At 44.4% G+C, this 72089-nt stretch overlaps 1 protein-coding gene and 1 long non-coding RNA gene across 2 annotated transcripts; both read left to right on the top strand.

Annotated features, from left to right (window-relative positions):
* Positions 1-14062: 14062 nt before the first annotated feature.
* LOC142492163 (uncharacterized) lies at positions 14063-15549 on the top strand. Its single transcript, XR_012800786.1, has 2 exons — positions 14063-14218; positions 15212-15549. It is a non-coding gene; the product is annotated as an uncharacterized LOC142492163 (long non-coding RNA).
* Positions 15550-40532: 24983 nt separating this feature from the next.
* On the top strand, positions 40533-56389 carry MRPL24 (mitochondrial ribosomal protein L24). The gene is made up of 6 exons (XM_075598384.1): positions 40533-40797; positions 42854-43038; positions 43637-43732; positions 45309-45412; positions 48412-48542; positions 55756-56389. Exons 2-6 carry the CDS (start codon positions 42856-42858, stop codon positions 55890-55892), a joined length of 651 nt encoding a protein of 216 aa, XP_075454499.1. The 5' UTR covers positions 40533-40797; positions 42854-42855; the 3' UTR covers positions 55893-56389.
* Positions 56390-72089: the final 15700 nt, after the last annotated feature.

The following is a 72089-nucleotide window of genomic DNA, read 5'->3' as shown; positions in this document are numbered from 1 at the left end:
CAGGCTGTCACCTGGATAGGTAGCCCAGATGATCCAGCACCCTCACCTATGTTCCCAATGCCAGTCGCAGCGAACCAAGCGATCAACCCCTTTGTTCCAGTTGAACCAGCTTCCCAGGTTGTCATGGTTGGTCTTGGTCCCACGGATGTCCGGATCAAGCACCTTCGACCGCTGACCATTGGGGACTGGATGACCACCAGTATGCTGGAATCTGGTGTCGCTGTTACTCTGGTTCAGCCTGATATGGTCAGCAAATCCCTCCAAGTGACCTGTGATTTCCTGGACTGGGGCGCCAGCCAAGACATGTGTACTGCGTGTACTGATTGATCTGTGTGGTTGATTGAAGTGCTGGTTGGTTTAAGTGTCTGCAGTTAGAACCAGAAGGAAAGGGAAGTACTGGGTATACTAGCAGGGGTGGCTGTTTTTGGGGAGTGTGCAGTGGGTTAATCTATTTTTAAAGTGTGCTGTAATTTGAAGCCTGTAACTTTTTTTCCCATTTCTCCTGCCTGAGGCAGAGTGGGTGTGGTTGGTTAATTGGCTGGCCTAACACACCTGCAGTGGGTGGGGTTAGTTAATTGATAACCTAACACACCTGGTGGGTGTCCCTATTTAAACAGAGGCTTCTAACGAATCCTGAGCTTGCGTGTACTGATTGATCTGTGTGGTTGATTGAAGTGCTGGTTGGTTAAAGTGTGTGCAGTTAGAACCAGAAGCAGTTTGAACAAGGAAGCAGTTAAACAAGGTATAGTTTATTGAAGTACAGTTTACTGTTAGTACTTCTAAACTTCATAGTTGCTAGAATGAGCAGGATTGAAAATGCCACTCAATGCACATCTTGCCACATGTATATGCACTTGGAGCAGCTGTTCCAAGGAGCATACCGCTGTGAGAAGTGTGAGCAGGTGGTCTCTTTAGAATCAGAGATTGCTGATCTGAAGAGGCAACTTGCAATATTGAGGGACATTGGCAATCTTGAAAGGGAATTAGAGCTCACTGAGCAGGCCCTTGCTTCAACTAGTGGTGCAGATGGTGGTGCTTTTAATGAGGAGCAGGTAGGTAGCTTAGTTGCTGTTAGTGAGGAGCAGGTAGGTAGCTGGGTGACAGTTAGAAGGGGAAGCAGGGGCAATAGGGAGAGGCAGGTCGTTTCTGAGCTGACACATCCCAATAGATTTGCCATGTTGAGTGAAGATATTGGGAATGTTGGGGCAGAAATGGCAAGGCTGGGGGAGACTAATTCCTCTAGCAGCCAGGGGAATAGTTCCTCCAGCACAGTGGGGACTCAGGATGCTCAGATGCAAAGAAAGATTGTGGTGGTAGGGGACTCCATTATTAGGAAGGTAGATAGGGCAATCTGTTGCCGGGATTGCATGAACCAAACAGTTTGTTGTCTCCCGGGTGCTCGGGTTCGGCACATTGCGGATCGGGTAGACAGATTGTAGGGGGGGCAGGGATTGACCCGGCAGTCTTGGTACCTGTTGGCACCAATGACAAAGTTAGAGAAAGATGGAGGGTCCTAAAAAAATGATTACAGGGATCTAGGCCAAAAGCTTAAGGCAAGGACCTCCAAGGTAGTATTTTCTGAAATACTACCAGTGCCATGCGCTACCGCAGGGAGACTGTCAGAGATCAGGGAGGTTAATGCATGGCTAAGAAAGTGGTGTAGGAAGGAGGGGTTTGGGTTTTTAGAGCACTGGGACTCCTTTTCTGAGAGGTGCCATCTGTATTCTAGGGACGGATTGCACCTCAATGAAGAGGGATCTTCTGTGCTAGGGGGGAGAATGCTAAAATGGTTGGAGAAGATTTTAAACTAGGATGGAGGGGGGAGGGGAATGAAACAGATAATTAACTAAATGGAATAGATGAGGATACAAGGTGGTATGGAGGTAGAATGGGGGCAAGTGCAAGTTTGACAAGCAGTGAGATACCCATAGTAAATGGAGATAATACTAGAAAACTTCTAAAGACTAAACCAAGTGGGAGCAGAAAGGAAGGAGCAGATAAGATAATAGTACAGGCTGAAAAAAAACTTAAATGTATGCTTGCTAATGCAAGAAGCCTAACAGATAAAATGGGGGAGCTTGAATTAATAGCTACAAGGGAGCAGTATGATATCATAGGCATTACTGAAACATGGTGGGATGAAACTCATGACTGGACAGTTAATTTAAAGGGGTATTCTCTTTTTCGGAAGGATCGAACAAATAGAAGGGGAGGTGGAGTATGTCTATATGTTAAACCAGATCTAAAACCTATTATAAGGGATGATTTCTATGAAGGGAATGATGAAAATGTAGAGACCTTGTGGCTAGAAATTAGCAGTGGAGGTAAAAGTATAAAGAAAATGTTTGTGGGAATATGCTATAAACCACCAAATATCTGTGAGATTGAGGAAGCTAAAATACATTTGCAAATGGAGAAGGCATCAAAACTGAGTCATGTTTGCATAATGGGGGATTTTAATTATCCAGACATAGACTGGGGCAATGAGATTAGCGTTACAACAAAAGGAAACAGGTTTTTGGGGGTGCTTAAAGATAATTATATGACCCAAATTATTGAGGAACCAACCAGGAGAGGGGCAGTTCTAGATTTGGTCATATCAAACAATGTAGAAGTAATAACAAATATTCAAGTCCTGGAACATTTGGGTAACAGTGATCATAACATGGTCTCATTTGAAATAAATTATCAAAAAACAGATTACTTGGGTTCAACAAAGACTTTAAACTTTAGAAAGGCAGATTTTAATAAACTGAGGTCTCATCTAGTAGTAATACAATGGGATGATGTTTTTGCAGGGAAAAATGTAGAAGATAAATCGGCAGTCTTTAAAACATTGTTAGAAAAGTACACTTATCATTGTATACCCTTGGGTAATAAGTATAAAAGAAATAAGTCAAAACCAATGTGGCTAAATAAACAGGTTGGGGAGGAAATGGACAAGAAGAGGAAGGCGTTTTGATTCTTTAAGTCAGAAGGGACAGAGACATCGTATCAGAATTATAAGGAATGTAACAAAAATTGCAAAAGGGCAATTAAATTAGCAAAAATGGATAATGAAAAAAGGATTGCAATAGAAAGTAAGGTCAACCCTAAAAAGTTCTTTAAGTACCTTAATAACAAAAAAATGAGAAAAGAAAATATAGGACCCTTTCAGTGTGGGAAGTGTAGGCAGATTATTGGTGATAAGGAAAAAGCAGAGGTATTAAACAAATTCTTTGCCTCTGTGTTTACCAGGGAAGAATCAAGTTCAATAGTAGCGCCACAGGAGGAAGCCACAACCTCCATATTAATGACCAATTGGTTAACTGAGGAAGAAGTTCATAAGCGACTTGAAAAAATTAAAGTAAATAAGGCACCTGGCCCTGATGGCATACATCCAAGAGTTCTCAAGGAGTTAAGCTCAGTAATAGCCAAACCATTATATTTAATATTCAAGGACTCCATTTCCACAGGCTCAGTACCACAAGATTGGCGTAAAGCAGATGTGGTGTCTATATTTAAAAAGGGAGCTAGATCACACCCGGGGAATTACAGACCTGTAAGCCTGACTTCAATAGTAGGGAAACTACTTGAAGGTTTAATACGGGATAATATTCAGGAATACCTAATGGAAAACAAAATTATTAGTAATAGTCAGCATGGATTTATGAAGGATAGATCATGCCAAACTAACCTTATTTGTTTCTTTGAGGAGGTAAGTAGGAATTTAGACCAGGGTAATGCAGTTGATGTGGTCTACTTAGATTTTGCAAAGGCTTTTGATACGGTTTCACACAAGAGGTTGGTGTACAAAATAAAGAAAATTGGACTCAGTAATAATATATGCACCTGGATTGAAAACTGGTTAAAGGACAGACAACAGAGGGTTGTCATAAATGGAACTTTTTCAGGTTGGGCTAAAGTCGTGAGTGGATTACCTCAAGGATCGGTACTGGAACCCCTGCTTTTTAACTTGTTTATTAATGACCTTGAGGTTGGGATTGAGAGCAAAGTCTCCATCTTTGCTGATGATACTAAATTGTGTAAGGTAATAGAATCAGAGCAGGATGTAATTTCTCTTCAGAAGGACTTGGAGAGACTGGAAACGTGGGCAGGTAAATGGCAAATGAGGTTTAATACAGATAAATGTAAGGTTATGCATTTGGGATGCAAGAATAAAAAGGCGACTTACAAATTAAATGGAGATATGTTGGGGGAATCCTTGATGGAGAAGGATTTAGGAGTGCTTGTAGACAGCAGGCTTAGCAATAGTGCCCAATGTCATAAAGTAGCTGGAAAGGCAAACAAGATCTTATCTTGCATCAAACGGGCAATGGTTGGAAGGGAAGTAAACATAATTATGCCCCTTTACAAAGCATTAGTAAGACCACTCCTTGAATATGGAGTACAATTTTGGGCACCAATCTTAAGAAAAGACATTATGGAACTAGAGCGAGTGCAGAGAAGAGCCACCAAATTAATAAAGGGGATGGACATTCTAACTTATGAGGAGAGGCTAGCTAAATTAGATTTATTTACATTAGAAAAGAGGCGTCTAAGAGGGGCTATGATAACTATATACAAATATATTCAGGGACAATACAAGGAGCTTTCAAAAGAACTATTCATCCCACGGGCAGTACAAAGGACTCGGGGACATCCCTTAAGGTTGGAGGAAAGGAAATTTCACCAGCAACAAAGGAAAGGGTTCTTTACAGTAAGGGCAGTTAAAATGTGGAATTCATTACCCATGGAGACTGTGATGGCAGATACAATAGATTTGTTCAAAAAAAGGTTGGACATCTTTTTAGATGGGAAAGGTATACAGGGATATACCAAATAAGTATACATGGGAAGGATGTTGATCCAGGGATTCATCCGATTGCCAATTCTTGGAGTCAGGAAGGAATTAATTTTTCCCCTTAATGGGGTTTTTTGTTTGCCTTCCTCTGGATCAATAAGTAAGTATAGATATAGAATAAAGTATCTGTTGTCTAAATTTAGCATAGGTTGAACTTGATGGACGTACGTCTTTTTTCAACCTCATCTACTATGTAACTATGTAACTATGTAACATCCGCGATGTCGGCATTCTGCTCGGCTTAGAAGCTCCTGTACTGTTGGGCAATGACTTGGGTCGACTCATATGCAGCTATGAGGAAGATGATGCTGTAGCTGTGGTGAATCGGAACCAGAGTCTCTGGGGTCCTGTCCCAGACTCAGCTGCGGTTCAAGTCCCAATCCTGAACCCATCACTTCCCATGCCTTGGAACCCCCAATCATGGACGTTCCAGAGACGGTTGACCAGGTAAGTCAAGCGGAGCCTGCCTTGACTGAAACTGATATCCCTGACTGTGTGACTAGGGCCAGTGGGCCGGAGCAGAGCCAAACATTCTGCAATGTCTTACGGACAGATCAGAGCTTGGAGGGCATGAGGCAGTGTGCTGCTGAACCGTCCGGACAGATCCTGTGGTGCCGTGGACTCATACCGGGAAAAAGCCCCGGCAGCTCCAGACAGACCATGGACAGCCAAATGTCAGTTGTTGGTACCTACTAAGTACCGCGCACAGTTGTTGCACTTAGCACATACAATCCTACTTTCAGGGCATCAGGAGGTTACCCGTACAAGAGTTAAGCTGACCCAGAGTTTCTACTGGCCGGGGGTATCACGGGAGGCACCTGCGTTCTGCCGCACCTGTGATGCCTGCCAGTGAGTGGGAAGGCAAGACGATCGGGCGATGGCCCCCCTGAAGCCGCTACCGGTGATAGAGGAAACATTTCAGCAGGTAGCGATAGACATCATCGAGCCTCTGATGATTCCCAGTAGGTCAGGGAAAAGATATATTTTAACGGTCGTGGACTTTGCGACCAGGTACCAGGAGGATGTAGCTATTTCCTCCATTGACCCCCGGAAGGTGGCCGAGGCACTGATAAATATTTTTACTAGGGTAGGTTTTCCTAGTGATATCCTGACTGACGAGGGAGCACAGTTCATGAGTGAGCTGCTCCAAATTCTCTTGGCTGTGTGCGTGGTGATCTCTCTCCGCATGGTCTCCTATCACCCTCAAACCAACGGTCTGTGTGAGAGATTCAATGGCACCCTGAAGTAGATGCTGTGGGCATTTGTGGAGGCCGAAGTAGGGGACTGTGAAGCACACCTGCAGCACCTACTGTTCACATACAGGGAGGTGCCACAGGAGTCTACCGGGTTCTCACCCTTCGTGCTTCTATATGGGCACCAGGTCCATGGACCGCTTGACCTGTTCTGGGAGGGCTGGGAGGGGGAGACACCACAATGGATGCGACCATGCTCCAGTATGTGGTGGAGCTCAGAGATCGATTGTCAGATCTGATGGGCTTAGTGCAGGCTAACATCAAGGGAGCTCAGACCAGGCAGAAGAGCTAGTATGATAGAAATGCCTGTAGTAGAGAGTTCATCCTGGGGCAGCATGCTTGTTCTGATGCCAATTTGCCAGAACAAACTCCTAGCTTCCTGGTCCGGTCCATATAATAATAGCATGTTCTTGTATAGCGCTGCTAGTTTTACGTTGCGCTTTACAGAGACATTTAGCAGTCACAGGTCCCTGTCCCATGGAGCTTACAATCTATGTTTTTGGTGCCTGTGGCACAAGGAGATAGAGTGACTTGCCCAAGGTCACAAGGAGCCGACACCAGGACTTGAACCAGGTTCCCCTGCTTCAAACTCAGTGCCAGTCAGTGTCTTTACTCAATGGGACACTCCTTCTCATATCCGGTAATCCAGCGGGTGAATGAGTAAAATTACGTGGTAGCTCTCGATCAGGAGTTAGGTAGACACCGGAGTGACCACATCAACATATTAAAAGAATATCATGCGAGTGTACCGGTGGTGATGGAGGTGTGTAGCCCACCACCGGGAGATGCGGCAAGCAGAGCTCTGCCCAATCTCCTAGGGGAGGCTAAGCAGGGAGGCTCTGATGAGGATATGGGGATAGGGTCCCGGCCTTCATCACCCCAAGTGGCTTGTATGAGTTTTCCGTCATGCCATTTGGGATGAAGAATTTACCGGCTACCTTCCAGTGTCTGGTCAACCGCCTGCTAAACGAAATTCAAGGGAATGCCAGGGCATATCTAGACGGCCTGGCAGTCTTTAGTAATTGCTGGACTGACCATCTTACTGATGTAGCAGCAGTCTTAGTCTGCATCCAGGAGGCCAGGCTAACAGTGAAAATGGCTAAGTGCCTGATAGGGATGGCAGAGGTTGTATATCCCACCGGCACGTGCCTGTGGGAATAAAATGCATAGGAGATACTGGCACCCCATAACGGGCCTGTATTTCGGGAACCAAGGTGTCCCCGGACCTGAAATTAACGCAGTTCTGCTCCGGAGACCCCATGCTCATATACACTACTATTCATTTTTTTTATTTCAAAAAACCATTAATTTCAGCCGAGATTTGTGCAGGGAGAGGCAGCACTCTCTGTGCAGCTCTCTCTGCAGTTACAGTAAAACAAATCGCTGTATTTGGCCTTTTGAGAGAGGCGATCATCACGCCGCTGGTTACTCACCAGTTTTGGGAATTTGCTATCACTGGTAATCGAAGCTTTCTGAATACCGTGAAAGCAATGGTAAAAAAAAACCGACAGATTAAACAGTAGGGCTATTTTTAAGAAGACTACGAACATAGGCCCCTGCATCGGGTTATTTTACTACATTACTACATTTCATTATCTTTTCTGCCATTATATATTTAGGCTTTGTATGGTACTGCATAAAACAAGAAGAATTCTTAGCGTTTTATATTTCTTATACTGCCACCTGAATTAAGTTTTATATATTACGAAAGTACATGGTATACCATATTACAATCCTTCAAAGAGATTATTTGTGTCATTGCTGCAAATCCATCATTTCATAAAGAAGTTGCAAGTTTCCTTTGTAATAAAAATGTAACCTTATAGTTAGATGTTATTGTTTCATATATTATAATGCTTTGATTTGGTTGCTATATACAGATGTAGCCAGCATTATTACAACCATTGGTGCACTGGTTACTTCCGATAACACAATTCATTGTGTAGCCATGGCTGGTCCAGACTATACTTTCGGCCTCCTGTCACGTTAATTCCAGTAGGTATAGGCAGTGGCAAGCTGTCCTGTGGGGTTTACCCCCTTCATGCTGCCTCCTTGAGTGACGGGGGTGGAGGTGAACTGAATCTGTGTACAGCCAATCATGATGCAGACTCTGTGCCCTCCCCTTCTGTGCCTTAGGGAGAAAGTGTCCTAAATTATAGTTAGTCTAGTGGTGAATCTGATCCGAGGAGGAGTGGAGCTGAGCCCCTCCCGGCCAGGAGGAGACATGCTCTCATCCCCTTAAGGGGTTGAGTGTAGGAGACCTACCAGATTGTAAGGCCTCAAGATTGCAAGAAGGCCAGTACCATCCAGAGAGAATGAAGATGATCGATGTCAGTGCTGCTCCATTGGATAACAGACTCACCAGGTAGGTAAAATCAATTTATTAAGTCTACATAAAACGGATACTGAAATACAACAAAAAAGACCTCCTCCCACGCATTTCGGGCGAGTTCGCCCTTTCTCAAGGAGTACAACAAGACATGAAGGGATGGTGTTATTTATAACTCCCTTCTAATGGTTGGCTAATGTGTTGCACCTGATCAAATCACATTTATGCAAATTTCAACACACAGGGCTCCTATCTAATAATCACATTAAATATATTATAGAAAAGAAAAAATTAAAGCATTTATCCTACTAAATTTCTCATGATATCTCAATCTATACCAACACGATATTCTACAGAAAATATATCTAATAACCGCAGCTAACTGTAAACAAACCAAAAACAGTTTTAAAGAATCGTTTGCTACATGCAAAAAACACAACTACATTTATATCCATTGTATAGTCTGTATGACCATATTAACCATTTCATAATTACAGGTTAATATTATTGAGATGTATATATATTGAGATGTATATATATCATCATTTAATTGGTTAACTGTATATATAATAACATAAAACAACATAATGATGAATAATAATGATATAAGATAATAATTAATAAAAAGATAAAAAAGATGAAAAAAGAAGGAAAATAAAAGCATAAAAGAAAGGAGAAAGGGAGAAAGGGGAGGAAGGGGGAAGGGGAGGGGAAAGAGGGGAGAGAAGGGAAGGGAGGGGGAGAAGGGAAGTAGGGAAGGGGAGGAAAGAAGGAGAAGAAGAAGGGCAAGGAAACAACAAGGAGAAATTAAGAAGGAAAATTATTAATTATTATCTTATCATTATAATTCATCCTTATCATGAGAAATTTAGTAGGATAAATGCTTTAATTTTTTCTTTTCTATAATATATTTAATGTGATTATTAGATAGGAGCCCTGTGTGTTGAAATTTCCATAAATGTGATTTGACCAGGTGCAACACATTAGCCAACCATTAGAAGGGAGTTATAAATATATATACAGTTAACCAATTAAATGATGATATATATACATCTCAATATATATATACATCTCAATAATATTAACCTGTAATCATGAAATGGTTAATATGGTCATACAGACTATACAATGGATATAAATGTTGTTGTGTTTTTTGCATGTAGCAAACGATTCTTTAAAACTGTTTTTGGTTTGTTTACAGTTAGCTGCGGTTATTAGATATATTTTCTGTAGAATATCGTGTTGTATAGATTAAGATATCATGAGAAATTTAGTAGGATAAATGCTTTAATTTTTTCTTTTCTATAATATATTTAATGTGATTATTAGATAGGAGCCCTGTGTGTTGAAATTTGCATAAATGTGATTTGACCAGGTGCAACACATTAGCCAACCATTAGAAGGGAGTTATAAATAACACCCTCCCTTCATGTCTTGTTGTACTCCTTGAGAAAGGGCGAACTCGCCCCGAAACGTGTGGGAGGAGGTCTTTTTTGTTGTATTTCAGTATCTGTTTTATGTAGACTTAATAAATTGATTTTACCTACCTGGTGAGTCTGTCATCCCAACGGAGCAGCGCTGACATCGATCATCTTCATTCTTGCTTACCTCCGGATTGTGGTCGCGCAGGAAGTGTGTCACTCACCCCTTTAGGGAATACACGGCCGGGAGAAACAGAGGGGACGGACCATCGTGAGCTGCGTGAGCTCTATCTGTGGGCTACTACATCTGCGGCCGCTGGCCCCACATGGGAAGCGGGTCTGCAAGTGGCCCTTACCCCGCATCTCCAGAAGGTCTTTTCCTGCTCCATATATTTTCTTATTTAGCTGAGCAGTTGTGGGAGTTACCCTAGAGTGGACAGACGGTTTCCCTTGAGATCAGTACCATCCAGAGGCCTGGGACTGATCCTGAAAAACCATGCATACGCTGTAATGACAACTGCAGTGGCTGCCTCAATAAAGGATCCTGTTTTATATACATCTGCCTAAGTAACAGTCTATTGGGTATAGAGGTATCCTTGAGAACTGTCATGGTGGGGACTGTCTCCAGTACACCTGGAGCCTGCTATGACTGGAGGCGCTGACACCATGAGAAGAGCCTGGAGGATCACCAAAAGCCTGTTCTGCTTCCCCTTATCATCGCGAACCCTCCGCATCTCCTGGACCTCACAGGTATTTAGCACCATGACACCTGTAGCAATAGCAGATCTCCTGGGGAGGGGAGGGGAGGGGGAGGGGGAGGGGGGAGGCAGCGCTACAATTGCATTACTGCTACTGCGTTATTACTGCCAGATTTATTGAAAGTGCCTTTGAAAAAAATGATAACGTGTTGTTATCACCTTAATAAATGCATTATTTTCCAAGTTATTCCTGAACTCTTAATGCGTCAATGGGGTAATACCACAAATTCTTCAGGATATTTAGAACCTCTCAGAGGAGACCCAAAAGTGTGCCTTTTATAAATCCCAACGGCCCCCCAAAAAGTCCTAATCCACTTGCTTTTCATTATATTCACCACCTTAAGGCCCATAAAAAAAATAAAAATTACAACAAACACAAAGTGTTTGGTCTACAAAATGGATGAATTTATTGGACTCAATGGATTCTTTAAATTGATTCCATCTATGTACCAATGTATTATTACTGATATTAGATTGTAAGCTCTTCGGAGCAGGACACCTTTTCCTAAATGTTACTTTTATTTTTAAAGCATTTCTTCCCATTATGTGTTATTTGTATTATTTGTTATTTATGTGATTGTCACGTGTGTTACTGCTGTGAAGCGCTACAGTATGTACATTTATGGCACTATTTACATAAAGACATACTGTACATACATATATACATACTGAGTGCCGACGAGTATTCTAAAACAAATCTGGGGCAATCACCAACAAGACCCAGGTACATTCTGGGTACATTCTGGGTACATGCTGGGTACATGCGGCAACATTTCAGTGACATTTCTGCAGACAGACTAATGGCCCATCGGATTAACAGCGGGCATCCCTGGCAGTCCCATTCAAACTGAATGGGACTGCCAGGTGGTGTGTTAATCCGATGGGCCATTAGTCTCTGCAGAAATGTCACTGAAATGTTTGCAGCATGTACTCAGCATGTACCTGAGTCTTGTTGGTGATAGCCCGATTTACCAAGGCAAGTTTAAGGCAAGTTTTAGAATACTCGTCGGCGCACCTGTACATAATAGAAAGTGATCTTCAGTCATGTGAATGCGTTTGTTTTATCTTTATCTTTTATCTTCTTTATTATCCTTCCTCTTTTGTTCTTCACAAAATAATTTCTTAAACTGTCATCTCTCTTCCAACATTTCAGGTGCTTTGCCATTTCTAGTCCTTTAAATACTTTAATCATTTGAATTTCCCACAAACATTCAACATTTCAGACAAAAAAATTGCACTTTGAATAGGATTTGAGGACAAACTTGACAAAAAATGCACCAGATTAAAAATATATCTCTTTCTACTGGCATCACACACAGTGAGGAGAAAAAGTTTGTGAACCCCAATGATAATGACGGGTATTCCATAGTTTTTCCATGATAACCTTCTTGAATCAAAACCAGTCTTTTCTTAAATATCCAATAGGGTTTATATTAACCATTTGCATGTCACCTGAAACAAAATGATGTATTAATTAGACAAACAATGAGTAATTAAGAGTCAGGGTATGTGCAAAAGTAAGTGAAACCCTGGTTTTATCAGATACATTTAAGAGGATAATTATAATAAGGAGTTTAAATAGTTAGGTCAATCTTCAGGGGTGAGTTTGTGAGGCCCTACCCTATATAGAGATAATACATTTTGTGAGTTTGGTCTTCACACGTTATGCCACAATCAAAAGAAATATCTGAGGACCTCAGAAAAGCATTTATTGATTCTCAACCGTCTAGAAAGGGTTAAAAAAAAAACTATGTCCACAGATTTGGGGTACAATCAATCTACTGCCAGATAGCTATATAGTCTACAAATGGAGTTTAAGACATCACTGTGAATCGACCCTGTCCAAGAAGGGCCATTGTGAAGTCATCAGTGACATCATCAAGCAGTCAGAAATAAAGTAACAACAATGTTACACCTATAGACTTGCAGGGAGAGACGGTTTGAGTTTGCTCCCCACTATTGAACAAGCTTTTTTCAACAATACATTGTAGAGTTAGCTTTAGATACTGTAGTAATATCAGTAAATTGCATGTTTTAGATATTATTTTTTATAATGTGCTCTCGTGATTAAGGTATTTTTAGTTGAGAAATGAATTACTGTAGATAAATAAATAACACTATTCACACAAAATGCAAAAAAGGTAAAGGAGTGATCCGATGGATAATGGTTTAAATGAAAGAAATAAAAAAGGACAAGCAAGGGACCATGAAAACTGCAGAAGGAAGGAATAGAAGACTTACTGTAAACCTGATAGACAGACATCGGAACTATAGACACCAAGAAACAATGGAGCAAATATATACAGTATGAGAGAAGATGCTGAAATAAATTGACATAAAAACATAGAGAACATGAATCAATCAAATAAAGAGAGAAGACAAAAACCATCAGAACACAAAATGTAGCATGTCAGGTTACTATAAAAAAAACCATACTGGATTATCACTCAAAAAATAAAAGAAAATGATACTTATGTTTCCTTTTGGTTTCACCAAGTTTCTTTAATGTATCAAAAAAGAAGCAATATAGAAAAAATATCAGAACACACAAGGAAAGCAAAAATTAGCAGACAAACAGTATTAAATGTGCAAAATAGAGCAAAGTTTCAAGACCTCGTGGCCCCTTCGTCAGGCTCTTTGATACATTGAAGAAGAAACTTGGTGAGACCAAAAGGAAAACGTAAGTCGATCATTTAATTTTATTTATGTATAGTTGTATGCACCTCCATCTCAATTATATAAGACAGAGTGAGTGCAAGTTTGTTCTATTTTTTTTGTAAGTCTGGTTACATTCATATGATACATAAATACATAATTTTTTTAAACCCCACAATGTTATGGTTTTAAAAGCAAATGTTTTGCATGTTTCAGCTAGTACAGTATACAAATAATACACAGCCCAATCTATGAGTAGACACATTGTGCACCTTGTTTTTATAATAATATTTGTTTAATATCATTTGTTAAATTTGACTCCATGTTTTCCTTCTATCAGTACTTCAGAGATTTCCATTTTGGCAAAACATAAAATACTCTTAAAATAAGATGTTTAACCTGTTTGCCTCTATGATGATAAGATTGAACTTCTCAGGGGACTCCTGTATATTTGGACAGTAGCACTTAGCCTTTAGTCAATAAATCAATGTTTTCAAAACATAGATTAGCCAATCATATTGTGTTTTGGGCAATGGTCCCTACTGTATGATAAGCTTTTAACCTTAACATAAAAGCTACGTTGAGCATATATCTTCTGGTTACACCAAGGCCATATCTAACTAAATTGTCCATATATGGTCACCAGCAATGGGAGGTGATGCCACACCCCTGCTTGACCATACCATGGTGTCAACAGAGAGGGAAGGGCATCCTGTGTCATAATTGCCACATGGTATAAAAACCTGGTGGTTAGTATCCCCAGGACATTAGTTGCCTGCTCCTGACTGTAAGCAGTTAACAACAACAACAAGAGACCATGGCCTACCAAAAAAGACGAAGCAGGAGCAGAAGTTCAACAAGGCGAAGAAAAAGGTCACCTAGACGAAGAAAAAGGTCACCTAAACACCAAAGGAGGCAAAGGCACAGTAGGAAGAAAACACGTGGCAATAAGAGGGGAGGTAATATTAATTAGATCATACTCTACAATTGATGCTATGCTATTGTCTGTCTTGACCAGAGGAGGAAAACTAAAACATATGTAAACATATCTCAAAGCTACACTATTTTATGAACTTCAGTCCTAACATGTCTCTTATTCTAGTTTATGCAATACAAATGAAAGTAACTTACAATGTTTAAGTACCCAAATGTAAAAAGGTAGTAAAGAAGACTAATCCAGCTAATCTTTCCACTGAAAACTAACATCTTCCTCGATGCTTTTATTTAGCAGGACACAGCCACAAATGCCATTACTACTACAGGAGATAAACTTATGAAAAAGTTACAGTATTTTTATATGGACTTCAGTCCTAACAAGTCTCTTAATCTAGTTTATGCAATACAATGAAAGTAACTTGCAAAGTTTAAGTACCCAAATCTAAAAAGGTAAGGAAGACTAATCCAGCTAATCTTTCCACTGAGAACTAGCATCTTCCTCAATGCTTTATAGCAGGACACAGACACAAATACCATTACTACTACAGGAGATAGAGATAGACCATGTGTGAGCCAATTCCGGCTGTAGAAAGCTGGCCTTCTGTCAATTTTAGTATCAGTGCTCTCAGACACCAATGGCGTCTCAAACATTGAAGTCACACACTTCCATTAAAATTTAATTTTTGTTCTATGCACCACCAAATATTGTCGTTGGAAGTAGATATGAATGGAAAGATTAAAGCTGTGATGATTATAACCAAAGAGAATTAGCTCTTGTTTATGGTATAAACCTGCGTTTTTCTCATTGTTTTCGAGACGTAGTGACACCAATGGAGTCTCAAACATTGAAGTCAAACACTAACATTAACATTTTATTTTCGTGCTAAGAACCAACAAATATTACTTGAGTCGTTGGAAGTTGATATGAACGGAAAGATTAAAGCTGTGATGATTCGAACCAAAGAGAATGAGCTATTGCTTATGGTATAAACCTGCGGTTTTCTCATTGTTTTCAGGACGTAGAAATCGCGTGCGCCGCTTCTATTACTACAAATTGACAGAATAGATCTTGACAGCCTGCTCCTGCTGCCATGCTGCTCGGTGCATTTTAACACTGCTGCTACACTAATGAGAACCACTGGAAACCTAAAAATACAGATAAAGAACTTGGAATGACCTGAACTTCAGGTGATACCCAAAAAGCAAGACCGAGAAAGCAACCCACCTGAACTTCAAATGAAACCAGAATAGCAATGCAGTGAAAGAGAAGAACATAAACTGATTGAGTTGGGGAGTAAAAATGAGCAGATTCAGCATGAGATTTGTATGTCCATTAAACGCAAACTTGGAAATCTTTTGTGGTCCTTCTTCTTGTTGTCTGCAGAATCTAAGATATATGTTGAGTGCATTATGGGTTCCAATCTTTGAACACCAAGGCCCAAATTAACTAAAGGGTGATAGATATTCCATAAGACACCTTACTGATGATCTATTCACTTGAATTGGGTTGTGTAAGTACCGCATAGTAAATATGGGCCAAAAACATTTGTGCTCCTTCCAGTTTGCCTACCTACAATGGCTGAGCTTCAAGGTTCAAACCCTTTTGCTGTGAAATTGACCATCATTGATATATATAATGGCATTTCTGCAACAATTGGGTTAAAATTCCTCAGTTTTTTATTACCGCCTTCAACCCGTTTGGATCAGGGTACTGAAAAAAAAAATTATATATATATATATATATATATATATATATATATATACACACAGTAACACGCAGTTATAGCTGAATTTGGGTTACATTTGTGTGTTGTTTCTCAATTTTGCAGTACTAGTGTATCCAATGTTGTCTGGAAGTCAGAAGTGCTCAGTTTTACTGTTATCACAAAGAGTTGAAACTATAACTCTACTAGCTGAGAGACCCGGCGCTGCCCGGGACAAAAGCCTCCCGCTCCTTTCTCTCGCCACCCCCCCCCCCCCCCGTTCCCCACGTCTCTCTCTGCCTCCCCCCACTCCATGCGCAGCTGTGGTCCTTCCCCCCCCTCTTTGCAGGTCCGGTCCTCCCCCCCCTGCTCCGGTCCTCCCCCACCCCACGCGCAGCACACAGTGCCACACACACTGTGAGACACACACAGTGCCACACACACAAACCCAGTGAGACACACACACACAGTAACACACACAGTGTCACACACCCACACACTGTCCCACACACACACACTGTCACAGACACACACAGTGTCACACACACACTCCGTCCAGTCTCCGCGCTCTCACCGGTGCAGAAGGCGCGCCTCCTGTCCGGGCGCTCTGACCGGTCAGTCCCGGGTGGGGGGCGGAGCATACAGCGGAGGCCGCCGAGTGCACGGCAACCCGGAACGGGCGCGAGCTGGCGTCGGGAGGAGGCTGAAGTGCCCGATGAGCGGGAGCAGCCGCAGGCTGGAGCCGCAGTGTGCGCGCACCGCCAGGCCGCTGGAGCACACGTGCGCATGTGACAGGGGGTCCACGTACCCTGCGGCCATATAGTAGCTCAAAGGGGGAGAATCCTGTAGATTCCTGCGGTACCTCTCGGTAGGCAAACAGCAAGTGCTGTAAATGAATCTCCCAGTCTTTCCCTCCGCCTCTATAAAGGTCCGAAGCATCTGCTTCAGGGTACTGTTAAACCTCTCACACAATCCGTTTGTCTGGGGATGGTAAGGGGTAGTGCGCCGGTGCTGTACACCGCATGCATCCCAGAGACAATGTAACAATTCACTCATGAACTGCGACCCCTGATCATTAGGACCTCACTAGGATAACCTACCCTAGCAAAAATGTTCAGCAAGGCTGCTACCACTGTCTTGGCATCTATGGTGCCAAGCGCTACCGCCTCAGAGTACCGGGTGGCAAAATCCACCACCGTGAGGATGTAGCGCTTCCCTGACTTGCTAGGAATCATAAGGGGTCCTACAAGATCCATCGCTACTTTCTGGAAGGGTTCCCCTATTATCGGTAGGGGTTTCAGGGGTGCCTTCACACGGTCGCCCGCCTTACCCACTTCGCTGGCAGGCATCACAAGAGTGGCAGAAAGTGCCTACATCTCAAGATGCCCCCGGCCAGTAGTAACACTGTAATAACCGGGCTCGCGTTCTGTTTACCCCCTGATGTCCCGCTAACGGAATAGAGTGAGCTACCCGTAACAGTTGCTGTCGGTACCCCTGGGGCACTAATAGCTGTTGCTTACCGGTCAATCCCTCCTCTATCCCTGGGTTCCCTTCTTCTCTATACAGGAGTCCCTTATACCATAGGCAGTGCTTCGTGCCTTCCCCTGCATGAGATTCGGATGCCCGAAGTCTCACGCCGGCCAGGGTAGGGTCTGTCTTCACTGCCTCCCTAAACTGGGCTCCTAATTCTGGCCACCCCCCAGTCATGTCATTGTCCTGAGACTGGGGAAGGGTGAGGGGAAACAGTAAGTCAGTCTGTGGTTGCAACTGATCCTGGCTTACCTCCCCGGGCTTCTCTGCGCCTTCCGCTAATGTTGGTCCCAAAGGCTGGGGGACTGGCGCCGCCGCCGCCGCCATTGCCGCTGGCTGGCTCCGGGTAACCGCTGCCACTGCAGCGGGCTTGAACACTTGGTCATAGGTGCAGGTCATCGGTCCCAGATCGTTGCCAAGAAGAACATCGGCATCCAAACCGGGTAAAACCCCCACCTCCCACACACCCTGGCCCTCCCCCCAATCCAAAAAGATTCTGGCCACTTGCAGGAAACATGGCTCTCCATCAGCCACAGTGATCTGTATCCCAGGGCCTGGGATCAATTCCTCTGTCCGGACCATATCAGGTTGGACCAGGGTTACTGCAGCTCCTGAATCCAGCAAGCCAACTGCTTGCCAGTCACCGACTGACTGGGTGAGATGTCTGCTCCGGCCGTCCATCTGCTGCAGATCCGCGCTGAGATGTCCTCCACTCCTGGCTGTAGGCACCGATGAAACCGGGACAGGCGTTGCATGAGACGTCTCGCTGGGAGTTGGTTCCATGACCGGTCTGGAGTCTGTGGTGGAAGCCACCCGCATGCGGGCTACCGGCTTCGCAGCTGGGGTGCGTTGCCCCTGATGGGATCCGCCGGAACGCAGGGGTTCTGGGCAATCTGGTCTGATGTGACCAGGGCGGTTGCAGTTGTAGCACCGGCGCTCGTGCCGGAGCTCCCCCGCCTTCGGTGGACTGCTGCCCGCAGGCGGCCTCAGTCCATTGGGGGGTATTGGCAGACCTTCTGGCCGGTGCCGCCGCCCCCGCCGCCTTGGCTACTGTTTTGGCGGTCATCAGTCCTCGGCTGGCCACATAGTTGTCTGCAAGCCTCGCCGCCTCCTGGTAAGTCTTGGGCTTCTTGTCGTACACCCAAGCCCTCACCGCCGGCGGGCACTGCTGCATGAGCTGCTCCTGAAAGATGAGGTCCAGCAGGCGTTGGTAAGTCCGTGCCTCATAGCCCTCCACCCAGTGTATCCCGTACAAAGCCATGCGGGTCACATACGTAACATAGGACTCAAGGGGCTGCCTCTCTTCCTGCCGGAATTTACCCCGGTAAGCTTCAGGGGTAAAACCGTACTGAAACAAAAACAATTCTTTCAGGTGGTCATAGTCGTCAGCATACTCATCTGGAAGCGCCATCATCGTCTGCTTAGCCAAGCCGGACAGTAAGGGGTCCAAACGTGCAACCCTATGCTGGGGAAGCACTTTGTACCGCCGACACTGTGTCTCAAAGTTCTTTAGAAAACTGTCGATCTGATCAGTACCTTCCACGAACTTGGTGAGACTGTGCTGATCCAGTTTGAGTTCATCTTGGTTGGGTTGGACAGGGGGGCAATAAGCGGGTCTGTTCACTGCCATAGTGATAAACTGCAGCCGCTCCTCCAGTGTCCCTCTGTCACCGCACGCAGTAATCAGTGAAAACATTTCAGGGGTGAACGGACTGGTAGCCGCAGCAACCAGTACCCCTCCTGTTGCACTGCTCCCTCCCCGAGATTCCGCAGCCCCGGCACTAGGTTCCTTCCCTGATCTCCGGGTGGCTGTATAAGGGCAAGCTGAGCCGTATCCTGAGGCTCTGCAAGCCGGGCTTCATAGTCACCGATTGCATCAACCATGTCTGCGACCTCCTGGTTCTCATAGGGCAGTCCATATTCACGGCATTTGTCCTTCAGCTGAGCTCGGGTGCTCATGTTGGATGAGCCATCAGCCTCGCTCATGGTTCACGGTCACAGCACAGTGAGGTGGTGTTACAACATGTGTTAACTGTTGCACTACTGTGTGTTCAATATCTTTAGTCCCAGGAACTCGCAATTACTCTCGAGTTCCCACTATATGACAGAGTCCCACAGAAGACTGTAATATAGGTTCAGTTCAATCCCACCGCTGCCACCAGTTAATTATAGAGCTTTTCACGGTAACTTATGACAAGATATAATGAACCCCAAATATCTGGGTTGAACTGAACGAGGCTTAGATATAATAAAATATATTTATTCCTTAAAAAAGGTGAACACAGCAATATAGTACAATTAACAATTTGATCACAGTGCTTAGGCTCAATCAGCCGGCTGCTCTTCATGACCTATTAGCATAGCAGATGGAGTCTGCATTGTCAGAACAGATCCAAAATACCATACATATACACTTTAATATCTACACATATTAATAAGTTCCATTCTGGTGGGATCAGTGGGTCGAAATTTGCCAGTTTTTAATGCCTACAGTGCCACCACATATTGGCCAAATATCAACTCTCTGTGACCTCCAGAACTGGAGATGCAGAAATGCGCTTTAAAACATTAAAATACAGGATTATAATGAAACATGGGAACAGGAGGACATACATTTTCATGACATGACAAGGTGTAAACCACCTTCCTTTACCGCAGTCCAAGTTAACCCCTTGCTTCCCTGGTGAGGTCAGGGGGTGGCCATATGGGGTGCAACCCCTTTAATACCGGGCCAACCCCCTCTCCCTTTACAGAACCTAAACCTGGAGATGGAAGTCTCACGCCAGGAGACAGCCCACCGCCAAGCAGATGTGCAAAAATGGAAGTTGGACTGCAAGGAGGCCCTGAATAGTACAGAAACTGAAAAAGGAGAACATTTAAGATTAAAAAGAGAAAACTTAAAACTGAAAGAAGAAAATTCCCTTTTGACAGACTACGTCAAGGAAAAGAATGAAAAGCTGCATGAGCTTAAAGAAATAAATAGACTTTTGAAAGATGAGAAGTTGGAAGCAGAGCACCGACTGCAGAACCAACTGCAAGGACTGCGTATGCACCTCAAGAAGGCCGAGAAGAAGCATCAAACTCTGCAGGAATACAATCTGCAGGCTGCTAAAGAAGTACAAGTGCTGCAGGAACGTCTGATTACCCAGTATGTCCCCGCAAAGCAGCATGAGAAACTGAAGGCTACCCTGAGCATCACCAAAGCATCGCTAGAGGCCAAGCTTAGAACCCAGGTGACTCGGCACAAAAGGAAGCAAAAGAAGGTCCAGAAACTGAGACAAGTAACTGTGGCCCTAGCAAAGAAATTCACAGTGCTTCACAATACAATAAAAATGTGGAAGCAAGCTCAGAGAAAGCAAAGTGTGCAGATAAATTCACTGAGAAGAGACTTGCAAGACGCTTTCACGATGACATCAACTTTTATCAACACATTTATATTTCTGGGTACTTGATTGAACAGAACAAGTTGCAAAATAAATTGTGATTTATTTCCTTAATAGACAAACACAAGACATCTGCAGAATACACTTAAAACCACACTCACTGGGATCAGGAAACTAAATAAATTGTCCTTGGAACGAAAGAAATTGTCCTTTGCTTGCCAGTGCAAGAAATGCAGCCTTGGTTTTAAAAGTCCTGTGGTTATGTGGTTATTAACCCCTTCACTCCTGGACTGGTTGCTGCTTTACTGGAACAAAGTCTTGCATCTTTACATCATGGATTAAAATTCAAGAATCACACTGGGAAATACCTGGGAAGCCACAGTTATAGACTGGCCAAAGCTATCTTTAACATGTGGATCCATTCCCCTCATGGGAACAAAAAAACCCAGGAATAGCCAAGTGACCCACAGTTCATAAAACCGGTCAAAAGGGCTGTCCGGTGGGCAGGGCGCATGGGTCAGGTTGACGCCCATGTCAATTAGCATACCTGGGCTACACCCATTTCTTGGGGCCACTGTGTCTGGTCTCTGACTTAGAGGTGTCACTAGCCTGACATCTGCTGTGCATCAGTATGCCAGTATTGTATACATTATGGGCCTCTGGGTCTTGTCATAATTGACACTCTTTTAGACAGGGGGACTCTAAATCTGTGGGAGCCTTTTGAGGCTCCATCATAAAAATAATTACAACCCTTTGAGGCTTGGTAATAAAAATACTGAAGCTCATTACCCATATCACAGCTGGAGGTCCAAGTAATTCCTGCTTGGACTTACAAAAAAAAATACATCCTGCCTTACATTTAAGATCTGCTATAATGTGTTGGTTAGAGGGTATGGCAAGCAATGCATCTTGTCTTTTACCCTCGCAGACAGGGAATGGCCTGCACATGGGGGGGAAAAATGGCGGGGACAGGGCAACAACAATAATGCATGGCAAATCAGGTATTAACCCTTTCCTCCCCATCACACTTCCCCCCACTCAAGACGCAGGGACTGCCCTGACCACCCCGTCCGGTGGCTGGGCTGACCTGCCAGCTCTTGAAGTTAGTAAGTCCTGAGGGCTGTCCTGGTGGGAAAGGCCATCAGCATTACCATGCTCACTTCCCTTCTTGTGCTGGATGGTGAAGTTCCACTCCTGTAAGGCAAGACACCAGCGCAAAAGTTTAGCATTTTCCCCCGACACCCTCTGTAACCAACTCAAAGGATTGTGGTCAGTTATTACTGTGAAATGTCTGCCATACAAATAAGGCTGTAACTTCTTTAGAGCCCACACTATGGCCAGACACTCCTTCTCAATGGTGGCATAGGCCACCTCTCTGGGCAGCAGTTTGTGGCTTAGATATACTACCGGGTGCTCATCACCCTCCTCCCCCACTTGGCTGAGTACAGCTCCAATGCCAAAGTCTGAGGCATCAGTCTGCACCAGGAACTTTTTTGCATAGTCTGGAGCAGCAAGTATAGGAGCGCTGGCTAGTGCAGTCTTTAATGCCTAAAACGAGACCTCACAGGCAGGAGACCAGACTACCAGCACAGAATGTCGCTTCTGGGTCAAGTCAGTCATGGGTTTGGCAATGGCACTATACTGAGGGACAAACTTTCTGTAGTAGCCTGCGCTGCCTAGGAAAGCCATGACTTGCTTGTTGGTTTTGGGAACGGGCCACTGCACTATAGCTTCCACCTTAGCTGGTTCTGGCTTAAGATGCCCGCCACCCACTCTGTGCCCTAGGTACAATACCTCTGCCATCCCTACTAAGCACTTGGTGGGTTTCAACGTGAGTTCCGCTTCCCTAATCCTGGCTTGCACCACAGCTACATGCACTAAGTGTGAGTCCCATGAATGACTAAAGACAGCAATGTCGTCCAGGTATGCCCTTGCAAACCCTTGCATACCCTCCAGCAAGCGATTGACCAGGCGTTGAAAGGTAGCCGGTGCATTTTTCATCCCGAATGGCATCACTAGAAATTCATAGAGGCCACTTGGGGTAATAAATGCAGACTTCTCTCTAGCCTCCTGGGTCAAAGGGATCTGCCATTACCCTTTACTGAGATCCATTGTCGTCAGATACATTGCCCCCGCGAGTTAATCTAACAACTCATCCATGGGGTAGGCATCTGTCACTGTGCCCGCATTGAGCTGCCGGTAGTCCACACAGAACCGCGTGGTTCCGTCCTTCTTAGGCACCAGGACTACCGGATAAGCCCAAGGGCTCTGGGATGGTACAATTACCCCTAGGGCCCGCATCTCTTCTACCTCCCTCTCTATACTGCCCTTCACCTCTGCTGACACTCTATAAGCGTGCTTATGCAGAGGTCTCAGATCCCCTGTCAGCACTGGGTGTTCTGCAATGTGTGTCTTCCCTGGTTTGTCTGAAAACAGAGCCCTATACTTCTCTAGCATAGCCCTGGATTCTGCTCTCTGCCTTACACTCAGCTGAGCCCCTATTTCCACCTGCTCTATGGTACCTCCCTGCCTAGCCTCCCCCAGGAGATCAGACAGAGCATTGCTCGCCGGATCCCCCATCGGTGGGCTGCAAATGGCCAGCACCGACGCCACACTCAGTGCTATGTACTCCTTCAGCAAGTTGATGTGATAAGTCTTATTTCTCCCTGTCTCAGCATCTATCTGTACAACATAGTTGCACTCGTTCATCTTTCGCAGTACCGGATACGGTCCCGACCAGGAAGCCATTAATTTGTTCTCCCGAATGGGCTTGAGAACAAGTACCTGCTGTCCTGGGATGAACTCTCTGCTACGGGCATTCTGATCATACCAAGTCTTCTGCTTGGTCTGAGCAGCCCTAAGGTTGTCCTGTGCCAAACCCATGAGCATCTCTAACCGGTCTCTGAGATCTATCACGTACTGAAGCACAGACGCATCAGTAGTGGTAGTCTCCCCTTCCCATCCCATCCCTCACAGAATAGGTCCAGAGGTCCCCGTACCCTGCGACCATATAGCAGCTCAAATGGAGAGAAGCCTGTGGATTCTTGCGGCACCTCTCGGTTTGCAAACAGCAAATGCTGCAGGTGAATCTCCCAATCTTTTCCCTCTGCCTCTATAAATGTTCGCAGCATCTGCTTCAGGGTACCATTGAACCTCTCATAGTCCGTTGGTTTGGGGGTGGTAAGGGGTCGTGCGCTGGTGCTTCACCCCGCACGCCTCCCAGAGACACTGGAGCAATTCACTCATGAACTGCGACCCCTGATCGGTTAGGAACTCATTAGGGAAACTTACCCTAGAAAAAATGGCTAACAGAGCTTTAGGAAAAAAGAAAAAACACAAAAGCGCACCAAGATTGAGATATGATATGTATTGACAACAAATAAAGATAATAATATGCACTTACATATATAAAAACTTTAATGGTCCAGATCACGATCGTCACTTCTATTGGTAGGGCAACAAATGGGATGAGGAGGGGGGTAATCTCAGTCTTCAGGAACAAGCCCCGCGCGCTGGGGCTGTATTCAGAGGCTGCGCTGCGTCTCTGCTTCACATGCTTGAGGAAGAATACTTTTGTATTCGAAACGCGTCGCAAAGGGTGTCGCTGGTCTGTTTATCACATACAGCCAGTCTTCACACAAGTGTTTTTATTGCTATTTTTATTGCCATTTTCGATCGAAACGGAAAACGGGCGGGCACTTCTGGGACTACTATAGGGGGCCTCATTTGCCGCGCATGCGCACTACGCAGATCATCACGCCGACAAGCATTCTTGGAATTCGGAACCGGGAACACTGCATCTCAAAGTCATTCAGTAACGCATCGAGGTCATCTGTGCCATCCACAAACTTGCTGAAGCTGTGATGATCCGCCCGGGAAAGACCTTGTTCCCCGTTTGCAAGGTAGGAGTTGTGGGTTCTTCCCAGCACTGCTATCAGAAGCTGTACCCACTCCGCAGTGCTAACACCCGTTCCCCATGTAGCCAGAAGTGCAGAGAGCCCAGGGATGGCACGCTCGGCAGCCGCAGCTGCTACCTCATCCGCAACCCCTGGCGCCAAGCCACCCACGACCGGGGGGTCACTAGCACTCTCCTCATGTCCTTGTAGCCCCGGAGATGGAGGGACCTCCTGCATTCCGGGCCGAATAGCGTCAGCCAACACAGCAGCTAAGGGGACTTGCCCCTCTGGTAGGACCCTGCGGTCCTCATGATGCTCCAAATCCTCCCCCAGTTGTGTCTTCGACCGCCATACCCCGCACATCCCTCCACGACTTTCTCTCTGGTCCATGACCTGAACCTTCCTGAGCGATCGCTCATGGTGCCTTCGGGGTATGGGTGAAGGGAACAGTGAAGTCTCTCGTGCTCTTTAGAAGTGTGTGTCAGTTGCTTCTTGTCTGAGGAGCTCGCAAGCTACAAGGTCCTCACTATATTACAGAGCCCGCAGGAAACTGCAATATAGGTTCAATCAGTATCCCGCCAGCTGCCACCAGTTTTTTAAAAGCGTGTCACGATGACATCAACTTTTATCAACATATTTATATTTCTGGGTACTTGATTGAACAGAACAAGTTGCAAAATAAATTGTGATTTATTTCCTTAATAGACAAACACACGACATCTGCAGAATACACTTAAAACCACACTCACTGGGATCAGGAGACGAAATAAATTGTCCTTGGAACGAAAGAAATTGTCCTTTGCTTGCCAGTGCAAGAAATGCAGCCTTGGTTTTAAAAGTCCTGTGGTTATGTGGTTATTAACCCCTTCACTCCTGGACTGGTTGCTGCTTTACTGGAACAAAGTCTTGCATCTTTACATCATGGATTAAAATTCAAGAATCACACTGGGAAATACCTGGGAAGCCACAGTTATAGACTGGCCAAAGCTATCTTTAACATGTGGATCCATTCCCCTCATGGGAACAAAAAAACCCAGGAATAGCCAAGTGACCCACAGTTCATAAAACCGGTCAAAAGGGCTGTCCGGTGGGCAGGGCGCATGGGTCAGGTTGACGCCCATGTCAATTAGCATACCTGGGCTACACCCATTTCTTGGGGCCACTGTGTCTGGTCTCTGACTTAGAGGTGTCACTAGCCTGACATCTGCTGTGCATCAGTATGCCAGTATTGTATACATTATGGGCCTCTGGGTCTTGTCATAATTGACACTCTTTTAGACAGGGGGACTCTAAATCTGTGGGAGCCTTTTGAGGCTCCATCATAAAAATAATTACAACCCTTTGAGGCTTGGTCATAAAAATACCGAAGCTTATTCACCCATATCACAGCTGGAGGTCCAAGTAATTCCTGCTTGGACTTACAAAAAAAATACATCCTGCCTTACAATTAAGATCTGCTATAATGTGTTGGTTAGAGGGTATGGCAAGCAATGCATCTTGTCTTTTACCCTCGCAGACAGTGAATGGCCTGCACATGGGGAATAAAAATGGCGGGGACAGGGAAACAACAGTAATGCATGGCAAATCAGGTATTAACCCTTTCCTCCCCGTCACAGACGCACTCAAAAAACAGGGATCTCTCGCGCATGAGATTACAGTTCTACAAGGACAAGTATTGACCCTGACTAAGCATCAGTATCCCACAGCCTCAAAAACCCATGAAGACAAGGGTACAGTGGGAGCTGGGAATACCGCTCGTCTGAAAATAAGGTTGCAAAATTTGAACCACCTAAACAAGCACTAGCAAAACCTTCAGCCACCTAACAGGCAACAAAAAAAGGTACACGTGCTGAATCAAAACCAGAAGAATCCTTAGCTGATGAAGCTGAAAAGATGGGACATTCTCTGGAAGTGGATGAGGAATTGCAACTCAATCCCAAAGAAGCTGAACTAGCAACTCCATTGAGTGGAAAAAGTGCAGAGAGACAGCTTCAAGAGCGGAAACCTGAAAGGGCTGTTTTTAAACGCTCTGCAACTGTTGCCATACAGTCTGCCTACAATAAGACGAGCACCCGACGCGAGGGAAATCTCATGACCGCGCACGCAGTAAAAAGACTATACCTGGAAAAAGTCCTCGAGCGACTGAGGAGTGCTGATCTCAAGCACCTTCGGGAGGAGACATGAAAAAACTGGAGAAAGGGCTCCAATCCCAGCGGGACTGAGGGTTCTCTTCCTCCATCCACTCTCATTCAAGTCACAGAGATGTCTCGAATGAGAGTGGAAGGATGGGCTTTGGCCGTGGCAAGCCCGAGCTTCCCACAAACAGGGGAGGTATGTAACAGGGGATTTAACCCTGTTCTGGAAATGTGCCTCTAATCCAGCAGTGTGGTGGTTAACTGCTGGTAGTCAATTAACCAACACCACCTAGCTGATTAGGTTTGTTAGAAAAGCCTGCCCTTGAGACAGGAAGTGTGATTTCCTGAGTCTCACAAATTGTGGGACTGACCATAGGAACAGATGTCTTGAGTCTGCCAGAAGAAACTGCACACTGCTTGCAAGACACAGGGGAAAGCACCTCTGAACCTGAATGCTGATATAGCCTGAGGAAAAGGCAGCAACCCAGGAACAGAGAAGACGTTCCCTTCAACTACAAGAAAACAGATAAGACTTTCCTTTATAAGACTTTTTATATATCTGCACATATCAAGATATATGTTTGAAGCTGGGAGAAATGCTAATCTAAAGGGAGTTGTGGACTGCATAGGTTTCACTAGAAATACTCCCAAGTGGAACAGAAGCTTTGTTTGACCCCTTATTTGCATATGTTTGGATGATTTTCTTATGTTAAAGAATCTTATGTTAAAGAAACAGGCGCAATAAAAGCCTTATTTAATTTCACCTTAAAAAAGTCTCCATTGCATACCTCTGCGCACGTCCTCCTACAGACCCCCCAAACAAAAACGCAGGTACGCTCTCTGCTGGGTTTAGCAGGGTACTACCGGATATTGGATATTCATGTTACAAACTAGAGCCCCCTGCGGTCTGAATATTGAGTGGAACTTGAGCCATTTTTTGAATTAAATTGTGTCTATATTATTCTGCTTGAGATTCGACATCGATTAAATCGTTATTATTGTACCTGTTTATTCCACTTAATGGTCACTCACTTGTAATGAAGGCTAGGAATTATTCACATTGATTATATTGATGAACTAATGATGGATGTTTTATTATTGCAATTTTTATTAACATTGTAGATTCACTATTACATACTCCAGGGAGGATGCATACATTACTAGAGCAATAGGATGTCTTTAGTCTATTTATTCATTCATTTTATTATAATGTCTATGGGCTTTATATAGATATCACTGTGCTCTAGCTGGAATTTATGTACTTGTTTTTAATTTTAGTTAAGTGTTGTTTGGAAATTCATCTAATGTGGTTTTACATATTTTCACTGTGGAATGTTATATTATGGAGAGGGGTTACCTGCGTGGATAGGATATAATACTTTGGCATTGTATGTCCTGGTATTTGTAACTATGGGTGTTATATTTGTATTTACAAATGCTGTTATATGCCATTTACAATTTTTTACTAATTGTCATATCCTCTAATATTCCGGGGCCGTTAGGAGCGATATCTAGTAGGGGGGAGTGTCAGTTGCCCTTTTCCAATCTCTGATTTGCTCAGTGGCGGCGCCTCTTTACCTATGGAAGGTCATGAGGGGCGTACCTTGGGAGACAGAGGAGTACTCAGTTGCATGGTATTTATGTATTCACTTCCCTGATGTGCGCGTGTGCGTGGCGAGAGGGGGGCGTGTACATCGGTTGATACATTCATGTCACGGTGGCGCCTCGCGTGATGTCACGCGCATGCGCGGTTGGGCTGCGGCGGAGCTTTTTAGTCTTGCTATGCAGCCGGGGTTTATAATTGGTCTGTCAGGTAATCCTCTCGTAGGTGCGCATGCGCATGATGGCCGAGCATGGGGGGGCGCGCCAAAGAAAGGTTTACTTTCAGTTGCGACCACGGTGCCCTACGTGACGTCACGCGCATTGGGGTTTTTGAATGAAATTTACCAGGTGATTTGATTTAGCCTCATTTATTGGGGGTATATAAGATGCCCATTTATTATATGTTCCACACTCCTTGATAAAGGACCTACCCGTCCGAAATGCGTAGGAGGTTGTTTGTTGCCCCCCCTGGGGCTATGTTTGTCATCACATATGTTCTGAATTAAATGGATTCTATCTTTTACACCACCTGACTCCCTGGCAGTGCGCCTGTGCTTTTTTGTTCTACTTGTACTTGGATTTCTTCCATGGCTGGCACGCCACAGTGGACTCCTACAGACAGCAGAAATGAGTAAGGATTTATTTCTTCATATTTGACCATTATAGTGGAGTATTCTAACTGGGACTGCCTTTATTTCTATGAGGACATCATCCTTTAGGCTGTTATGAGTGACTCACAGGCCAATCTATGTTACACCCACACTGCTATACTGGAGTCCATGAAGACTGTGAACTATTGATATAGTTGTCATAAGATTGGAGCACCCCCTGACACCCCCCCCCCCCTTTTTTCCTGGGTACTACCGGCAGTTCATCTCCAACTACTCGGAAGTTGCAGCCCCATTAACAGACCTCACAAAAAAGTCCGCCCCTACACAAGTGGTATGGTCAAGGGAGTGGCAGAGAGCCTTCGAGGACATAAAAAGGGTCTATCAAGAGGGTCCCATCCTTAGAAGCCCAGACTTCAACAGGCCTTTTGTAGTGCAAACTGATGCATCAGAGATAGGGCTAGGAGCAGTGTTGTCACAACAGTTTGAGGGAGTGGAACATCCGATCCTTTTTCTGAGTAGGAAATTGTTCCCGAGGGAAAAAAACTACTCAGTGATTGAGGAGGAGTGCCTCGCAGTAAAGTGGGCAATCGAGGCTTTGAGGCATTACCTGGCAGGAGTCCATTTTACTCTGGTGATGGACTGTGACAGGGTGAAGTCAACCCCTATCAGTTATGCCTGGGAAACATGTCTGAGTGCTTCATCCAGCACTCAGAAGGTTAACTCAGGAGGAAGCTAGGTAATCAGGAGGTAAGCTGACACCTGATAACCAGCAAGGAAGAAAAGGATCTTGTTACTGGCAGTAGCTGGCTGCCTTAGACCAGAGCACACTGCTATGTGAGCTGTTAGCCAGACGGATTCACCAAACTAACTCTTCCAACCAAAGTAAGAATTGTTCATTTTTTTCCCTGACTGCTTAATATACACTTATGGATTGGTAATGGTTTAGCCAGCCAGCCTGCTAGATAGGCCTGGTGTGTTAGTCAGTTCTCCTAATGTGGAGCAGGTTTTGTTTTGGTTTAAAGGGACAGTGTACCCACATGTTATGTTGTGGAGAAATAAAGCCACTGAACTTTTTAATTATCCTGAAACTACACGTGTGGACTGTTCCCTGACCTCGGCTACAGGCTGTCCTGCCACAGGTGGTGTCAGAAGTGGGATGTCAAACGGCCCCTGTATCTGAAGGGCCACACAAAAAAAAAAAAAATGGAGACAATTTTTTCTCAGTTCCTTGAGCAACAGCTCCAGCTAGCAGAGAAGCAAGCTGAACATCAATCTCAGCAAGCTGAGCGACAAGCCCAGCAAGATGAGCAACAGGCCCGGCGAGAGGAAAAGCTACTCCAACTGCTGGCCGAAGGCCCAGCCCCAGGCAGCCCAGAGATGCAAAATAACCCACCGGTGATGCTGCCTAAAATGAAGCCAACCGAAGACCCAGAGGCATTTCTCCTCACTTTTGAAAGGGTAGCCACGGCCCACAGCTGGACAGTTGATCGCTGGGTAACGACTCTGGCTCCACTCCTCATAGGAGAAGCTCAGGCAGCCTACCAGGCTCTTCCAGCAGACAAGGCCATGGACTATCAGCAACTAAAGGCTGCAGTTCTGGATCGCCTACGCCTCACTCCAGAGACCTACCGACAGCAGTTCCGGACAGTCAAATATGCAAACAGAGACCGACCCCGGGTCGTAGCCCACCGCTTAGTAGACTTATGTACCAGGTGGATACAGCCAGAGAAGCATACCAAGGCAGAGATCCTTGAACAGTTTGTGCTCGAGCAGTTCATACAGATACTGCCCCCCTCCTCTCGCTCCTGGGTAAAAAGACACGCTGCATTTTCCAAGGATTCAGCAGTCCGCTTGGTGGAAAACTTCCTTGGCGACAACACCCAACAGGATAGCTGGGAACGGTCCGTGCAAACACCAGTTGCTTCCGGTGATGCCAGAGGCAGGAGAGCAGACAATCGAGGGGTCTACAACCCGCCAGCTCGGGAGATCCAGTCAACCCGATAGGAAGAGCCTTTCCCATCTCGGAGGGTTCCTGGTACAAACTCCCACAGAGACGCCCATCCCGGGTCCGAGGCCATTGGATCACTCAAGGGAGGCCGCCACCCACAGTATTCCCCGAGAACCTGGACTCCCGTCACCCATCCAGTGGAGAGGATACCACCACCAACCAGAAGGGAGGATCCCATCCAACAGCGGAGAGGTCCCAACACTGAACCCCGTCGAGAGCTTCCCTGACGACCGAGTTTGCGGACTCCAGAGATGAGATGGACTGTTCATATGGCAGAACCACTGCCACAGCTTCTCTCCGAGGGGACCACAATCTGTGGTTAGTCCCAGCCTCTCTGGAGAGGAAAATAGTCAAAGCCATGCTGGACTCGGGATCTGGAAAAGCCCTGATCCTAGAGGGCCTAATTCCAAGCAACAGACTATCCTATGACTCTCCGTGGAATATCGAGTGTATCCGTGGGGATACAAAGAGATACCCAACGGCGAACATTCTACTGCGTATCAAGGATCAAGAGGCTAGCCTGCTAGTGGGAGTTGCTCCCTGGCTACCTGCTCCTGTTCTACTTGGCCGAGACTGGCCCTACTCCTACGGAGCCTACTTCTCTGGTACCGGAGAAGCCCGGAGACTTGTTTCCTTTTTCCCCAGAGATTTTCCCCCGTAGACACCACGTCCCAAAGACACGTAAAAAGAGACGTGCCGAAAAAGAGGACTGGTTAAGAAAGGCTGGGACTCTTGGTAACATTATTCAGCCCAAAGGACTGCAGGTCATGGCCGGAGATGACCAGGGTGGGGAACAGATAGATACAGGAATTTTACCAGACCTGGATCTTCCTGACTTCCGTCAGAGGGAGAGGGAAGACCCAGCTCTGGCTAGACAATATGAGAAGGTGGTACAGGTCAACAACAAGATAATGGATGAACAAGGTGTAAGAGTGTTTCCACATTTTGAACTGTTGAATGACATCTTATATCGTGTGAATAAGGTTACACAAACAGGGGAGGTCATTCGACAGATGCTAGTCCCTAAAGGGTTGATTAAAACAGTGTTCACCCTAGCCCATACTCTCCCATGGGGTGGTCATTTGGGCAGAGATAAGACCACGGACTGCATCTCGTCCCGGTTTTACTGGCCAGGCATACATGGTGACATCATGAAACTATGTGAGACATGTCCTGAATGCCAGTTAACTAGCCAAAAAGGACAGAAGCCGGCTCCCTTGGTCCCTCTGCCCTTGGTAGCCGTCCCATTCGAGAGAATTGGGGTAGATCTGGTGGGACCTTCAGAACCCTCTGCGAAGGGACATAAATTCATACTCGTTGTTGTAGATTATGCCACCAGATATCCTGAGACCTTCCCTCTGAGATCAGCCACTGCTAAACAGGTTGCTCACAGGCTGTTAGATCTGTTCTCTAGGGTAGGACTTCCCCAAGTAATGTTAACTGACCAGGGAACAAATTTCATGGCAAAGTTAATGCAGGATGTCCTGAAGTTATTGGAGGTAAAATCCGTCCAGTCCTAAGTCTACCATCCTCAGACTGATGGATTGGTAGAGATGTTTAACCGTACTTTAAAAACCATGCTTAGGAAGTTCGTGGACACTGAAAAGCGAGCTTGGGATGAACTTCTCCCTTTCCTGTTGTTTGCGGTACGAGAAGTTCCCCAATCATCCACAGGCTTCTCCCCGTTTGAGCTCCTATATGGACGCCAACCTCGGGGTATTCTCGACCTACTGAAGGAATCCTGGGAGGAGGAGCCCTCCCCCTCCAAGAATACCCTTCAGTATGTCATAGACCTTAGAAACCGCCTAGACATGATAGGTTGGTTTGCTAAGGAAAACCTCAAATCTGCTCAAGAACGTCAAGAGAGGCAGTACAACCAAAATGCTCGTTTGAGGATCTTCCAACCTGGGGACCAAGTGATGCTACTACTACCGACATCAGAGAGTAAACTCCTTGCGAAGTGGCAGGGTCCTTTCCAAGTTCTCCGCCACACCGGGGAGGTGAACTATGAGATCTCTCAACCAGGGTCCAGGAAGGGTAAAACAATCTACCACATAAACCTCCTGAAACCCTGGAAAACAATGAGATCGCTGTTCATCCACCCTCGGGAAGGAGAGACGGATTTGGGTCCACAGCTTCCAAAGGGTAGTACGTACAATGACCATCATTGCCCATGGGAGGGCAGTTAACAACGGAACAAAGGTCAGACCTACTAGAATTATGTGACCAGTTCCCAGATGTTTTTTCTGAACTGCCAGGGCAGACTGATTTAGTGTCCCATAGGATTGAGACAGAACCTGGCGTAAAAGTACGGTCCCATCCCTATAGATTACCAGAGGGCCGAAAAGACTTGGTAGAGAGGGAGATAATAGAGATGTTGGAATTGGGCGTGATCGCAGAGTCCCACAGCGAATGGTGTAGCCCTATAGTATTGGTCCCTAAACCAGATGGGAAGGTTAGGTTTTGCGTGGATCTACGAAAGGTAAATTCTGTATCCAGATTCGATGCATACCCAATGCCTAGGGTGGATGAATTGCTTGACTCTCTTGGTAAAGCAGAGTATATCTCCACCCTAGATCTCACGAAAGGATATTGGCAGATACCTCTAGCGGAAGAATCCAAATGCAAAACTGCCTTCGCCACCCTTCTCGGTTTATACCAATTCGTCACTAAGCCATTTGGGTTACATGGGGCTCCAGCCACGTTCCAAAGGTTAATGGACAAGGTACTACGACCCCATAGGACATATGCCGCGGCCTACTTGGATGACATTGTCATCTATAGCAGACACTGGCAGTCTCATATAAAAAGGTTAAGGGCAGTCCTAACGTCCTTAAGAGAAGCAGGGCTCACTGCAAATCCAAAAAAATGTGCCCTGGGTAAATCCACTCAAATACTTGGGCTATGCCGTTGGGGGAGGGATAGTAAGGCCACTAGCTAGCAAGGTGGCCGCCATAAAGGAAGTCTCCACCCCACAGACAAAGACACACGTCCGCTCCCTTTTGGGATTAGCAGGGTATTACAGGCGGTTTATCCCCAATTTTTCAGAAATTTCTGCACCCCTAACAGATTTGACAAAAAAGAGTGCCCCGACCCAAGTTAAATGGTCTTGGGAGTGCCAAGACGCCTTTGACATGCTAAAAAAGTGCCTGTCAGAGGGCCCCGCTCTTTGGAGCCCAGATTTTAAAGAGCCCTTCATCATCCAGACGGATGCCTCAGAGGTAGGACTGGGAGCAGTGCTGTCCCAGCAATTTGATGGTGTTGAACACCCCATACTGTTCATCAGCCGGAAGCTGTTCCCAAGGGAAGTGAGGTATTCCATCATTGAGAAGGAGTGCCTCGCTGTAAAATGGGCAATTGAGGCCTTGAGACATTATGTCGCCGGAGTACACTTCACCCTGGTCACTGACCATGCGCCCTTGAAATGGTTAAACACCATGAAGGACACAAACTCAAGGTTGACCAGGTGGTATATGGCCCTCCAACACTTCTTTTTTGATATACAGCATAGACCTGGAAAGGACCATGGAAATGCTGATTTTTTGTCAAGAGAAGGAGTGGAGGGTCGGGCTTCAGCCGTGTGGGACCCTAGCCACACACAAACAGGGGAGGTATGTGACAGGGTGAAGTCAACCCCTATCAGTTATGCCTGGGAAACATATGTCTGAGTGCTTCATCCAGCACTCATAAGGGTTAACTCAGGAGGAAGCTAGGTAATCAGGAGGTAAGCTGACACCTGATAACCAGCAAGGTAGAAAAGGATCTTGTTACTGGCAGTAGCTGGCTGCCTTAGACCAGAGCACACTGCTATGTGAGCTGTTAGCCAGACGGATGCACCAAAGTCACTACTTCAACCAAAGTAAGAATTGTTCATTTGTTCATTCAGGATAATGGAAACGTTCAGTGGCTTTATTTCTCCACAGCATAACATAACATGTGGGTACACTGTCCCTTTAAACACCAAAATAAATCCTGCTCCACATTGGGAGAACTGACTAACACACCAGGCCTATCTAGCAGGCTGGCTGGCTAAACCATTCACCAAACCATAAGTGTATATTAAGCAGTCAGGAAAACAAATGAACAATTCTTACTTTGGTTGGAAGAGTTAGTTTGGTGAATCCGTCTGGCTAGCAGCTCACATAGCAGCGTGCTCTGGTCTAAGGCAGCCAGCTACTGCCAGTAACAACATCCTTTTATACCTTGCTGGCTATCAGGTGTCAGCTTAAATCCTGATTACCTAGCTTCCTCCTGAGTTAACCTTCTGAGTGCTGGATACAGCACTCAGACATATGTTTCCCAGGCATAACTGATAGGGGTTGACTTCACCCTGTCACAGATTTTAAAGAAGCTATAAAGTGCACAGAGTGTCATAGCGACAGGCATATAGCAGCTTTACATCCAGAGACATTTAAGCCTAAACCATTCATGGCCCCTAACCCTGTGACAAAGCAGGGCGGGGAGGAGGCAGAGGGGAAGACATCCCCCACCACCCCCTCATCTGTAGCATCTAAATGCACCGAGGTTTGTGGAGGGCACAATGGTAGATCCTGTTCTAAGATATGTCTTGTTGCAGTACACCCAGAGGGACAACCCAAAAGAACTATAAGAATGTATGCTATCATTGACGATCAAAGCAACCGATCATTGGTCAGATCAGAATTCTTTGACCTATTGAACATACGAGATAGAGCCTCTCCCTACACACTCAGATCATGCGCAGTGCGGATAAAAACAACAGGGAGGAGAGTAAAGAGCTACATCATATGTTCAGTAGACGGCAGAGTAAAGATACCTCTCCCTACACTCATCGAGTGCAATCACATGACGGAGGAGAGAAGAGAAATCCCCACACCAGACATGGCACGCTATCACCCCAATCTCAAGACGATAGCCGATTGCATCCCACTATTAGATGAAAGCCCCCAGATCTTGGTGATACTTGGCAGGGACATCATGAGAGCACACAAAATCTGCGAACAACGAAATGGAGACCATAATGCTCCATGTGCCCAACGACTCGATCTAGGATGGGTGATAGTGGACAAAGTATGTATCAAAAGGTATGCAGACCAGACAATATAGATGCCCTACGAACAAACATACTGGAAAACAGACGTGTGTCTCTCTTTAAACCATGCCCGAACCACTTCTATGTCAAAGAGAGGCTTGGGAACAAAGAGAAACAAGGTATATCATTAAAACACATAGAGACGCCCTTGTGCCAGAAAAATGTACTGTTGACCTAGGATGTTCATCGTTCCAGACGACGAGAGACGATAATAAGCAAGGACCATCGATGGAAGAGAGAATTTATGAGGTTGATGGATAAGGATCTCTTCAAAGACAGATTGGGCAGTTGGGTGGCCCTGCTACCATTCCGTTCACGCAGAAGACATCTCACAAACAACAAAGAACATGCCATCTCTAGGCTCACTTTGCTCCACCACAATCTACAAAGGAAACCGGAAACCAGGAATCACTTTGTGGCCTTCATATAGAAGATATTCCTCAGTGGTCACGCAGAACCAGCTCCCCCACTGAAGGATGACGAAGAATGCTGGTACACAGGGTGGTGTTTGATTCTAGTGCTAAGTACCAGGGAGTCTCCCTAAACGATGTCCTCCTCACTGGACCAGATGTGACAAATATCTCCTAGGATTGTTGATCCACTTCTGCAAGGAGCCGTTTGCCATAACAGCGGACATCCAACAGATTTTCCACGGTTTCCTCGTGCGAGAAGAAACCAGAAATTACCTAAGGTTCCTGTGGTACCAGAACGATGATATAGATGACGAAGTCATAGAGTATAGGATGAAAGTACATCTCTTCGGCAACAGTCCATCACCTGCAGTGGCCGCCTATGGACTCAGAAGGGCGGCCCAAGAAGGGAAGAAGAGAAAAGGAAAGACATAGTTACATAGTTAAATAGTTACATAGTAGATGATGTTGAAAAAATACCTTCATGTTCAACCTATGCTAAATTTAGACAACAGATACTTTATCCTATATCTACTGTATACTTACTAATGGATCCAGAGGAAGGCAAACAAAAAGCCTCAGAGTCATATCATCCAAGGATATCTCATAAGCTCATAAGGGGAAAAATAAATTCCTTCCTGACTCCAAGAATTGGCAATTGGATTAATCCCTGGATCAACATCCTTCCCATGTATACTTATTTGGTATATCCCTGTATACCTTTCCTTTCTAAAAAGATGCCCAACCTTTTTTTGAACAAATCTATTGTATCTGCCATCACAGTCTCCATGGGTAATGAATTCCACATTGTAACTGCCCTTATGGTAAAGAACCCATTCCTTTGTTGCTGGTGAAATCTCCTTTCCTCCAACCTTAAGGGATGGCCCGAGTCCTTTGTACTGCCCGTGGGATGAATAGTTATTTTGAAAGCTCCTTGTATTGCCCCCGAATATATTTGTATATAGTTATCATATCCCCTATTAGACGCCTCTTTTCTAATGTAAATAAATATAATTTAACTAGCCTCTCCTCATAAGTTAGATTGTCCATCCCCTTTATTAATTTGGTGGCTCTTCTCTGCACTCTCTTTAGTTCCATAATGCCTTTTCTTAGGATTGGTGCCCAAAATGGTACTCCATATTCAAGGTGTGGTCTTACTAATGCTTTGTAAAGGGGCATAATTATGTTTACTTCCCTTCCATCCATTGCCCGTTTAATGCAAGATAAGATCCTGTTTGCCTTTGCAGCTACTGCATGACTTTCGGCACTATTACTAAGCCTGCTGTCTACAAGCACTCCTAAATCCTTCTCCATCAAGGATTCCCCCAATTTATCCCCATTTAATTTGTAAGTCACCTTTTTATTCTTGCATCCCAAATGCATAACCTTACATTTATCTGTATTAAACCTCATTTGCCATTTACCTGCCCACGTTTCCAGTCTCTCCAAGTCCTTCTGAAGAGAAATTACACCCAGCTCTGATTCTACTACCTTACACAATTTAGTATCATCAGCAAAGATGGAGACTTTGCTCTCGATCCCAACCTCAAGGTCATTAATAAAAAAGTTAAAAAGCAGGGGTCCCGGTACCGATCCCTGAAATACTACACTCATGACTTTAGCCCAACCTGAAAAAGTTCAATTTATGATAACCCTCTGTTGTCTGTCCTTTAACCAGTTTTCAATCCAGGTGCATATATTATTACTGAGTCCAATTTTCTTTATTTTATACACCAACCTCTTGTGTGAAACTGTATCAAAAGCCTTTGCAAAATCCACATCAACTGCATTACCCTGGTCTAAATTCCTACTTACCTCCTCAAAGAAACAAATAAGGTTAGTTTGGCATGATCTATCCTTCATAAATCCATGCTGACTATTACTAATAATTTTGTTTTCCATTAGGTATTCCTGAATATTATCCCGTAGTTTCCCCACTATTGAAGTCAGGCTTACAGGTCTGTAATTCCCCGGTTGTGATCTAGCTCCATTTTTAAATATAGGCACCACATCTGCTTTATGCCAATCTTGTGGTACTGAGCCTGTGGCAATGGAGTCCTTGAATATTAAATATAATGGTTTGGCTATTACTGAGCTTAACTCCTTGAGAACTCTTGGATGTATGCCATCAGGGCCAGGTGCCTTATTTACTTAAATTTTTTCAAGCCGGTTATGAATTTCTTCCTCAGTTAACCAATTGTTCATTAATATGGAGGTTGTGGCTTCCTCCTGCGGCAAGACGCTAAGAATTTCGTCGAAAGAGACTTCTATGTAGATGAAGGGTTGTAACGGACATCCCATTGTCATGACAATGGGGCATCACGTGACACATCCCGTTGTCATAGCAACTTGACTCCGCATGACGCCATGATGTCCTGTTGCCATGGCAACGCATGCCATTTGACGTCACAGAGCCATGCTCACTGCACCTTGTAAGGGGAGATGATGCTGGGAGATGCCGTTGAGGTAAGATAAATAAATATATAAATAAGATAAATACATTTAAAAAAAATCTTATTGCAAAAAGTCTTCGGGTTAGCTTTCTGGGTTTGCGGAGAAGAGGACTGAGCACTAGCCAGCCGCGGGAGCTATCAGCCACCAAGCGCTAGGACCAAGGAATTTACTGACGACATCACCCAGGAGACAACCTTCCCGGCCAGGCAGTACAGCAGTGCGGTAAAGATCTGCATGCGATCCTCACCTTTTAACATCTGACGGGGCAGACCTGTGGACCTTGTGGGAGAGTACAAGTCTGTGCAAACACTTATCATTGGCACATCTGCAGCAGCCATAATTATCAGGCAAAGTCTTTGTTTTTATTTATTATTTTTCTTGCACAAACGTTTTTATTGTCGTATTGTTTATTTATTAATATTGATCATTTTCCTTATATAAATGCACCTATATTCACTGCTTCATTGCGCCTCTCTCTATTTCTTTTTTTGAGGTTCGTTTTACTGAGGATTGGTTATCCTAACTTGAGAGGCTGCAACTTTTCTGCATTGATTAGGACGTTGGGCCATTTATACGAAGACTTTAATCCACTGGCATTTTACACATTTTCCTTTTGGTAATTGGGACCCATATGTTACTGCAGCTTCTCATTTGGTTTAAAAAAACACATTGCTGGTATTTCTATACACATTTTTTGTTTACATATTGTCATTGTTTTAAACTGTATATATATTTTTTGCCTTTACGGCCATTCATTACAATTGATCTCTATTGCACAGCTGTGTGCAATTCCCATTCCAGTTTTATTCCCATACATTTCTCCAACTTAGTAATCATTCATTGGATAACCATCAAATTCACCTTGTAGTTGGTTCACTGGAACACCCATTTTCTCCGTTTTCATCTTCCGTGCTTTTCCTGGACAGCTAGTTGCGCCCGCGGGGTGTGTGTCGGGGGCGTGGCCATGACGTCGCAGACCTGGTTTGTCCTCATTCAGCGAACCGCTCAGCGAGCGGCACAATCAAATATGCTTGCTTCAGCAAGCAGCTAAGCATCATGCATGCGCAGGCGCTTGCTCGCGCTGGCCACACACATTGCGCAGCGCGCCCTCTCAGCATCACCCTGGACGAGGCCTAATGTGTTCACTTGATTGTTGTGTCTTACTATCTCATTCAGCATAGTTCATTTGTTTACCTCTTTTGTTATGGTTTAACATATTACAATAGTTGGTGGTACGATGCAAATAGTTATTTATAAACTGCCTTAAATAATATAATATTTTGCTTGGGGTGCTGTGAATTTGATTTTTTTTTACAGTAACTTTTATTGTAATAAAAAAAGGGAAAATATGCAGATATACGCAATAGGAAATTACTTTACAGACAATAAAAAAGAGATGATATTGTTAAGTGGAAGCTTCTTGTTATTGCAAATAAAGCCTGTTTAAAAAAAAAAAAAAAAAAAAAAAAACAGCTTCTGGCAGACGGTGGAACTACAACTCCCATGATACCATGCGGCACAGAACAATGGGCGGATAACAGTTCATGTTACAGTTTTTCTGATTTAAAACGTCAAATTCAATAAGGCAAATGGAATCAGTGTGAAAAATAGAAATCAACGATTAGAAATTAATGTTTGATGCATTCTTCAGCAACGATGTCATTTTTCAGGGTCAGAGTTGACGAGGTCAGAGTTGAGGAGGCTGGAAGTGACACCTCCATGTGCATGATACTACTGGGAGCCTTCCAGCACACCCTGAGTGTACATACAGTGTCTGAGGACATCTCATCCCAGCACAGGTAAGAACTATAGTTTCTTTAGCAACATGCCATTTTGCCGCATTGTTTTCAGTCCCCTAAAGATTTTTTATAAGGAGCATCAAAAACACAAGGTCATCTCCCTGGCTGGAAGTGAAGGCTGTTCAGCTGTTTTTAAAATGATAATAGTGGCAGAAGCCTCTTTTTTTGGGGTCATTCAAAAAGAGGTTTATTTTTTTATTTTTAAATCTCTTCAACTGGGTAAATCACTTGCTACCAGAAAGGGTGGTATAAAGGACTTAGGAAGTGAAAGACACTGAAAAAAAAGAGAAAAGTTTGTAAATAAGAGGATTATAGAAGTTAAGTAGAATAAATCAATAGGTAGATAAGTCACTTAGTCTTTAGCAAACTAAAGGTAGTCAGAATAAGGACAAAGATCTGAGAGAGCATTTGGATATGGACACACACACACACACACACACACACACACACACACACACACACACACACACACACACACACACGTCTGTCTCTGTCTCTCTCTCTCTCTCTGTCTCTCTCTCTGTCTCTCTCTCTGTCTCTCTCGCTGTCTCTGTCTCTGTCTCTCTGTCTCTGTCTCTGTCTCTCTCTCTCTCTCTGTCTCTGTCTCTCTGTCTCTGTCTCTGTCTCTCTCTCTCTGTCTCTCTCTGTCTCTCTCTCCCTGTCTCTCTCTCTCTGTCTCTCTCTCTCTGTCTCTCTCTCTCTGGAACTGGACATTTCATCAACATTTTCTTTGGGACTGGTTTGATTAATTTATATTCACTTTCTGCACTATATATTATCAATATTTGAACATAGAATTTACACTGTATTAACACTATTCACCATTCATCACATTCCTATCACAATTCACTATGATTAACACATTAGGTTAGCGCTACTATGTTTGTGTTCGTTTGTCTGTGGCTCCATTATGCATGCCCAAACTATAAGACCTAGAACAACCAAACGTTGAAGGATTACTTTATGTATCATAAGGCAAACTGTCATGGTTTGGATCCTCTCGAACGCTCCAAAGAGGGTGCTGCTAGAATCGTTAGGTTCAATGTGGGACCGCATCTACTATATATTTTGGAAAGCTGTTTGTCTGTTCGCTATGCATTTGGACACCTCTTAAAGTATCGTAACCAAATATTGCATGATGATGGTCCCTGAGATCAAGGCGCAGGTTTTTGTCAGTTTGGATACATTCTATTTTTAATTCTATGAGTTATTACAATTTCTCGAAGCAAGTCAGATATTGGGTGTTGTACCTGGTAGGCTATGTATCTGGCACGTTACATCATAATGAGAATCGGATAGCTATAAAGTTTACACAGAAAGCAGAGGAAGTCAGTTGGCACGTGAGTAGAAGGAGAGAGGTGGAAATAATTGGGAACATCATAAGGTATTAAAGAAAAGTGATGGGAAGGGGTAGAGAGAAAGATGAAAAGGAGACTCGTGAGACATCTGGCTTTATGACTCCAGTACTGCAACCTGTTCGAAGCCGGGCACTTCATCTAGTATATAATATCTGCAGGTTATATATGTATTGTGTGTATCTATATCAGACACACCAGGACTTGTGCACAATTGCCAAAGATCTTGAAAAGGCTCATTCGAGAGCCGAAACGTTGACCTTGGTAACAAACTTTTTGCATGAGTCCTGGTGTGCCTGCTATTTCTTATACACAATTTCTTGGCAGCTAAAGCACCCGGGTAGCACACCCATTTTTAGTGGAGTGCTGCTATAATCAATTATACATATATAGTAGATGAGGTTGAAAAAAATACATATGTTCAGGTTCAACCTATGCCAAGTTTAGATGACAGATACGTTATCCTATATTTGTATTTACAGTATTTCGATCCAGAGGAAGGCAAACAAAAAAACTCAGCGAAAATGTATCCAATAATGTCTCTCAAAAGAGACAATACATTCCTTCATGGTAGAATAATGACATACATTACTTTATAGGTCTGTCACACTGATACATAAAGGGTTTTCTGGGACAAGGACAATTTTGTATCTGCACCGCTCTTAACTACAACGCTGCCTCTGAATTACGTTATTTTTCAGACATGCGCCTGACGCTGCTTCTTGCTATGGCCTCTAAGGTCAAGCTGCCCCATGACTATCGTTATGGGACAAACCGGCCGGGGACAGTGGCTGCGAAGAAGAGAAACCCGCCTGGGAAGAAACGGTCAAAGGTGTTCGTAGAGCCCATAAGTAGCGAGGAGTGGAGTGTTTTTCACGGCGATACTGTAAGTAGTGAAGTGACCGCTATGGATTTGCGTGTGTGATTGTGCTGCGATAGCGCTCAAATGATTTAAATATGATGTCATCCAGCCATGAATGTGCAGAGGGGCTAGAGGAAGAGAAACTGCCCCCCCAAGCTCTCTGCTTACCCTACAGGCAATGTTGCTGTGTTTCAAGCAGGCGAAATCGGTTCGAATTCTAGTCCTGGCTCTCTTTTTGTGAACTTAGACAAATCACTTATTCTCCCAGTGCACCCCAATCTGGTGTTAATGGTCATTTTTGTCATTGGAAGATAATGCAGGATCGGGATGCGATGCCCCGCATTGGCGTATCGTTAATTCCAGCCTTGGCCTGTAAACTCTTCGGGACAGACTCTTTGTAATTGCTAAATTGTATGTACAGTGCTGCATATATTACCAGCTAGAAGAAAAGAACCCATTAATAATCTTAGTGTCAGACCTGTTTTATATGTTACAAAGGCACACGCAGCTCCCCAGGATGTGAAACCAGATCGTCGCTGCCCTCTGTATTTTATACTCCCTAAGATCCAGAATTTGCTTTATTGCCAAAATTCCTGCCTATGTTCTTGTTTTTATTTTAAAGGTAGAAGTCCTGTTTGGCAAAGATACCGGAAAGCAAGGGAAGGTTTCGCAGGTCATCCAACCTCGCAACTGGGTGGTTGTAGAGGGTTTAAACACGGTAAGCAGATTTGGACAGACGTAGGAGCAGTGGCATTGTAAGCATGTTGATGGTTTTGCATAAGATAACACTGTGTGCAGTTGCTCTGCTTTACCATCGTCACCTTTCTATCCAATAATCTATCAGCAATGGGGCTAAATGAACAAAGCATCTTGACGCACAAGTTCCCAGTGGTGGAATGTGATGAAAGGGTGTTACCAATTTTCTTTCACAAAGTTACTGCTTTTTTTTATATCTCTCTCTCTCTCTCGATATAGATATAGATATCTCAATCAATCAATCATACTTAGTTAAGTTATGGTGGGTAAAAAAAGTGCCAAAACCCTCCATAGCAAAATAAATAGCAAATATTACTGTATGCTCATGTGCAGTGGTTGACAAATCACCAAAAAATCTACTCGCCACACAAAAAAATCTACTCGCCACCTAGTACCAAACGTGTGCTGCTTGGGCCAATATTTACTCGGCCGGGGGTTAAATCCACTCGCCCGGGGCGAGCAAATGTATAGGTTTGTCGAACACTGCTCATGTGCATGTCTTAGCAGGTCTGCAACCCCCGCCTTTCACCTTTATCACCCAGCACATGCAAATGAGCATACAGTAATATTTCCATTTGCTATTTGCTTTGCTGTGGAGGTGTTTTGTCACTTTTTTTACCCACCATAACTTAACTAAGTATGGTAAAACCTATCCTGCTTCATTTTTGCCTAGCCAGTATAGCCAACCCCACACTGATGAGACCAATTAAGGTTGAAACAGCTGTCTGTGGGTGGGTTTACTGGCTATGCATCTTAACTCTGGCTGTGCTCAAAGCTGTGACCATGCAGCAAGCTTAAGCTTATAGGGAACCATGTTAATGGTTTTGAAGCAAAAGGTGGCACTGTGTGCTCGTTTGCATGTCCTTTCCCAGAATCCTTTGCTGCAGTGGAAGTGCTGTGTGCTGGGTGATAATTATGAAAGGTGTGTGTGTGTGTGTGTGTGTGTGTGTGTGTGTGTGTGTGTGTGTGGGTGTGTGTGTGTGTCAGTGTGTGTGTGTGTGTGTGTGTGTCAAAATAGCACATTTACCTGTCACTGATTGCTTCTTATTGGTTTATTTCTAAAATGTTTTACCAGGAAGTAATACATTGAGTTACCTCTCGTTTTCAAGTATGTCCTGGGCATAGAGTTAAGATGACAAATAATACATGGTTACATAAGTGAACAGCGTATACATTATATGCAAGACATTGCATGCACAGTTAGAGATAATATTTATTATAGGCGTATAACAGTTACAAACCAGATTAAAATGTGAGACGGCTTTTGTTTTGCAAGAACTTAAACTGGTGTGCATATAAGATTGTGCCATCTTCATACATGTGTATGCTCCATTACAAGCTGTAGGAAGATCATTGATGAGCACTGAGAAGAGTAGGGGCCCCAGAACAGAGTCTTGCCTTGTTTTCTATTTTGCTTGCATGTTTTTCTTGGATTTTATCAGCTATCCTGTCTACATTTCCCACATTTCAATTTAAAAAAGCAAATTTTTACCAACTTATTGTCTCTGTCCTTTATTTATTTATTTTTTCTTCTCTAGCACTACCGTTATGTCGGTAAGACAAATGAATATAAGGGGACTTATGTGGCAAGTGAAGCCCCCCTCCTGCTGAATCAGGTTTCTCTTGTAGACCCTACAGACAGGTGAGCTTTTGTGTCTTTATTCTGCTTTGACAAACTTGGGTATTTACATTTTTAACATTATATATATACACACACACACACACACACACACACACACACACACACACACACACACACACACACACACACACACACACACACACACACACACACACACACACACACACACACACACACACACTGTTCGACAAACCTGTACATCTGAACGCCCCGGGCGAGTGGATTTAACACCGTGGCGAGCTCCTATTGGCCCAAGCAGCACACGTGTTTTTTTTTTTTTTAAATTTTCCCTGCTCGCGCTGCTGTTTAATTTCCCCCGCTCGCGCTGGAGAAAAAAAAAAAAGCCGGAGGCGGGTTCATGTTGTTGAGGGAGATTACCCCGCCTCCGGCTCTCTGAGCAGTGCCTTCCCTCCTCCCCCGCCTCTCAGCAATACTTTCCCTCCTCTCATCAGCGCTTTCACTCCTCCCCCTTCCGGCAGCCAGCCCCTTCTGCGCCTCTGTCTGCCACAGGCCCCTGCAGGGCCATCTGTTGCCCCCCGCCCCCCCCCCCCAATCGGGCCATCCGCCCCCCCCACCTACATCAATCGGGCCAGCCGCCTCCCCCCCCCCCCCCACCTACATCAATCGGGCCAGCCGCCCCCCCCCCCCCCACCTACATCAAACAGGCCATCCGGTCCCCCACCTCAATCGGGCCATCCGCCGCTGGCCCCATATTGGGTCAGAGCGTCCGCAGGTTCACCACCTCCGTCATCCGCAGGTCCCACTACAGGGAGGGCCCAGGCAAGGTAACAGGTGTGCCCTGGGGGGGAGGCGGGACATCGCCGCAGCTCGTGCTCTTCCCATGTTCCGGGTGGTGAGGCCCAGGGCGGCCCTGTCTCTGTGTGGGGGTTGGGAGGCCTCGCTGGGGGGTTCCCGGGGTGCTGCGCTGATGTAACGCCAAGAAAACATGCTGCAGTTACCCACCCACAATTCACCCCCCCAACCTCCTCACCCCCCCACCCTCCTCACCCCCTCCCTCCCTCCCACCTTCTCACCCTCCCTCCCACCTTCTCACCCTCCCTCCCTCCCACCTTCTCACCCTCCCTCCCACCCCCTCCTCATCCCTCCCTCCCACCTTCTCACCCTCCCTCCCTCCCACCTTCTCACCCTCCCTCCCTCCCACCTTCTCACCCTCCCTCCCTCCCACCTTCTCACCCTCCCTCCCTCCCACCTTCTCACCCTCCCTCCTTCCCACCTTCTCACCCTCCCTCCTTCTCACCCTTCTTCCCTCCCTCCTCACCCTCCTTCCCTCCCACCTTCTCACCCTCCCTCCCTCCCTCCCACCTTCTCACCCTCCCACCTTCTCACCCTCCCTCCCTCCCACCTTCTCACCCTCCCTCCCACCTTCTCACCCTCCCTCCCTCCCACCTTCTCACCCACCTTCTCACCCTCCCTCCCTCCCTCCCACCCCCTCCTCACCCCCCCCCACCCTCCTCATCCCTCCCTCCCACCTTCTCACCCTCCCTCCCTCCCACCTTATCACCCTCCCTCCCTCCCACCTTATCACCCTCCCTCCCTCCCACCTTCTCACCCTCCCTCCCTCCCTCCCACCTTCTCACCCTCCCTCCCTCCCACCTTCTCACCCTCCCTCCTTCCCACCTTCTCACCCTCCCTCCTTCTCACCCTCCTTCCCTCCCTCCTCACCCTCCTTCCCTCCCACCTTCTCACCCTCCCTCCCTCCCTCCCACCTTCTCACCCTCCCACCTTCTCACCCTCCCTCCCTCCCTCCCACCTTCTCACCCTCCCTCCCACCTTCTCACCCTCCCTCCCTCCCACCTTCTCACCCACCTTCTCACCCTCCCTCCCTCCCACCTTCTCACCCTCCCTCCCTCCCTCTCACCTTCTCACCCTCCCTCCCTCTCACCCTCCCTCCCTCTCACCCTCCCTCCCACCATCTAACCCTCCCTCCCTCCCTCCCACCTTCTCACCCTCCCTCCCTCCCTCCCACCTTCTCACCCTCCCTCCCTCATGCCCTCCCACCTACTCACCCTACTCACACACCCCCTACTCACACACTTGCTCACCCGACTAGTCACACACTTGCCCACCCGACTAGTCACACACTCACACATTCAATTCTTAGTAGCAATTTACGCCTTTTTTTAAAAGTGAGGGCGGGGCTAGGGGCGGGACTAATGGCAGGCTGGGGGCAGGGCTAGGTGGCGAGTAGATTTTTTGGTTCGGCGAGTAGATTTTTTAGTGATTTGTCGACCACTCTCTATCTATCTTATCTATCTATCTATCTCTCTATCTATCTATCTATCTATCTATCTATCTACAGTATATATATATATATATATATATATATATATATCATCCCTAAATGAAATATTCAGGCAAAGATGCATAGTTCAGTGGCATGTTGCTGCTGCCAAACTTCCGCCATCTTAGGCTGCGCTTATAGTGCCGGCAACGCAACGTCGTGCGTAAACAAATACATTGAATCCGTCGCATGCGCTTATAGTAACGGCGACGGAGCGACCAAAAATGTTGAAGTCGGTAAAATTAAATTTTGGGAGTGACAGTTGCCACATGTGACTGTCTCTACACCAATCACAGAGAACCTACTGCACTCTGCCCGCCCCCTTCGTGACGTCACTGGCCTTGTCGCCAGCGACATCGCTCAAAAGTAAAGTGTAACTTTCGCTAGTGGTGACGGGTGGCGTCATCGCTCGCATCACAGTCGCCGGCACTATAAACCTGGCATTAGAAGGTTAATGGCTAACATGTTATAAAAGAATAAGATACTAAAGTTAATTTAAAAATACGAGCAGTAATTTGATAATTGATCTGCGCATTTTGGATTTGTCCATAAATCATATTTACACTCCATTCTGTATAGGATGTCCTTTATTTTCTCTTTGACAATATAATGTCGGCACATTAGGTCTCCTTGTTATTCCTGCATCTTTTGGCAGGCAGGACTGTTTTATCTTCTAATTTATGTTCAATCCCAAAAGGAAACCCACGGAGGTGGAATGGCGTTACACAGAGGAGGGGGAAAGGGTGAGGGTATCACTGAGTACTGGACGCATTATTCCCAAACCTGTAGAGCAGAGATCGGACGGTATCATCCCAGAGCAGTGGACAGGTGAGAATTAATTGACTGGCTTAAGAAGAGGATTCAAACCTCTCTTCATGGCCCTGAGTTAGGCCAGATATTTAGTGCAACCAAACAATACCTATTCCGATGCAATTGGTTTACATACAATCTGGTGTGGGTAGTGGTCCAGGGGAGAGGTTTGAGGAAAACTGTGAAGGGACCAGGACTCCAAGCAGGTACGTTGTGGATTTACCCATCAGTCCAATATTTTAATGCACAGATCTATTCGACTAGCCACAACATTTACAATGAGGTGTTACGCCTGATATGTTATATCCATAAGAGATAAGTCTGTGGAAAGTGTTTATTAAGTTAAGTCAGAAGGGAAATAGTCATGACAAAGTGATATGTGTGAGGCTGCAGCAGGAGTGGCAACTTCTTGTATACTAAACTCAACAGCTTCACCAGTACACCATGCCTCCTACCTATCACAATTGGGTTTAAATTGAGTGAAGTGAAGACAAGAGAGCGGCACTCCAGAGGACTGGTACAACATTTATTGAAACTTAATCGACGTTTCGGTCCATTACTTAGACCTTTTGTCAAGATACATAAGTGTGCTCCTAACATCGCTTATATACTTTATAGTAGTGTTTTTACCTGGTAGTGAGTTTTAAAAAAAAAAAAACTGGTAATGGGTACCCGGCCAAAATCAATAGTTCTACCCGGCCGGGTACCCGGTTACCCGGTTTTTCACTTACCTGCAGGGTGGCGGTGACATCTAGGAACAGCAGCAGAGGTCCTGTGGTGGTGGCAGCATCGGAAGTGTATTCAGCCGGCGTGAGACAGCAGGAATCCATTGCACAGCACTGCAGCAGGTAAGCTGTGTGTAACGCTCCATCTCCTGCTCCGGTCACGTGTTTCCTCGGTGGCTCACACACACAGCTTACCTGCTGCAGTGCTGTGGAATGGATTCCTGCTGTCCCATGCCGGCTGAAGACACTTCCGATGCTGCCACACGTAAGTGATGTTATTATTTTCAGCTACCCTGACATTACCCGATGCCGGGTATTACCCGGTGCTGGGCCCACTTCTCAGTTGTCGGGTATGGGGGATGTCCGGGTAGCTGGAAATCTGCCGTGTAATTCCGGGTTCTCGGTACACCACTACTTTATAGTGATTAAACACTTGTGAGCCTAGTATCAAAGCATAGTCACTCCCACTGACGTAATTGTGCTTAAGTGTGGACAACTCATTACCTGGTGGCTATATTGCACACCTCTTTAACTCTTTACATTATAGGGAAAACAGGCGGAGAGATCATTCAATCTGTGATGTGGCAAAAAATTATTGAAAATAAAAACATAATTAGCCCCAAAACACTTGTCAACATCACCAAACAAACATAAATATGAACAAAGAAAAAGCATAAAGTGATAGGCATACTTTGATTAAATTGAAAAAACAGAATAAAGTACACACTTTATGACCAACAGTGGGGAAACGACTTTAACCAAAGAGAGAAAATGGCACATTAATTGAATTAATAGAAAAAATATTAACTATGTATCACAACTTTAATTGAAGCTAACTTTAACTCCTTCAAAACAAACGATCCTCTCATTTCACCACCAAACATTGTTAAAATATGTATATCAATCACAGGCTGTTAATTTTCCAAAACACTCTAAACCTCCAATTCTCATGATTTAATTGGAACCAAAAGAAGTTCCAACAGAATATTCCTCATCGTGAGGTTCATATGTTAAATGGACCAATAAAGATACAACTCTATTTTGGAAGAAGCTTTAATAAAAAAAAACTTAATGAACTGTGTATGGCACGGATGGATTCAGCTGCCCATCATTGCACCTAAACATGTGAACACCCAGGATCAAGATCAAATTTTGCACCTTAGATGCTAGCCTATCGTATCCGCTCTTGGTAAAAAGACAAGCAATGTCTACTGATAACGGTTTCCCATCTTTCTGTCATAAAGGTAATGACAGTATTGATACCTTGAGTCACGTGATCATTAAAATCGGCAGACAGTATTGAGATGCAATTCCTTTCTTCAGTTACCTTAAGTCGCACATAAATTATTAATAAAATGTGGACTGTACCATAACTAGCTCACTTGTTTAAAGGTGGAGACTATCACTTTAAGCAAGCTATCAGTTCAAGAAAATTAAGGTAGTATCTAACAACTTCTTGATAATGATTAACAGTACTTTAAGTCACGTAAAGAGGCTCCTGACAACAAATATTACGGATAATAATAAATAGTACCTCATGTAAAATCATTAGAAAAGGTATTTTTCCCCTTATGAGATATCATTGAATGATATGACTGGGTTTTTTTGTGTGCCTTCCTCTGGATCAACAAGTAAGTATAGATATAGGATAAAGTATCTGTTGTCTAAATTAGCATAGGTTGAACTTGATGGACGTACGTCTTTTTTCAACCTCATCTACTATGTAACTATGTATTTTAAGTCACGTGAAAGGGCCCCTGCCAAATGTCACGGACAATACCCTACGGGGAGTCGTTGGTACAAGTGTTGAGAAACAGTTATCTACAGATATGACAACCATAGTTATAATCTTGAACAACATCTGTAAGCTTCTAGACTAATGAAATAGCTTCAGTATAAACACTTTGCTCAACTAGAGCATCCATCTCAGTACCACATTTGTTGACCGTATAGGAAGAATTTGTTAAAGATAAACAACCTAGATATTGACTGGGGATGTCAACATATTAACAACATAGAATAAGCATAGTTGACCACGATATAAGTATAGAAAAGACAGAAGATAGAAATCAAAAGTATCCTTATATACTATTGTAGCCCTGTTTTCCCCCCCTCCTCTGTGAAATTTTACAGTATGCTACCTGATTTGTGTGTGTATGGTGCTGAGGCATACCTGTTGGTTCAGGAGAACTGAGTAGCCGCGATGGTAAGGGGCAACAGGACAGGCTTTTGGTGATCTCTGGGTTCTTTTGATCAGTGGTTCAGCGCCTCCAGCTGTGATGGGTTCCTGGGATGCAGGACGTCAGCTCCCACCACAACACTCCTCACCCTTCCTGCCTAGGAAATGACACCCAGGCAGAGGTATGTTGAACAGACTAGTTTATTGGACATTTCAGCAGCTCGTGTTACAGCACAGGTGGTCTCCAAAGTCCCAGGACTTCTGGATGGTGATTACCCTGATCTCAGTGGGGTATTCAGTCATGATGGTCCCCAGGCATATGCCTGGGGTGGCCAGCTCATCCACGCCATGGGAGAGACTTGCAGCCCATGCTTTCACTTCCAGCTCCAGAGTAAGACTCTCTAACTTTGCAACACCCACTCATTAGCTTCAGGAAGGGGCGGGCTCATGTACTGTACCCATCACTGATAGGCTCACACAGGCCATGAGTCACCACCTTACTTCCATCACTTACACGTGGGCGGAAAGGGGGTCAATGTCCCCTAGATTAACCCATGAAGGCCCTGAATTTACTAGGGACTTACATCACAGATTACACTGTGGGGGAAAGAGAGGTACTTATGGACATACCATGTTACACTATATATAAAACGGTTTTAAAAATCACTATAGTATTAGAGGAAACAGTGCAACCGAAAGTCTTAAATCCACATGTGTATATACAGTATCTAACTTAAAAATCCATTAGCTTCTCGTTAAAGCAATAGCTTTTTAACATCACCACCTCTTGATCGAACATCCACATGGTCTGATCATATATCAAATGGTAGCTAGTTGATCATTCTTATCAATGAAATGCTTCGCCCCTGGTTAGGGCCAATCTAATATTAGAACAGTGCTCATTGCTTCTCTCCCTGAATGATCTGTCAGTTTACCCGACATACATAAGTCCACATTGACAATAGATGAGATAAATGATGGAAGTGGTCAAACAGGTGACATGATGTCTAATCGGGATTGATCTCGCCAAATGAATGGAATGTTTTCAATGAGGCAATATTTACACGTTGTGCATTGCATGCACAGCCTTTCTTTAATGGACTAAGGCGATATTGAGAGAAAAGATGGAGATATTTATCCACCGGGTCACCTTTCATTATAATCCCTAATTTTTATTACGTCTGAATCCAAATAAAGGTCTCACGTTGAATAAAAGGAAGAAGTCTAGTGTCCATTCTTAATATAGGCCAATGTTGGGATACTATTGGGATATTATAAAAAAAAATTTTTAAGTGAAACTTCTTTGCTGACACCTACCGAGTTTTTATGGGGAAAAAATCTCGTGTTGTCACGAAAAACCATGACGGAAGTGATGTCGCGCTATTGCTGGTCGCGCGTATGCGTATAACAACCTTCTAGGCCACGGAGATTGTAGGCAGTGCATGCGCAGAAGAGGAGGTTGTAAGCCGTGCATACCTCCGCTGCGCTATCACCGCTAAGAAGTCAAATTACGGGCACCTTAGAGTCTAAAGTACATCTTAGCCAACTGCATGTATGTGATCAGCTACTAATTCATGTTGAACCAAGTCACAATACATATATAGGCAAAACTACTTCAAAGTACATTACTCAATATTATCTCTCTTCCCTGACCATCTGCACTGACTGTATGATAGACTTTTGAGCCAATGCAGCGGCATCAGAAAGTTTCTCCTTAAGGAGCAAATAACAGCTGTACAGTAGCCACGTAGACACAATGGCAGATAAGTGAAAGGTGAAACACACAAACGGCCAATACATGTGCTCTCTATACATATACATCAGCAGATTCCACAGTGTACGGGAAACAAAGAGTTAATGTATGATCGCAGTCAGTAAAGTGATCAACACACTGATGACTGTGTGACTGTGTGACTATTGTAGTAGTTCTTTTGACAAATGATGTTTAATGTCTATGAAAACACCCAGTGACACTATTACCGTTAAGAAGCTAATTACAAGCACCCAATATTCCTAATAACATAAATTTCAGATGTATGTACGGGATCATCTAATCACAATAGATATACTGTATGAAGACACGATTACAGGAATGCCCTGCAGACCAGCCCGATAACCTGGGAACAGCTACATAGTGGCAATACTAGCTACAGCTGAAACAAACCAATAGTATACATCTATCGGCACGGAAAATCACAGAGTGATGTCACCATAGAGCCGTGTATACATACTCCCATAGGTACAACGGACTAGCTATAGAGGATACACAACATCCACCCACTAACGGGCACACCGTGGCAAGCATAGTAGATAGATATCACCACCCCAGTACACAATACTGAATGGTCCAGCACTCTGTATATAAAGAAATCAGATCATTGGTAAAGAACCAAAAAAGTGAAATTTAATATATGCACAAGTGAATAAAAAAACATACAATTCCATACATAGAAAACTGTAATAACATATAGGTAGAACCACATATGGGGGTGTGGGGGGGAAAGAGGTGTGGGGGGGAAAGAGGTGTGGGGGGGGGAAAGGGAAAGGGGGGGGAGCAAGATAACAAAAGGTGGGTATAAAGGAGAGTACAGGGGGGCAACGTTTCGGGGAACACCCCTTTGTCAGGCCCATTCCCCTTAGCCCCTGAGGGACAGAAGGGTACTTCCCTGGCTCCACAAGAACACAACCAAGCCCCACATAGTGACAAGTAAACCCTCCATTAATACTGGGTACTACAATGGGAAGATATAATGCAGTATGCAAAAGGATGTTGAGTGAGGAGCCGGCGCGTTTGGACAATTACACTGAGGACTGTGGTTTGATTCACTTTCTCTATTTCAAATGACCTTTGGACGTTTTGTCCTGCATCCTTTTTGATATCCTGTTTTTTCAACTTTTGTATTACACCACCCCAGTACAAGGAAGTTTCTATTACACCACCCCAGTACATCATTACCAACCACAGGAAGTTTGAACACAGAACTAATCCATGGACATTCAATACTGTGCACAACACTAAGGGATTTTTACACCTTACATATACCAACTTACCGAACGAAAACGGTTTACTGAGTGGATATCTACAATTGCTGGGTGTCTCTTTGTTACCCCTGCAACCGCAGAGACGTCTGCAACAGTTATTCACAAGTAATATTACAGTAGGGCTCACAGCCAACATCCAGCGCTTTATCAACCAATAACCCTGGACGCAGTACTAACAATCTCCATGCACAGTATATACATACAGTATATTGCATGAGTCCACTCTGTATATACATATATACATATGCACAAGACATATCAGTGTATCAACAGCTAAAATAGCTTTGTGTGGCTGACTATACAGATTAGCATCCACGGTATAATTCACTTGGGACTCATGTACTAGGAGTTCACATACAGTATTCTTGCGCTAATATCACAATTTTATTGATATAGTTTATTGATATATGTTATTAAAGTTTCTTTTTAACTGTTCATTTAAGTTTCGCACTGACCATACAGAAAGATATATATATATATATATATATATATATATATATATATATATATATATTTGTATATATATATATATATATATATATTTGTATATATATATATATATATATATATATATATATATATATAATAATTATGTACTGAAGTGCGACGATTAGAGGGATACTCTGAGTGGACTGTGCCTCTTTGACACAGTCCATTCTATCACAAGAGCATTTATTAAGAATTCCGCACCCCTTGCGGTAAAATGATAAATCTGATCTTCCTATTGTAGGAATATTCTTAATCAGAAATCGCCTAGGTATATGCTGCTCTCTATGGTAATCGGATAAGGTAGTCCATGTAAAGTGAGATCAGTCTCCCATTTTTTTACTTAATGTCTTGGTAAAGATCAATAGTTTTCAATGATCTAGCCAATTCATGAAAGGTATTTTTTAAAAAGAATACTTGCAATTTCTGTTTCAGAGAAAGTAACTGGTTTTGCACATTCCACAATGGCAGTAAACTCATCCATATTTAGAAAAAAACAGTCCTTTTCACTTTATGAACTAAAAAAAAAATGGAGTTTTTCAATCTAATGTTTCTTGATTCCTTTCATATATCTGCAGATGTAGAAAATATACTTATTGTTTCGGGTGCCACCTTCCATTGGGATCAGCTATGCAGTAAAGGAAGATAAGGTGCACCCTCCTGACTGTGTCATAAAATGCCAAGGCAGGAGGGTGCACCTTATCTTCCTTCTTTCCATCCTATCACATCCATCTGATCTACATGGAGAATGCATGTCCTCTTTTACACTGATGAAGCTTGCTGTTGTTTTATTTGTTAGATGGCCCAAAGGACACTTCAGTGGAAGATGCTCTAGATAGGACGTACATCCCCTCTCTGAAGACATTTCAAGAAGAAATCATGGAGAAGATGGGAATTGTGGATAACCGCCGACAAAAGAAATCCTTCTGGTATTAAAGTATGTGGACTCTGAATTAAACACGACGTGGGATTCCAATAGGTTCAGCAACGTAACGATGTATCTGTGCATTTTGTCCTCTTTAAAGCAAGTGGAATTCTCCTGAAAACTGTCATTCTGCATTATTATCCAATACTGTGTCTGACATCACACTGTTACTGGGTGTCTAACTGCAGTTCTAATTAATTACAGAAATGCACACAAAATCAACAAAGAATTGGTTAGTGACCGCATCTTGGAAGTTTTATTTTCACTAGAAGGCACTTTGAGTTATTCACCAACATTTTAAGGAGTACATCTCGATCAATTTCAGAGTTTAGTCAGTTGTATTCCCCCTTGCAAATGTAATTCAAATGTAATCTCCTTTGTGTTCGTCGGCTGTGTCCCAGCTGTACCTCGGTTTGGATGGATGTTTTTGATATTGGGCAGTGTGCTGACTAGTAAGAAAGTGTTTCTTCTACCCCCCCTTTAATAAATATTCAAAATCTCAGGCAAATACTGAATCTGGTGGTGTTTTATCTTTTTCCTGCTGCAGAGCTGTGTTTAGGAAGGTCACAGACTGTGACAAAATAAGGAGTGCACATTAACCCTTTTATTTCGTTAACTGGCAACGAAGGGATAAAGGAGATACCAGCAAGCTGGCAGCTGGTTGAAACCTTTTAAGAAGAAATGCAACTTATTCTAAACCTCACCTGTAACTCATGGCGTTAAGCTAGTATTGCACTTTGTGGTAAATAGCTGCATTTCACGCGAGGCAGCCGCCCGCCTCTAAGTTACATGTTAAACCTGCCTATGATCCACTGTAAGAGAGAGTGAGTATTGGAGGCCAGTCCCAGAATTCCACATGAATGCAGGTTACATTCACACTGCACACATTCAGGATAAGCACAGGATGAGTCAAATACAAGTAAGTCCAATTTTGTACCAGTCTGATTTTATATTAATTATTTTCCAAGTTCTTTTACGGTTGAGTCCTGTTTATACCTGTTGACCTGGCAACGGAAATACAAAGCTGCTGTATTCAGCCCTTTCTACATTGTATGCAGTAACGTAACGTCTTATTTTTACCTTTTTTTTTTTTTTTTTAATGTATTCTTCCTTAAGACCGGAGACCAGCATCTAATGTATTTAATAAAAAAAAAAAGTTTTTAATTTTAAAATAGTGTTAGGAGTATTGTTACGCACAGTTTTCTCTCAATTAATTTAACCTTTTGAGTGCTAGGTGGCATTGCGGTATCAGCGTGCCATGGCACATTGTGGTTGTTTTCTTGGTTTCATTCCCTAGCAAACCAGCAAAAAGACCATCACATACTCTGTGTTAAAGCAGCAATCCCCCACCACATGATGTATTTGTTTGAACCTTTCCTGGACTAGGGGGTCCCGCAGACGATCCATGGTACCCCAATTGACTAGAAAGTTGCCATTTTGGACCAGGACAAATGTAAATCAGTTGTAGTTTTGTATTATCCTTTAATGGACCAACATTCAATTTTGGAAAGTTTTCTGAATAGTTTAGTGTTCACAGAGCTTTCAAAACTTTTTTTTTTTTTCTAGGTTTGAAGCATGGGGTCTCCGAAGCTGAACTGTGTTAATTTCAGCTCCCACGTACCCCTGCTTCCTGTGATACTTGCTGTATTCGCCCGAATATAGTACGGCCTCGCACATAATACGTCCCTAAAGTTTTGAAGGTGTTCTACATGAAAAATTAAAGGTGTTAGGCTGCTCATATAATCCAAGCACAGTTTTTGGAAGGACATTTTTAGGAACAAAACATAGCACTATATTCGTGCCAATTCGGTATCTCTGTAGGTGATGCTGGTAGCAGCTCCGGATGGGCTATCAAAATGGCGAATTTAAAGCTCACACATCACGCGGGCCAATAGGAAGCCATGATGTCATCCCTTGCAGCTTCCTATTGGTCTGCGGGACCATAACATTTAAGCCTGCGGTGCTGCTACCCGCATCACCTACGGATGTATGTATCTCAGGAAGCAAGGGGTTGAGGTTTTAAAAGTTCTTTACATTATAATCTCCTCCTTGCAAAACTCTCAAGTTGATTTACTAAAATATACCATAATCTGCAACACATTTGAATCCCGGTAACTTTTTTGGGGGGGGAGAGTGGCACCTTTTAACGCAATAGTCTTTCCGGTTTCTTTTATTTTTTTTACGAAGAATTAAAAACCGGAGCAGCATTGGCATTGCACATCTGATTCTCCTTATTGTAAAACGAGCAAGTCTGTATTAGCATTTGTAGAACAACAATTCCGTTGTATTGCTCTATGTGTAACGCTCAGCGGATACTTTGCTATATAGTTGTGTGAAAAAGAAAGTACACCCTTTTTGAATTCTATGGTTTTACATGTACACATGACATGTGACCTAAATATTATATCTATGGCGCCCCGCACATAACCCCAAAAATAAAAGGATATATACAACCCGGATCAGGTGCTGGATCAGGTGTAGGGATGTGCTCCAAATGAAGAGGATAACATATAATAGGAAACAAAATAAAAACACATATAGCGTAATATTGTTATACAATGGGCACTGAATCAATACAGTGAACCAAATAATAAAAAATAAAAATAAAACAAGTTAAAACAAAGAGCTGGGAGAAAACAACAGGTAATTAAAACACATTTAATAAACATTTAATATTAAACAACATATTAGGACATAACCATAGTTAAACAGAAATTAGGTCTGCTAGAAATGCTGCTGTAGCTGAAGTGACCGCTTACCAGACGTAAGGTAGTGTTGGGCAGTGGATAAGTCAGAGAGTATCCCCTCTCGTGTACGTGAACCAGCTCATGGCGTCTCCTCTGTGTTGCGGATGTAGTGTCCCTCAATTCTCCCTTCTGTGCTGTTCGCCTCCCGGTCATACAATCTCAGACCTCGGTGCGCAGTCAGCTCGGGAGCAGGGGGAACCGCCTCCACAGATTCGCCAGACGGGGATCTCGCCAAAGATCTAAACAGCAGCGGCAGATTCGCCGCGTTCTGAACTTCCAAACAGCATATACGATGTAACTGTCGGTAATTGTCACCAGAGTAGGCAGCAGGGCCAGCAGATACCCACCCTACGCGTTTCGGAAGTAAACCTTCCTTCCTTAGGGGGAAAAAGTTAATGATTCGGTCCCTGTAAGTCCATGACATTTATAGTCCTGATTAAAAGGCACAGTGTACCTGTTTATCGGTTCTGACATGCGCAATGATGATTACAGTGCTGTTAGATGTCCCAGCTCAAAACAATGGGGAAAAAACGACAAGAATAATGTACAAACATAGAGAACAATTAACAAACAAGAAAAATATATAAATAAACCCATATATAAAGTTAATAATTGAGTCATACATGATAATAACAAGACATGTTAAATATCCATGTTAAGTTATGTGCAGTGCGCCAGCTAATATCTAAATATAGATAAGTGTACATAAATGTGCATAGTGCTAATAACATCAACTGTGTGTATGATAATAATGCTAATACTAGGAATAAAAAATAATAAATAAAGTGTACAAAGAAGTATAGTTATTGAATAGAACTGTGTGGATACAGTCCAAAATGTGCAACATGCTTGGATAGATCTATATTGATCTGGAAGAGATCCAATGATGGCAATAAAAACTATATTTCTTATAGAAGGACCCCAAATACATTTTTTATATATATATAATAAATAATAATATACAATAAACAATACATATTTATTATCTCCCACTGTCACTATTTTTTATTATTTATTATCATCATTATTATTATTATTCTGTCAAAGATGAGTCTTTTTATCTACTAAAAAGGATTTTAGGTCAAATTCAATATTGAGACCCAAAGGTGCCAGAGTGCAAAGTTCGTAAATCCAAAAAGATTCACGCCGTCCCAAGAGACTTGTAATATTTCCTCCCCGCCAAAAAGGCTTGAGGGCTTCGATGGCTATACATTTAAGGCCCTAAGGGTTCTTGTTGTGCACTTGAAGAAAATGACTCGATACATTATGTGTGATTAGACCTTTCTTAATATTGCAAATGTGTTCGTATAATCAACGTTTTATGGGTCTTGTTGTCATACCCACATACTGCAGACCGCAAGGACATTCAAGGAGATATATTACATGGGTGCTATTACAATTTATGTTTTGTTTGATATTAGAAATTTTAGATGTGACTGTAGATGTAAATGAAGTGTTTTTGAGGCTATATCTACAAGCTATGCAGGTATTGCAGATATAGTATCCCTTATTGGTATTGTTGTTACGGCTTAATGGTCGCTTCAGAGGACAACTTGGAGCTACCCTTTGTCCAATATTAGGGGCCCTAGTAAATATGATCTTTGGATTGATAGGCAAGATGTCTGCGAGATCCTCGTCTTTTCTCAAAATTGGCCAATATTTACAGATAGTTTGTTTTATAGCCGGGGCCATCTGGTTGTATTTTGTGTGATGAATGGTACTTCCGAGATGGTGTTTAATCTATTTTGTTTATACTGTAAAAGAACACTTCTATCCATGGTCTCCACCTCAGATATAATTTGGTCAAGTTTGTTAGATGGGTATTTCCTAGTTATAAATTTGTTTTTCAAATCTTGTGCTTGTGTATTGAATGTTTGAGAGGTGGAACTGTTCCTTTTTAATCTTACAAATTGTCCTTTAGGTATATTGTTTATCTATGTTGGGTCATGGTGGCTTTTTGCGTGTAGATAATTGTTTGCTTGTACAGTTTAAAAAAGTTTTGGTATGTATATTATTGTCTTTAATAAAAATAACCAGATCTAAAAACTCTAAAGAAATGTTGCTAGAAGTAAAGGTAAATTTTAAATTAAAAATATTATCATTCATATACTGTTTAAATAATTCTAATTGTGGAAGAGAACCTGACCAAATAAAAATAATATCGTCAATGTAGCGCCAGGTTCGCACCAAAAGGGCAGCTGGACCAAATAAATTGATCTTCCCAGCTGCCCATAAATAGCTTTGCATAGCTTGGTGCAAACCTGGTGCCCATGGCGGTGCCACATACCTGTAAATAATATGCATTATTAAAATTAAAATAGTTGTGTAAAAGAATAAATTGGATGCCTGAAATGATGAATGATTTGAATGCATTAGAAATTGAAGGATCTTTATCCAATGTTTGTTGAATAGTGTTACAACCCTGTACATGGTCTATGGTCTAATATACCGTTGCACATGGTACATGGTGCAACATTTCAGTGACATTTCTGCAGACAGACTAATGGCCCATCGGATTAACACTGGGGGGTCCCTGGCAGTCCCATTCAAAATGAATGGGACTGCCAGGGACCCCTGCTGTGTTAATCCGATGGGCCATTAGTCTCTGCAGAAATGTCACTGACGGACCCGGCAGCGGTAGGGAGAGCGCCCCGATCGGAGGGCGCTCTTCCGCTGCTTCGGCGTGCGCCCGTCACACTCGGGCGCGCGCCAGGCTACTGCTGCGGCACAGAACGGGCAAATGCTCGAATAAACTGTGCCGCAGCAGTATATTTATATGGCATAGTTTATGAATAGCTGCGTTATCCGTGGACTTCAGCCATCAGCACCAGTTTTGAACCATGGTACTCCAATTGTGAATTACAAAACACTTTTTGCCCAGTAATATGAATTGAGACTTTATGCCTATTCTATTATATTGGTCATCTGCGTCCTGAGACTCCAGTTCCAGTTTTTGCCATAGTTTGCATGACCCTGAGCTGTTGGGTTAACTTTTGTGTACCATTAATACATGGATGTTTTATTTTTTCAATGTGTATAAACTTTTGGCAAGATTACTTATGCCCCTTATTGGACTTTTGCACAAATCGGTTCCGTCAGTCTATCGTTCAATATTTTCTTGCTGTTTGTTAGTCCCCTTTTGATCCCCGATATGTTGCCATATTATTGCTACTTTTAGTAGTTTGTGTCAAATGTTGTCCTTTATTACTATGTTCCCCCCTAATCGTGCCTTTCTCTATGCTCAGGTGGCTGTTATGAATGTGCTTCAGTTCATGTGCAGCTACCATGACCGAAATTTTTATATTATAGCACTGGCTTAACTGAGCACAGTTATTTAGACTGGTTTTCTAGCAACTCGGGGTGATTTGTGAGGCCTTCGGCTTCGTGGACATTTTGAAGCTGAGACATAATTTCTCGCCTTGAGTATATTACTCCCATTCTGCATTGGCTTCCAGTAATCTTCCGTGTTTGGTTCAAGTTGGCCGTTATGGCTTTTAAAACCTTTCAAGGCACAGGGCCTCCCTATCTGCAGTCTCTTTTGATGCCTCAGAGAGATACTGGCTATGATCTCAGGTCCTCTGTTGAGGTCCGCCTCTCTGTGCCAAGGATACTGCACTCTACGCTGGGCGGGCCTTCTCGTGTGCAGCTTCAGAGGTCTGGAACTCGCTACTGCCGGAGCTCGGGTGTATATTGGTTTTACCACTGTTTCGAGCACGATGTAAGACTTATTTCTTCCTTCAGGCTTTTCCATTCTATCAAAATGAACAGTGTATAATTTTAGTCTGTTCTTTAAACTGACTGTAAAGTATTTTGGTGCTCCCTTAAATGGAGGCAGGATTTTAGTTAAAAAAATAAATGGTGATGAGGTGCTGTTTTTGCTTTCGGGTTGGGGGCTATATATAATATATCTGTGTACTGTATGTCTTTTCATATGTGTATACACATCCCTCGTGATGAGCCCTGAGTGGTTGTCTGTCATCCTCTCATCCTTGTTTTGGTCGTTTGATAGCCCTTGGCTTCTACTCGAGAACAATCTTTCTTCGATAATGGTCATTTTTTCTTGTGATATGTGCTGTTTTTGTTTGCTTTCGAATCCACATAAATATATATGGGGGTCATTAGCTGCTTAAGTGTCTGTGAGGCTACCTAGGCCCTCTCAAGAGAAGCCTAGTTACAGTATCCTTATTGGTGCCAAAGGGGGTTAAGGAAATAAATAATCACTTAATCCATGTGGCTGAACCCCATCCTCTTCAGAGTCTAGGACCCACACAGGGCTTATTCAAAAGGCCAACCATAAAATGAAATCCTTCTGGCATCTGTCTTGATGGAAGCCATGGCTCCTTATTTGCTGGTAGGATAATCCTCTTTCAATATTAGTCAGAAAAAAAACCACATTTTCTTTGTCTACTTTTTAAAAATCTATTAATGTAGGTATTCATTTTTTTTTTTAACTTCAATTTTTATTGAAAAGACATACATAACAGGTAGAATCCAATCTTATAGACAATGTCTCTTAAGCCATTAGTTATACTAACATGTATAATAACTGATGATTAACATTATCACATATATATATATATACTAGCTGAGAGACCCGGCGTTGCCCGGGATGTAATGTTCCCGTTCCTCTCTCTCCTCCCCCCTCTCTCTGTTTGTCCCCGATTCACATCAATCCAGTCCCCCCCCCTCCCTCCCTCCTTTACAGCTTCATGTAGCGTGTGTGCGTCAGTCACTGTGTGTTTGCTCGCGCGTCAGTGAGTCTGAGGCAGAAACACAAACACACACAGACTGACTGACGCACACACAGTCAGTGTGTGCCTCAGTCAGTGTGTGCGTGCGTCAGTCAGGCTTTGTGTGCGCGTCAGTCAGTGTGTGCGTGCGTGCGGCAGTCAGTCAGTGTGTGCGCGCGGGGCGTCAAAGGCAGGGGGGGGCGTCAAAGGCAGGGGGGGGCGTCAAAGGGAGGGGGGGGGCGTCAAAGGGAGGGGGGGGGCGTCAAAGGGAGGGGGGGGGCGTCAAAGGGAGGGGGGGGGCGTCAAAGGGGGGGGGGGCGTCAAAGGGAGGGGGGGGGCGTCAAAGGGAGGGGGGGGGCGTCAAAGGGAGGGGGGGGCGTCAAAGGGAGGGGGGGGGCGTCAAAGGGAGGGGGGGGGCGTCAAAGGGAGGGGGGGGGCGTCAAAGGGAGGGGGGGGGCGTCAAAGGGAGGGGGGGGGGCGTCAAAGGGAGGGGGGGGGGCGTCAAAGGGAGGGGGGGGGCGTCAAAGGGAGGGGGGGGGCGTCAAAGGGAGGGGGGGGGGCGTCAAAGGGAGGGGGGGGGCGTCAAAGGGAGGGGGGGGGGCGTCAAAGGGAGGGGGGGGGGGCGTCAAAGGGAGGGGGGGGCGTCAAAGGGAGGGGGGGGGCGTCAAAGGGAGGGGGGGGGCGTCAAAGGGAGGGGGGGCGTCAAAGGGAGGGGGGGGGCGTCAAAGGGAGGGGGGGGGGCGTCAAAGGGAGGGGGGGGGCGCCTCAAAGGCATGGATTCCTCCCCCTGCATTTCCTGCAGTGGACAGGAGGGGGGGGGCAGTGGACAGGAGGGGGGGGGCAGTGGACAGGAGGGGGGGGGGCAGTGGACAGGAGGGGGGGGGGCAGTGGACAGGAGGGGGGGGGGCAGTGGACAGGAGGGGGGGGGGCAGTGGACAGGAGGGGGGGGGGCAGTGGACCGGAGGGGGGGGCAGTGGACAGGAGGGGGGGGCAGTGGACAGGAGGGGGGGGGCAGTGGACAGGAGGGGGGGGCAGTGGACAGGAGGGGGGGGCAGTGGACAGGAGGGGGGGGGGGCAGTGGACAGGAGGGGGGGGGGGCAGTGGACAGGAGGGGGGGGGGGCAGTGGACAGGAGGGGGGGCAGTGGACAGGAGGGGGGGCAGTGGACAGGAGGGGGGGGGCAGTGGACAGGAGGGAGGGGGCAGTGGACAGGAGGGAGGGGGCAGTGGACAGGAGGGGGGGGGGCAGTGGACAGGAGGGGGGGCAGTGGACAGGAGGGGGGGCAGTGGACAGGAGGGGGGGCAGTGGACAGGAGGGGGGGGGCAGTGGACAGGAGGGGGGGGGCAGTGGACAGGAGGGGGGGGCAGTGGACAGGAGGGGGGACAGGAGGGGGGACGCAGTGGACAGGAGGGGGGACGCAGTGGACAGGAGGGGGACGCAGTGGACAGGAGGGGGACGCAGTGGACAGGAGGGGGACGCAGTGGACAGGAGGGGGGGGGCAGTGGATAGGAGGGGGGGGCAGTGGACAGTGACACACACACACACACACACACACACACACACACACCTCAGTTGATGCGCCCTTTCTCAGTTCCGTTTGGCGCCGGAGGTGGGGAGCGACACCTACCTGTACTTCCGGGCGCCGCCACCGTCTGACTCGGCGCCGCGAGGGAGGAAGGGGGTCCGCCATCTTACGCGCCGCGTGGCAGCTGCGGGAAGCGAGGTGATTTGGAGCGGGGAGGGGGAGAGGTGATTTGGAGCGGGGAGAGGTGATTTGGAGCGGTGAGGGGGGAGAGGTGATGCCGCTGGGGAGGGGGAAGAGGTGATGCCGCTGGGGAGGGGGAAGAGGTGATGCCGCTGGGGAGGGGGAAGAGGTGATGCCGCTGGGGAGGGGGAAGAGGTGATGCCGCTGGGGAGGGGGAAGAGGTGATGCCGCTGGGGAGGGGGAAGAGGTGATGCCGCTGGGGAGGGGGAAGAGGTGATGCCGCTGGGGAGGGGGAAGAGGTGATGCCGCTGGGGAGGGGGAAGAGGTGATGCCGCTGGGGAGGGGGAAGAGGTGATGCCGCTGGGGAGGGGGAAGAGGTGATGCCGCTGGGGAGGGGGAAAAGGTGATTTGGAGAGGGGAGAGAGGTGTGTGTGTGTGTGTGTGTGTGTGTGTTTTATTTATTTTTTTGGACCTTTGGCCCGTCACTCCGCCTCAGGCCAATGAGAGGTGTGGGGGGCGGGCCAAGGGGGTGGTGTGAGTGTGTGAGGCCAATGAGAGGTGTGCGGGGGCGGGCGGGCCAAGGGACCAATGAGATTGCCGCTAGGGACACCGGACATCCAGCAGGCAGGCATGCATGCAGGCAGGCAGGCAGGCAAACATACAGTGCTTTCACTAATATAGTATAAGATGTATTAATTTTGTAATAAATCATTTGTCAAATTCAGGTATGACTTATTTAATGTAACATTATTCCGCTGTGTTAATCTTAACGATGTTAGGGTATGCTTATGATAATTAGCATATTATTTGCATATAATTTTCACTAACAGCTTTTCTTATTAAGGACATTTCCATTTACATAATGTAAACTGAGGGTTAATGTCACGTTAATTGCCTTAATGGAGCTTCGTGAATCTGGCCTCAGTCTGTAGTGATCAAATTTGTGCTAGCATATACAAATTAGTTGCTGCATGAACTATATGATTCGTTCATCTTCCTCCTACGATATTATGCTTATTGAAATCAATATTTTAAAGTGACTCATGTTTTGTGCAATTACTTAGTAAAAGAGTTGTTGCTTAAAGTTACTCTATCTCATCCTCCCTCCCCGCGACCCCCCCCCAACACCTCTCTCCTGCATGCAGGACAGGGTGCATACCAAAATGTAACGGTCCCAGTTGTGTCTGTCCCTTTAAACAGGATTTGTGCCTGCAAAAAGGTGTGGGTGAGTGCTCAGTGGTTACCTTGCTCTTCTTTTTTTTTTTTTGTAACTTAGATTTTATTGCATTTTTCCAAACAAGTGATACAGAATACAGTATACATTACATTCATTTTTAGTGTTAATCTCCGCTATAGACAGTACCGTATGTCAGCTCGTGAGACATATCCCGGTTTTTCGGGCCCTACTCGACCGGATTGTTTTGGGTAGACTAGCAATAAAGATAATAACATAATTCACATAGTACGATTGATTCAAATTGACAAACACAAAATCAATAAAGAAAAAAAAAAAAAAAAATAGGAGGTGGGTAGGAAGGGAGTAAAGGGGTGGCGCGGCCGGAAGAGGAGCATCGACTCGTGCTAGGTCTCTTCACCGCTCCTAGTAAGGTTCTTTGTGGGTTGCGTCCTCTCCAGTTTAACGCCTCTGTAGGCGTTCTGTCTATTTGATTGCTCTTCTTAAGGCTGAGGATCTGCGCTGGCTCTTGGTGAGGAGTGTAAATAATAGAAAAGGGAGACAGGAACTTTTTAACATTTATTTAACAGCAGATCTTCACATGCATTACAGCATTCATGGAGAGGCACCTTTCTTGAATTACAGATTTGGTATAATTTGTGTGGTCCACAACCTCCCCTTTTGGGGGCCTAAACTGTCCGGTTCCTCTCATTCTAGGGAAACTTGTCTATAAGGGTACTTACCTAACTCACAAAACAATAAAGGGACGATTACTTTAAACATATGTACAAGTGAGATCTTGTCCTCAGATCCTCCTGGGATCTGAGGGAAATAATACCTACCTCCCTGCCCTTTATATAACCTAGGTAAGTATAAAACCCCACCCCAGTTACTGTGCAGATTAAGGATGGGCTATTAGTACGGTGACCAGATGTCCCGGTTTTTAGTGAGCTGTCCCAGTTCCCCAAAAATTGTGAAAATGTCCCCGTTTAGCTAGGACAGTCCCGGTTATTAGTGAGGTGTCCTTCCGGTTTAGGTGGGTAGGAGGAGAGCAGAGGATGGAGGAGATCAGAGAAGGATGCCGGTGGCAGAGTTTGGAGCCGATCAGATAAGAACACCTGTAGCCAGTAGGAGGGAGGAGGAGAGCAGGGTTTTGTTGGCTGCTACAGCTTCCGGGCAATAGATGGTGCTGCAGAGCACTCCTGCTTTGAGCTGCTCCTTAGAGCTATTGATATACAATATTGTGGAAAAAAGGAGGAAAGTTTGCGCCAATAAAAGAATTTTGCCTACTGTTCAATTTGTGGTTCCAGTCCTTTCCACAAAGTGATTTCGCTGCCTGAGTCTTTCAGAGGTTATTCACCAACCTCTGTATGGATTTAAGTAGAAAAAAGGGTGAAATGTCCTCGGGCGCGTCACTCTGCTTGCGGCTCCACGGCGTGTAAACATTGTGCAAACATTTAAAAAAATTATGTAAAAAATAAGTGTCCAAAGAAATGTCTCTGATAGAAACTGTCCTGCAGCCTAAAAAAAACTGTGTTCTGTGTTCTCTTGGAAACCCAATTCAGAACATAGTTGGTATAATAATAATAGCATGTTCTTGTATAGCGCTGCTAGTTATACGCAGCGCTTTACAGAGACATTTTGCAGGCACAGGTCCCTGCCCCGTGGAGCTTACAATCTATGTTTTTGATGCCTGAGGCACAGGGAAATAAAGTGACTTGCCCAAGATCACAAGGAATTGAACCAGGCTCCCCTGCAACAATCTCAGTGTCAATCAGTGTCTTTACTCACTGAGCCACTCCTTCTCTTGGGCGCAGGATGGTGTTCCAGAAGATATGTGGAAGCAAGAAAAATAAAGAACATATCTATAGTTTAGTATGCTCAAGAAAAAAAATAAAGCTTGATGATACTCAGAGTTTAAACTCGCACTTTGGTTGTCTTGAGTTTTTTATAGTGTAAAATGTGGAATAGTATATTGCCTTAGTCAGGTCCTCTATTACTGTAAGTCAGGATCTCTATCTTGGAGAAGGATACAACATGAGAAAAAACGCACATCGCACAGTCTGTTTGTCCTCTTAGTGAGATGTAGATAGAAATACAGACGGGCACTTACATTTAAAATGTCTTTAGTGATAGCAAACATTGTTGTACATCTTCCTATGTAAGTAACTGTTCCTTTGGAGTTTATCCCTGAATAGAATGCCCTTGATGGAATAGAATAATGAAGCTGGATGGGAAGGCTTAAACCACCTGACATAATAAAGGATGTGCCTGAGTCAATATACTGTTCTGCGTTTTACAGTGGTTCAAGCATAAAACTCAAGTGTGCGTTTAAACTCTAAAGGAGTATCAGAAAGCTGTGGGTTTTTTTCTTGAACCTACTAAGAACCTACTGTATATGTTCTTTGTTTTTCTTGTTTCCACATATCTTCTGGAACACCATGGAACCTACGCCAAATAAGTTCAACACTGCTGTAAAGAAAATACAAGAAAGTTTATTTGAGCTTTGAAATACAGTAAACAAATAATTTGCTAACATTGTCATAAAAATGATTAGCCAGGGTTAAATCACAAGAAGGCTTAGAAATTAAACAGGTTGAAATGCATTCAGAATACTAAAGCTATAATAAAAAAGGGTGAATTTTAAACATGAAGTTAACAGCACAATGGTTTTAAGTAATGTAAACATCTTACTGATTCGTGTACAAATATGAAGCAAATAGCACTATAAGCAGTAACATGGACGTTAATGATATATTACTGTATGCTTTTATGGTGATGACATTAATTTAAAAGCATTTCAACTGCTATGTGTATGATTTGGTACATAGACTTTTAGAACAATAATATCTATGAAAAAAACATCATACAGTAAATCATTCATGACCTCCACTGTGAAATAGAATGATGTTTTAGGAAGAAAGTGTTTTCAAATACCCTACAGGCAAAGGTAAAGGTCACTGAGTAGCACAAGCAGAGGGTATATAAATTGCTCTAAGTTCCTTATTATATATATATATATATATATATATATATATATAATTATCCTGCTTGCCTCTATTCTTATCCACACTTTCTCTCCCCCCCAGCATCCCTTCCCCTCCCCCTCCCCACCTTTCTTTGACACTGTCCCCTGGCTTCAAACACTTAACTCCCTACCTTATCTACAGTAAATATCTGTTGTTTTTTTCCCCTCTCTCTACACAGTATTAGCTATTGAATCCTTTGTATACCAGTATTGCTCGACCTGAAGAAGAGAGGAGAACTCTCGAAAGCTTGTCCTATGACATAAATTGTTAGTCCAATAAAAAAGGTATCACCTAATCCTGAAGAACTCATTTATTCTGCACTATCGCAACTGGACTAACACGGCTTTTTTCTGCTTTTTATATATATATATATAAATATATATATATATATATATATATATGTGTAGCCATGCTGTAAAATGGACTGCAGTTTCCTCTTCTGCTGGCAGTAAGGCCTGGTAAGTTACAGGGATGCCAGCAGTAATCATGGAGGTTTGCCCTCACACCCTGGTGAGGTGCCCTATGTGTGGATGGGAGTGGCTACATACTCTGAGTCCACCGTTAGTGACATCAGAGATGTGCCTGCCTCCTGAGAGATATAAGGCACAGCACTGCTCAAAGTTAGTGTGTTGGAGTAAGGAGCAGGTCTGCGTTGAGACCTGGGGAAAGAGGGCGCTAGTGCTGTAACTAGTGGCCCTATACTGATAAATCAGCATCAAGTTGTTAATGCCATACTGTGTCCAGGGACCTGGCACAGGGGTGATCTCCCTGAGGGGAGAGGGGATCCCACTCCATTGGGAGGGTGTACCTTTGAAGGGATCACGCGCCGAGATGTGCGGCTGAGTCAATCACTGCGAGGGGCAGCTAGCCCATACCGCAACTACAATAAAGATGCTCAAGTTCAACAAATCCTTGCTGTGTGGGTGTGATGTTCTTGCACAGGAGGAGGCACCACAGAGGAGTTCCTCATCAGTCACATCTTCCTGCAGACGCAGAGATCCTGATGAGGTGGAGGCGCTGCACTAGATATAGGTAGGACTCATGAACACTACCTCAGCTGCCTGTCTGGGTTGGCAATCCCCACACAACATCATGCGGGAGACTCAGGAGTCCTGTTGCCAACAGGTGCACCACCAGACACGACCATGTAATGGGGACTGGTTAGACCACAGGGGCCAATGTGAGATTGGGTGGGTCAGGCTAGGCCAGAAAATCCGTTACATATATATATATAAATAAATAAATAATAAGGAACCTAGAGCAATTTATATACCCTATGTTTGTGCATGTGAAAATACATTTTCTATATGTTTATATGTTAAACCAATTTTAAAACCTATATGGGAAGATGCTTATGAAGGGAATGTTGAACATGTAGAGACTTTGTGGATAGAAATTATCAGGGGAAGTAAAAGTACAAAACAAATGTTGGTAGGGACATGCTATAAACCATGAATGCGCAAGCTTTTTAGGCTGCAACCCGCACTTTATGCTCACCCCCCCCTCCTGAGGAAGTCATGCAACTTGACGAAACGCGTAGAGACGTGGTGACGTCATCTTAGACAGATGTGTGGGATGAGGTCCTGAGTTTCCTGATACTTTGTTCAGCTGATCCGCCTTCACTTCCATCAGTGAATTATACACGGAAGTGTACTGAGCACTTGGAGACGCTGAAACGCTGCAATACTCGTGGCAGGAGCTGTATGCAGTCATCTTGAACATCAGGTGCATAGTATCACTGTCGGACCCCTCCACTACTGTAGATGACGCCCCTTACACAGTTCTCTCCAATGTTTGTGTTACTTTAGCATCCTGTAAGTGTATTTCCTAGGGACACTTTCTTTTTTAATAAATATTCCCAGAACATTTGTTTACTAATTTCTCCACCTTCTGTTGTCACGCCTACACCAAAACTCTCCCTCACTTTAAATAACACCACGATCTCCTCAAAACATCAACCTAACTTCCTAGGGGGTCATCTTTGAATCTGCCCTCTCCTTCATTCCTCACATATAATCTAATTCCTTATTCACTCGCTCATCTTGTCTAGAGATGGGCAAAAAAATGTGCACATTTACATCTGCCTCGGATCGTCCAGTCCTGAATATGTCTCAAAAAGGGGGATCTTTTCTGGATTGTATTTTTCTATCACTGACATCCGCTGGACAGATTAATACTGTAGTTCAAACAGAAAATCGTGATCTGCGGTTGAGGAGGAGTGTTGCTGCTGTACTATTATAATATTATACTATTATATCTTTAAAGGAAAAAAAAGATTGACTTTAATAATAGTTTTTACATTTGCAGCGGTGATGGACTGAACTTTCAGTGAAGTGGGCTCAAGTCTCTGGCCCTCATGCTGAATATGTTAATGTAATTGTTGTATATTAAGTGGAATATATATATATACAGTAGCAGCAGTTATTATTATGTCTGGATATTATTGGGAAAAATAATCCCATGAATAATATATAGATCACCCAGGACAGTTTAATTGTAACTCTGACATTTTTTTGGCAAGGCCATTCATGGATAATATAGCCGGTGCTGTACTCCAGCGGCTGCCATTGCATGTATATATATATATATATATATAATATATATATATATATATATATATATATATATATATATATATATATATATATATATATATATATATAACAGCTGCTATCACCAAAGCGACAGCAAAGAAACAGCACTCAAATTTCATCAAAGCAAAAAGTGTATTGACAAAACACATCAGCACAAAGATAACCAACGTTTGGGTCCTCTAAGGACCTTCCTCAGAGTAGTGCTGAGGGGTACTGATGCCCAGAAGACC

Source organism: Ascaphus truei, chromosome 4, assembly GCF_040206685.1.
Source record: "Ascaphus truei isolate aAscTru1 chromosome 4, aAscTru1.hap1, whole genome shotgun sequence".
In the NCBI taxonomy this organism is placed as follows: domain Eukaryota; kingdom Metazoa; phylum Chordata; class Amphibia; order Anura; family Ascaphidae; genus Ascaphus; species Ascaphus truei.
The sequence above is the reverse complement of the archived record's forward strand: the minus strand, read 5'-3'. Positions and strand labels throughout refer to the sequence as shown.

Bases quoted from the DNA above. Each gene is read 5' to 3' on its own strand.
- MRPL24 (XM_075598384.1), top strand. From the start codon at position 42,856: ATGCGCCTGACGCTGCTTCTTGCTATGGCCTCTAAGGTCAAGCTGCCC. The intron at 43,733-45,308 runs GTAAGCAGATTT...TTTCTTCTCTAG, and splicing joins TTGTAGAGGGTTTAAACACG to CACTACCGTTATGTCGGTAA. The intron at 48,543-55,755 runs GTGAGAATTAAT...TTTATTTGTTAG, and splicing joins CATCCCAGAGCAGTGGACAG to ATGGCCCAAAGGACACTTCA.